The following is a 71,239-nucleotide window of genomic DNA, read 5'->3' on the forward strand; positions in this document are numbered from 1 at the left end:
GCAGACAGAACTTCCGTGGTCAAACAAATTGTTCTAAGATTATCATAGACACTCACAGAAGCATTAAGGATGTGAAGTAATTAGGTGCAGCTACTACGAAAAAGTGTGCAAGCAATGCCGACTGTAGCTTCACTTACAGCGGTGATAGTTAGTGATGGGTCTTTCGCGAACAAATGTTTCTTTTTGAACAGATCTTTTTGGTGAACGTCGGGAGCCGACTCGAATCGCTTCGGAGAAAGAGACGTTCATTTGGCTTCCTGATTTGCATACTGCACTGCTTTTTGGTTCTGTAAATGACTAAATTATTCTCTAAAGAGGGTGACTCAGAAACACATAGTGGGGAGAGTGCGTCAATCTGGTCCACACTTCATTTTATTGCAGGCTATATAATAATCTGGCCAGGTAAATATGTATTTGAACGCGAATTTCAAGATCTGACATAGTGGTAGCCTACTTTTTGGGATTTGTAATGGATATTTGTTATTTGTTTCATGGTTCTATGTAGATTTTAAAGCATTTTTAAAAGAAGAGTTGTTTGGAAACCAAATGAGCCGGCTCTTTTATGTGAACAGAGCCAATGAGCCGGCTCATCGAAAAGACTCCGAATGCCCATCACAAGTTGTAATGTAGTTTCTCTCTCTGGTGACGTCCATTGATGTTTTCATTTGAATGGAGAGCGTTGTAACGGTGCCCCCTAGCGAATATTTAGAGAAAAGTAGATGAGCGCATGAAAACCAAGTCAGCTGTAGGTTGAGCCTATTCTGTGCGCCTGTAACACAACACACAGACAGAATAGGCTCGACCGACAACTGAGTGAGTTTTAATGCGCTCATCTACTTTTCTCTAAATATTCGCTAAGGGGCACCGTTACACTGCTTTACAACAGAACTAAAGCTTCGAAAATTAAAAAAATTAAAAAGAAAATTAAAATTTTCTCATTGGCTTGATTTTGAGCGCGGGACGCAGGAAGGCTGTGACGGCCTAGGCCAAAACTGGTAAGGCTGGTGCACTATATATGTGAATACCTTTTTTTTTTATTAAGAAAATAAAACTATAGTTTTAGTAGTTATTCAAAGTTCTCAATCTCAAATGATTTGGCTTTTGGAAACAGGCTACGGATAGATTTGGACCTACTTGGACAATATGCCTGTAGCCTGCCCTACAGGATAACAACATAGCTGATATATACTCTCCCCTTCAGAGTTTACAGAACAGGCAAAACTATTGCCTCAATAAGCAGGGCTGCTCGTAACGAATTTGCATTAGCTGAGGGCTATAGAAACGTTTTAAAGGTAAGCATACTATCACCATCAAGAACATGTTCACACTCACAGGGCTTTCTCAATCCACCCGTACTTACACTCACAGGGCTTTCTCAATCCACCCGTACTTACACTCACATGGCTTTCTCAATCCATCCGTATTTGCAACACGAGAGACCTCCTTATTAAATCAATTAAATTTACACAATTTTCCCCTTGTTCTGAAAACGGGTGCGCTTAGCATAGCACTATAATAGAGCGCTTCACAAGCTAAGGGTACACCAATGCTCCAACACATTACCTTTTAGTTTTTTTCCATTTTCGATTAAAAAACGACTACAGGTTACACTTGCACTTGTTAAACCTGGTAGGTACATATTTATATCTTTAAATATCTTCCCTGCAATTGAATTTTTTATGTACAAATCAAACCCCCCAAAAATCCATTGAAGGGCTGGTCCAGATGTTGCCCATCCCATGAACTAGGCCTATAGAGCCTACGGATTTTATATTTGTCACAATGCACTTCATAGTCCACAGCCCTATATGTACACCTAGACAGTATGCTGATTTATTTAAAACATTTACACTTATATCACAGGGGGGCATGCCCCTCTTAAGAGATTCCCCACAATAAGCCCACACACTTTTCCTTTTGGCATTCATAACCAAGATCCAAACACAGACTTACAGCACAGTACACACACACACACAGTGGCCTGCTATGTCTTCAGCGAGCTAGAAAGTCACCACTATTACCTTTTCTTTGGTACCTGCCAGAAACATGCCTTGGCGCTGTTATTTTAGGCCCTGCCACCCATTGACTTGACAGAGAAGTGTCTGAAGAGGGCCAGTGTCACGAGCAGGTGTTTGGCCAGTCAGAGCAGGGAGCAGCATTTTGGTGTTCGCTCCCACAGTTGGACCAGCGAATTACATACCACTGAGGGACTGCAGGTAAGGGACCCATATTTTCACCTTCTTCTTCTGCTTTTTCTTTGGGAAAACCTTTGATATACTATGGGTAAACATTTGTGTTAGCTGGCTAAATGCTGTGGAACATAGATTCCGGACAATTTTAGGTCCGAGGTGCCATAGACTAGAGGCAGTACTGTGCAGTGTAGTGTCTTATTTAAAGATGAGTCTTTAAAGGATAATCTTCTGCTATTCTAAAAGTCTTCTGATCAACACTGACAAAAGAGTATTGTGTAACAGTGTGCTTAGGTAGGGAGGTGTTTGTAGAGGTTACCTGACACTTAGACTTCAGGGTAAGAGTGTAAAGTATATATGCATGATTTGTGTGCATGTGAAGATGTGTTTGTGATATAGGTGAGATTGATTTTTGTTTAAATACTACATGTGAAATGCAAGTACTGCACATGTGCTAGTCCTAGAATAGAGCTGAGAGTAGAGCAAGATTTCAAAGGGGAGAATCTTGCTCTGTCTGAAAACCTCATTCATATTCTTTAATGTCAATCCTATTCAAGATACCCAAAAGGGATGATTTATTGTTTTTGGAAACATTTTGTGACAATGTATAATGAGGGACTTCATAGTTTTTAACATCTAGTTCATCCTATATGCAAATGACTCAGACTGCAGGTCTTTCCTTACCATTCCTCAGTAAAGCAGTTAAACTTGGCAGAAATCTGGAGGTTCCCAACCCCCTTAAGATGTACGGCCTGTACTTGGAAGCGGTGAATGATTATATCAACGAGTCGTACGGGGAGGATGTATGGAGGCTGATAGAGGCCCGGGCAGAGATACCGCATCTCAAGTTTGTCCGCCATCAGATGTACAAGTACGGCCATATCCTATCTAACTGTCGGAGCTAACTATTTCTCTGTACCCATCATATGCGTCATATTTACTTTATATTCTAACTTGACCAGGAAGGGAAGTCACTTGAGGTTACACTTGAATCTCTTTCCTGACAGACTTGGCAAAAGCACATCAAGTTTACATAGACCATCAATACATAACACACACATAGACAACAGGTCAATGAATGCACTAATTGTAAGTCACTCTGGATAAGAGCATCTGCTAAATGACTAAAATGTCCATGTAAATGTCATATCTAGGTTTCCTCCTTCTTCCCTGCAGTGACAACCTGATCCTGCGGCTGGCCAAGGCAGCAGGCGAGGTCCTGGGGAAGACCCATGATGAGCTCATGTATGCCTTCGGGGTTTACATGGTGAAGAGGATCGGGAACTACGGCTACGAGAGGATTCTCAAGGTGACCTAGTGTTTAGTGGCCCTCCTCAAGTGTCTGAGTTAACACTAGGCATAATTGGCCCTAATCAATGTTCAATACACTGGTGTGTGTGTGTAATATCATTATTAATCTCTTATCCATTCATCCAGGTGTTGGGGCGTAATGTGCGTGACTTCATCAATGAGCTGGACAACCTGCACGAGTACTTTCGCTTCTCCTTCCCCAAGGTGCAGCCTCCCAGCTTCTGTGTGGAGGAGGAGTGTGAGACCAGCCTCACCCTGCACTACCGCAGCACCCGCAAGGGCTTCACCCAGTTTGTCAAAGGTAGGTAGGGAGCACCACAGAGGACAAACATAGCAAAAACTATTTTTCTGGAAGCACTATATTTGGTAATACTATACATAGGGTTCATGTCACACATCCCCAATCTGTAAAAATACTTTTTCTCTCTTCCCATACTGTAGGCCAGCTGTCTCAAGTGGGAAGGCAGTTCTACAACACAGACATTGAAGTTGAGATCCTGTCCAAAGAGGAGACTGAAAAGATGACATATGTGGTATGTACTGTACATCTACCTATCTGAAGCTACTTCTTTTGAACAAAGTTATGTACACACCAACACACGTGCAAGTAACTCCTCCGACCTAGACCTAGGACTGCATCACTTTCCAAGTGCTACGCTTTGCCCTATTGTCAAACAACTTCAGTGTCTGGCCACATTGTCAAACAACTTTAGTGTCTGGCCCCATTGTCAAACAACTTTAGTGTCTGGCCCCATTGTCAAACAACTATAGTGTCTGGCCCCATTGTCAAGATCTTTACAACCTTAAGATCCTCACAGCTGCGTCGCCATGATTACCTTCGATGTCTCTTTGCCGCAGATCTACAAGATGAACTTTGACAACGCTGCCTTCAAGCACCGCATGCCCCAGCAGAAGACGGCCCCGGGGTACGAGAAGCTACCCATGAAGAGGGGCATCTTTTTCGACATGTTTCCCTTTAGCGTGATCTTCCGCCGGGACATGACCATGTACCGCATCGGGGACGGTCTAAAGGAGGTCTTCTCCGACCTGCAGGGCAAGAAGGTCAACGAAGAGTTCACCCTGGTGCGGCCCATGCTGGAGTTCAGCTGGGACAACGTGAGTACAGGAGAGAAGAGAGGGGGGTGAGGGTTCTGTTACATTTGGTATGGTTTTTCCACTTACCTAGGCTATTGTTGTCAATCCAGAGTTTTTTTGTGGATATTTGGATTATTTAGTTACATTCTACAAAACCCCCTTTAATGGTCCAAACAGTGGAAATCGTGTTTTTCATCACATTGGATGATATTTGGATGAAACCAATACAAAGTAGGGTAACCCAAGTATGAAAAATGACTGTAGCTGGCACACTGATAACGTTTGATCATAAAGTTACTGGTCCCCTCCCCCATGTCAAACGCTTGGATTCAGACAGGCATTACTAAGGATTTACTTCCTGCTTTATCCAACATCACATAAAGCCAAAAATGTAATACACCAATGGTAGCGTCTTGTGATCTCAACTAATTTAAAATTGTACCACCTTAAGAGCGTCATTGCCTGTGTTCCTACGCTTTGCTTTGGCTTTGTTTATCAACTGTAGGCAAGGTGCTAATAGCTAGCTCAAGCAGAACGCGTGACCAAGTAATATATATATTTTAAATATACTGGTAGCCTTTTATCTGTGGTGTGACTGTTAGCTATCAAGCTACTTACCCGCATGCCGGCAAAAGCACATTGTAACAGGAAGCTATAGTGTACATTTAACGATACACTATTTTTCTGAAGAATGAAGATATCCGACAGCAAAGTCTCATTCTAATTTTGTGAGGACAGGCTGCACGAAAATTACGATTATGTTACTGGTGTGCAGTGCACATTTCGAGCGAAGTTGCTTTATCAATTGTGAAGAACATTCGATTGGTCTTGTCAGGAAGCTAATCCTAAAGACGGATGCAATACCATCATTGACATTGGAACAGTGGATCTTGCAAGCGCTGACCATAATGTAAGTATCATTATTATTTTCACTTTCCATCTACGTTTGTCTTTTCACTATCATCAAGCTGTAATGATAGACATTTTAAAAAATCCAACATCTATTTTGTCTGCACAGCTTCCCAGGCAACCACCACAGCAGGAATGCTGTGAAACATGTGAAGACAGACCAAAAATACTGTAAGCCATTTATTCATTTCCAGTGGTGGAAAAAGGACCCAATTGTCATACTTGAGTAAAAGTAAAGATATGTTAATAGAAAATTACTCAAGTAAAAGTGAAAGTCACCCAGTAAAATACTACTTGACTAAATGTCTAAAAGTATTTCTTTTTAAATATACTTAAGTATCAAAAGTAAAAGTATAAATAATTTCAAATGACTTATTAAGCAAACCAGAAGGCACAGTTTTCTTGTGATTTTATTTACTAATAGCCTGGGGCACACTCCAAAACTCAGACAATTTACAAACAAAGCATTTATGTTTAGTGAGTCCGCCAGATCAGAGGCAGATGAGATGACCAGGGATGTTCTCTTCGTAAGTTTGTGAATTGGACCATTTTCCTGTCCTGCTAAGCATTCCAAATGTAAAGCTAACTTTTGGGTGTCAGGGAAAATTAATGGAGTAAAAAGTACATTATTTTCTTTTAGGAATGTAGTGAAGTAAAACCGTTCACAAATCTAGATACACCAAAAAATAACTTAAGTAGTACTTAAGTACTTTACACCACTGTTTATTTCAAATCTGCACCAATTGAGCATTTCAGGCAGACAAATTAAAAATACAAACATTGAAAAATGTCACAAAAAAGTGCACAATTGCATATTTCAAATGGAATACTTCAAAAACACCAGAAAACACATTGTAGAATTAATAGATCACTACATCAACGAATCGATAGCAATGTAACTCGGAACAGTAAATAAAAGGAAAATAAATGTACTATCCATTTAGCAAACGTTTCCCTTTTCAAAAACATTACAGGCTCCGTAGACAGGCTCCTGGATCTCCTCTTCAACAAGGTCACTCTTGAGCCAGCATGTTACAGTATGTGGGGAAGCTGTGTGAGCTGTCCATCCCAGGTTCCCTGTTTTGCCCAGTGTGCGAGGCCTGACAAGGAGGAGGCCATAGAGGAGGCCCCCCCACCCCTTTTTTAAAATTTAAATTGAACTTTTATTTAACCAGGTAGGCTAGTTGAGAACAAGTTCTCATTTACAACTGCGACCTGGCCAAGATAAAGCAAAGCAGTGCGACAAAAACAACAACAGAGTTACACATAAACAAACATACAGTCAATAACACAAAATAAAATAAAAATAGAAAAATCTATGCACAGTGTGTGCAAATGTAGAAGAGTAGGGAGGTAGACAATAAATAGGCCATAGAGGTGAAAATAATACAATTTAGCATTTATACTGGAGTGATAGATGAGCAGATGATGATGTGCAAGTAGAGATACTGGGGTGCAAGAGGGTAAGTAATAATATGGGGATGAGGTAGTTGGGTGTGCTATTTACAGACAGCTGATGCTTAAAGTTAGAGAGGGAGATATAAGTCTCCAGCTTCAGAGATTTTTGCAATTCGTTCCAGTCATTGGCAGCAGAGGACTGGAAGGAAAGGAGGCCAAAGGAATGGCCTCCTTTTGCACTGGGGATGACCAGTGCAATATACCTGCTGGAGCGTGTGCTACGGGTGGGTGTTGCTATGGTGACCAGTGAGCTGAGATAAGGCGGGGCTTTACCTAACAAAGACTTATAGATGACCTGGAGCCAGTAGGTTTGGCGACAGATTAAAATGTATTTTACCTTTAGGCAAGTCAGTTAAGAAATTCTTATTTTCAATGACGGCCTAGGAACAGTGGGTTAACTGCCTGTACAGGGGCAGAAAGACAGATTTGTACCTTGTCATCTCGGGGGTTTGAACTTGCAACCTTCCGGTTACTAGTCCAACGCTCTAACCACTAGGCTACCCTGCCGCCCCAGATATGTAGTGAGTGCCAGCCAACGAGAGCATACAGGTCGCAGTGGTGGGTAGTATATGGGGCTTTGGTGATAAAACGGATGGCCCTGTGATAGACTACATCCAGTTTGCTAAGTAGAGTGTTGGGGGCTATTTTGTAAATTACATCGCCGAAGTCTAGGATCGGTAGGATAATCAGTTTCACGAGGGTATTTTTGGCGGCATGAGTGAACGAGGATTTGTTGCGAAATAGGAAGCCGATTCTAGATTTAATTTTGGATTGGAGATGCTTAATGTGAGTCTGGGAGGAGAGTTTACAGTCTAACCAGACACCTAGGTATTTGTAGTTGTCCACATATTCTACATCAGAACCATCCAGAGTGGTGATGCTAGTCGGGCGGGCGGGTGCAGGCAGCAATTGGTTAAAGAGCATGAAGAGTTTTACTTGCATTTAAAATCAGTTGGAGGCCACGGAAGGAGTGTTGTATGGCGTTGATGCTCCTCTCCCGCTCCCCTCCCCATCAATCTCTGTAGTTAGTTGCATTACCTAAAGCCAAAGTAATTAACTTTTACATGATATCACATTTGGTTAATTTGTATGTTTTTTTGTCCAAGCATTTGGATGGGAGATCAGTGTTACAAATTGTACGAATCAATGGGATCCTGGACGCTAGGGTGGCTGGGTGCCTATATTAGGCTTATGCTCTAATAAAAAAATGTTTTTATCAAATTATGTCTCACCACTATTTCTCACCATTATTGCTCATGCGTGTTCATGTTTATAAATATTTTGGGCTATGCTGTCCTAATGTAAATAATCAAATAAATGTCTGATCAATACATACAATCATTTCGCTACACTCTTGATGACATCTGCTAAATATGTGTATGTGACCAATAAAATGTTATTTGATTTAATGCTGAGGCACCAATAAATTGTCCAGTACACTTATTATATGCTGTTTGTACTTTCTTTGATGTGTAAGCTTCTAAGGTGACTCAGGCTTTACTAATTCTTGTGAAGAAGTATGTCAGTGAACTGTATATTGTAATTAGTAGAAATGCAATTGTGTGTTGCTGCTGTTAATCTGATATCCAACAGTTCTGTTGACTATGAGAGCATTTTGCAGAGAAAATGGGTTGAGCCTACAATTTAGACTCGGAATGAGATGTGGCCCATTTTTACCTGGTCATCAATGACGTGGCCCATTGTTTACCTTGTTACAATGACCACAAGGGCGTTTTCAAAGAGCTGTCAGTCAAGGCTAGCTCATGAATATAAGCTCCCCGCCCACTCAGCCTGTTCTTTCAGGCTTCCTGATAGTTAGAAATGAGAGAAAGGATAACATTTCTCAATTCTGATCATTTTAATAGTGTACAAATATTATGGGCGATGTTTTTGTCATTCAAAGGCTATTTTTACTTGGGAAATATGATGACTGTGCTAAGCTTCACTATGTCTGCATGTATCCGGACCAGTCTCAGAATAAATCATCTCAAAGTAAGAGTGCTGATCTAGGATCAATGTTGTCTTCATAGTCACAATAAATAAGGTTACATGGACAGTGTGGACCTGATCCTAGATCAGCACTCCTACACTGAGACGCTTTGTGAATACGGGCCCTGGACTGGAATGAAGTCATCTGTTCCCATGCTTTCCCTCAGATCTACACCCACCTTAACAATGTGTTTGAGCTACTGTCCAAAGCTGTGGTGGAGAGCAAGCAGAAGGTGAATGTCCCTAAACTGAGCAAGGAAAAGGAAGACGAGGGAAAAGAGGAGAGCGAGAAACCCAAGAGAGAGGAAGAGAGAAGTACAGAGAAGTCAAGGGTCCGCCCGTCGCCACAGTCAACCGACAGGAGAGGGGAGTACTTTGTCCCTAACAATCTCTAGCACATGTCTAATGTTTAGGTGTTTTTGATTAATTAAGGTCCAATGCAGCTGTTTTTATCTATCTCAATATCAAATCATATCTTGGAAACAATTAAGTAAGTTACTGTGATTGTTTCAACTAAAATGAAAAGTAGCTCCTTAATGAAGAGCAATTTCTTAAGCAAGAATTTTGCTAGGACTGTCTGGGAGTGGACAACTGAAAACTAGCTGTTATTTGCAGAGAGGTTTGGAACTCTCTTATTGGTCTATTTACTTAACTTACTGCCTGGTGATGTCAACAGGCAGGCCAAAACTCCATCCCACCAAAAAGTCTGAAATTTCAAGCAGTTCTTTCAAACAGCTCTTACACTAAAGGGGTATTATCATCATTTTCATAATTTCACAGTATTATTCCAACCTCATAGTGTGGAGATATACAGTGCCTTGCGAAAGTATTTGGCCCCCTTGAACTTTGCGACCTTTTGCCACATTTCAGGCTTCAAACATAAAGATATAAAACTCTATTTTTTTGTGAAGAATCAACAACAACTGGGACACAATCATGAAGTGGAACGGCATTTATTGGATATTTCAAACTTTTTAACAAATCAAAAACTGAAAAATTGGGCGTGCAAAATTATTCAGCCCCTTTACTTTCAGTGCAGCAAACTCTCTCCAGAAGTTCAGTGAGGATCTCTGAATGATCCAATGTTGACCTAAATGACTAATGATGATAAATACAATCCACCTGTGTGTAATCAAGTCTCCGTATAAATGCACCTGCACTGTGATAGTCTCAGAGGTCCGTTAAAAGCGCAGAGAGCATCATGAAGAACAAGGAACACACCAGGCAGGTCCGAGATACTGTTGTGAAGAAGTTTAAAGCCAGATTTGGATACAAAAAGATTTCCCAAGCTTTAAACATCCCAAGGAGCACTGTGCAAGCGATCATTTTGAAATGGAAGGAGTATCAGACCACTGCAAATCTACCAAGACCTGGCCGTCCCTCTAAACTTTCAGCTCATACAAGGAGAAGACTGATCAGAGATGCAGCCAAGAGGCCCATGATCACTCTGGATGAACTGCAGAGATCTACAGCTGAGGTGGGAGACTCTGTCCATAGGACAACAATCAGTCGTATATTGCACAAATCTGGCCTTTATGGAAGAGTGGCAAGAAGAAAGCCATTTCTTAAAGATATCCATAAAAAGTGTCATTTAAAGTTTGCCACAAGCCACCTGGGGGACACACCAAACATGTGGAAGAAGGTGCTCTGGTCAGATGAAACCAAAATTGAACTTTTTGGCAACAATGCAAAATACTATGTTTGGCGTAAAAGCAACACAGCTCATCACCCTGAACACACCATCCCCACTGTCAAACATGGTGGTAGCAGCATCATGGTTTGGGCCTGCTTTTCTTCAGCAGGGACAGGGAAGATGGTTAAAATTGATGGGAAAATGGATGGAGCCAAATACAGGACCATTCAGGAAGAAAACCTGATGGAGTCTGCAAAAGACCTGAGACTGGGACGGAGATTTGTCTTCCAACAAGACAATGATCCAAAACATAAAGCAAAATCTACAATGGAATGGTTCAAAAATAAACATATCCAGGTGTTAGAATGGCCAAGTCAAAGTCCAGACCTGAATCCAATCGAGAATCTGTGGAAAGAACTGAAAACTGCTGTTCACAAATGCTCTCCATCCAACCTCACTGAGCTCGAGCTGTTTTGCAAGGAGGAATGGGAAAAAAATTCGGTCTCTCGATGTGCAACACTGATAGACATACCCCAAGCGACTTACAGCTGTAATCGCAGCAAAAGGTGGCGCTACAAAGTATTAACTTAAGGGGGCTGAATAATTTTGCACACCCAATTTTTCAGTTTTTGATTTGTTAAAAAAGTTTGAAATATCCAATAAATGTCATTCCACTTCATGATTGTGTCCCACTTGTTGTTGATTCTTCACAAAAAAATACAGTTTTATATCTTTATGTTTGAAGCCTGAAATGTGGCAAAAGGTCGCAAAGTTCAAGGGGGCCGAATACTTTTGCAAGGCACTGTATATAAAACACAGGAAAATCACATTTGACTGCAGTGGGCTTTTAAAGTCTTCCAATCTCTCTGTCAGTGCTGTTATACGCATAAGTGAAGTGCATTAAACAAATGTTACTCACTCACTCAGCCACCTATTCTCCCTCCCTAACTCAGTCATTCCCTCCCTCCGTCATTCATTCCCTCCTTTCCTCTGGCCCATTAGATGTGAAGTCTGTGGAGGAGATGAAGGGGGACCAGGAGTTCAGCAGTGCTCTGACCCAGTACAACAGCTCAGCCAACTCTGGGGGAGAGGACATCGAGCTGCTTGCCTTCCAGACTGTCACCGGTGAGAACCCCTTCTTCCTCATCCTTCACACATCTTCCCACCTGTCCAGCTCATCAAGATAAGCTTACATGCTACATAGCTTTGTTCTCCTACATTTGAAAGGGGTACAGAAATCCAACACAATGCCAGAATCAGTGATTGCCCCGTCTATTTTGAATGAAGTATTAACTATACCATTTTGAATAACTAGAGTGTAAATGGTCTTGGAATTGTTGGTGACAATATGGCACAGACGACAATTCTAAATTTAAACCAATGTTTCCAAGTTCTATGTCTGTGGATGACCCCACCCTGCTCTTCGTCATCCCCAGGAAAGTGCAGTGAAACTATCTTTGAGGATATGAGGGAACCTCCCAAGAAGCCCCTCCACCTGAAGGGTCAAATGAAGTACGTCCCCCAGTGGGACTCGCTCATCTTCCTCAGTACACCCATGTAAGACCACCCACAACATCCTTACAGTACCTAGCCCTTATCTGACTATAAAGGCAATACGTAATCCAATTAAAAACTTGCCTTGAGGCTACAGCTATGTGATGCCACGGTCAGACACGTTTACAAAGCAACCAAAAAAGGAGAATCCAAAGCTTTGATAGTATAAAAACAAATAAAAAGGTAGTTTACAAAGATTTAATCTACTATAGACCATCCAGACCTACCTGAGCGATAATACCAAACCACAAAATAGGTATAGGGATGGGGAACATGGGAAGAAGGGGGTGTGCCCAGGTGAGGCTCCATTTGGCAAATCTGATCATAATTCTATCATCCTGATTCCTGCTTACAAGCAAAAACTAAAGCAGGAAGTACCAGTGACTCGCTCAATACGGAAGTGGTCAGATGACACGGATGCTGCGCTACAGGACTGGTTTGCTAGCACAGACTGGAATATGTTCCTGGGATGCATCCAATGGCATTGAGGAGTATACCACCTCAGTCATCGGCTTCATCAATAAGTGCATCGACGAAGTACATATCCCCACCAGAAGCCATGGATTACAGGCAACATCCACATCGAGCTAAAGGCTAGAGATGCCACTTTCAAGGAGTGGGACACTAATCCGGACGCTTGTAAGAAATCCTGCTACGCCCTCAGACGAACCATTAAACAGGCAAAGTGTCAATACAGGATTAAGATTGAACACTGGCTCTGATGCTCGTCGGATGTGGCAGGGCTTGAAAACTATTACGGACTACAAAGGGAAACCCAGCCGCGAGCTGCCCAGTGACGCAAGCTTACCAGATGAGCTAAATGCCTTTTTATGCTCACTTCCAGGCAAGCAACACTGAAGCATGCATGAGAGCACCAGCTGTTCCGGACAACTGTGTGATAACGCTCTCGGTAGCTGATGTGAGCAAGACCTTTAAACAGGTCAACATTCACAAAGCCGCGGGGCCAGACGGATTACCAGGACGTGTACTCTCAAAGCATGCGTGGACCAAATGGCAAGTGTCTTCACTGACATTTTCAATCTCTCCCTGACCGAGTCTGTAATACCTACATGTTTCAAGCAGGCCACCATAGTCCCTGTGCCCAAGGAAGCAAAGGTAACCTGTATAAATGATTATTTCCCTGTAGCACTCATGTAGGTAGCCATGAAATGCTTTGAAAGGCTGGTCATGGCTCACATCAACAGCATCATCCCGGATACCCTAGACCCTCAATGTGAGTAAGACAAAGGAGCTGATCATGGACTACAGGAAAAGGTGGGCCGAACAGGCACCAATTAACATCGACCTGGCTGTAGTGGAAAGTTTCAAGTTCCTTGGTGTCCACATCACCAACGAACTATCATGGTCCAAACACACCAACACCGTCGTGAAGTGGGCACGACAACTCCTTTTCCTTCTCAGGAGATTTGGCATTGGTCCCCAGATCCTCAAAATGTTCTACAGCTACACCATCGAGAGCATGGTTGCATCACCGCCTGGTATGGCAACTGCTCGGCATCTGACCGTAAGTCGCTACAGAGGGTAGTGGGTACGGCCCAGTACATCACTGGGGCCAAGCTTCCTGCCATCCAGGACCTATATACTAGGCGGTTTCAGAGGAAAGCCCAAAAAATTGCGAAGACTCCAGTCACCCAAGTCATAGAATGTTCTCTCTGCTACCGCACGGCAAGCGGTACCAGAGCGCCAAGTCTAGGACCAAAAGACTCCTTAACAGCTTCTTCCCCCAAGCCATAAGACTGCTGAACAATTAATCAAATGGCCACCCGGACCATTTACATTGACACCCCCCCATTTGTTTTAATACTGCTGCTACTCGCTGTTTATTATCTATGCATATTCACTTTACCCCTACCTACATGCACAAATTACCTCAACTAACCTGTACCCCCGCAAATTGACTCCGTATCGGTACCCCTGCATATAGCCTCATTATTATTACTCTGTGTTACTTTTAATATTTTTTTTTACTTTAGTTTATTTGGTAAATATTTCTTAACTCTTTCTTGAACTGCATTGTTGGTTAAGGGCTTGCAAGTAAACATTTCACAGTAAGGTTGTATTCGGCACATGTGACAAATAAAGTTTGATTTGATTGCTTTCAAATACCCATGATAACCATAATAGAAATCCCAAAACATGATTTCTGTAAGAACAGACGCTGGGAGACGAGAAGCAAGTACAGGGAGTTAATATTTAATACATAACCGACATGAAACAAAACACAAGGGGAAACATAATGACATTAATGCTGACTCGAGAAAGAAACTGAGGAAATTACAGATTTCGGGGAGGTAATTAATAACGTGATGGAGTCCAGGTGAGTCCAATGAAGCGCTAATGTGCGTAATGATGGTGACAGGTGTGCGTAATGATAAGCAACCTGGCAACCTTGAGCACCAGAGGGGGAGCGGGAGCAGACGTGACAGATTTCAATAAATCTATATTTTACGATTTTAATAAGACAAGCCATAAACGTTCATAATGAGACTGAACGTTAGGGGATTTAGCTTCAACATTTACCTTAGATAGTCCTTACCTTAAGCTGTGTCTGTGTTTATTAGCATATGAAAATAATAAAAACGACATACAATATTTATAATATTACTGTATGCCTCTAAATATGTGCAGTATGCATAATATAATGTATTTGGTCCCATGTTTCATGAGCTGAAATAAAAGATCAGAGAAATGTTCCATATAAACAAAAAGCTTATTTTTCTCAAATTTTGTGCAGAAAATTGTTTTCATTCCTGTTAGTGAGTATTTCTCCTTTGTCAAGAAAATCTATCCACCTGACAGGTCTGGTATATCAAGAAGCTGATTAAACGGCATGATCATTACACAAGTGCACCTTGTGCTAGGGACAATAAAAGGCCACTAAAATGTGCAGTTTTGTCACACAACCCAATGGCACAGATGTCTTAAGTTTTGAGCGAGCTTGCAATTGGCATGTTGACTGCATACATTTCCACCAGAACAGTTGCCAGAGAATTGAATGTTCATTTCTCTACAGTAAGCCAGTAAGTTTAAGACGATTTGTCAGTACATCCAACCTCATAACCACACACCGCGTGTAACCACACCAGCCCAGGAGCTCCACATCAGCTTCTGTGAGGGAAAAACTCAAGCTCCCAATTGGGTGGGCCTATGCTAGTTATGATCTGTAACAGTAAAATCATTGAAATTGTTGCATGTTCCATTTATCCACTTCCCTCTACCTTTCCAATCCCTTCTTATCTCCCTTTCAGCCACTCACCCCATCCTTGCTGTCTCTCTCATTCCACTTCCACTTTTTTCTTCCTCTTCCAGTATAGAGACAGTGGAGGACATGATTAAAATGGGCGTCTATGTGAATGATCTGAACCTCCATGACTCCAGCCGAGAGCTCATCTTAGCCGGAACACAGCAGTCGGCTGAACTTCAGCTGGCTCTTGACCAGGTAAGCCATACACATTTCATATATATGACATACCACCCTTTAGAACAGCACACAACCGTACCTTGGTACATTGTTAACGTTATCAGATAACTCTACTAACTGGCCCAAGTTTGCCTCATCTAAGAATGCAAGACATACTACTATACCCACACACAGTCCTGCTCATAGGCAGCTTCATTTTCAAAGTTACAAATAGACATATGCAGTGTATAGTTTACAGTGAAAGGCAGAGGCAAAGACCATCTCAAGCGCGGGGCTGGATAGGCCTTTGAAGGAGGATGAGGAGGAGGAGTTAGTTGACTGAAAGCTCTCTCTCTCTCTGGTGGCTCCTCCCACTCCAGGAGCAGCAGAAGTACGCCCAGCTCCAGGAGATCATCAAGAAGCTTGACGAGGAGAAGAAGAGAGGAGACTCCCTCCTCTACGCCATGATCCCCAAAGCTGTGGCTGACCGGCTCAGGAAGGGTATCACGGCCCTGGAGACATGCCAGGTACTAACCCACAGCCGTACATTTACAGATACATATACAGATATACAGGGTGCATCCAAAATGGCACCCCATTCTCTATATAGTGCACTATATAGGCCCCGGCTCTGGTCAAAAGTAGTGCAGTATATAGGCAATAGGGTGCCATTTCAGACACAGCCATAGAGTTTGTAGAGGAAACTATCCTCCATGTTGGCTCAAAACATTCAATGACATCATTAAGTCTCAATTGGATTCTGGAGCCAACTAGCCACCTAATTTCTATCAAGCCAGAAGAAACACCACAGTAAAATGTCAAGCATTTAAGTGTGCTGGTATTTCCTTTCCGTTTCCCAGGTGTTCCCGGACGTGACCATCCTATTCAGCGACGTGGTGAAGTTCAACGAGATCTGCATCCACATCACGCCCATGCAGGTGGTGGACATGCTCAACGAGATCTATATCGTCTTCGACACGCTCAGCGAGAAGCACAACGTCTACAAGGTGAATGACATGGACAATACAAAACAAGGGCCTCTGTGGGAACAATATGCCTGAATACTCAACCAAGGTTGGCTGGACCAAAAAGGAGAACAGACTCTATTATCATGCATTGAGTGGTTGTTGCAATGTTTTACAAAGTGAAGTGGAATGTTTAGTTTATTTCATTGGTAGGATATAATTTATACAGTAATGCATCTAAACATACTACTTGACTCTTATTCCCCTGGGTTCAGGTGGAGACCATCCGAGATGCCTACATGGTGGTGGCAGGCGTGCCCAATAAGACAACCTTCCATGCACACCACATATGTGACATGGCCCTGGACATGCTGAGCTCCATCGATCACCTCAAAGACCCCTCCACTGGAGACAACATCCAGATCAGAGTCGGTGAGCACAGACCATTGAAATACAATCTAGTCACTCTATTTCTTATGGCACAGACAGTGTAGACAGGAGTGGGCCTTACCATAGAAATATAATTATTACATGTAATCTGATTACAAAAAAACTGTACCTGTAATACATACCTAGCAGAAATATTGTAATCAGATTACAGATACTTTTGAAAAACTAGATGATTACTTCTTGGATTACTTTTAAATTCATAAAGGACGATTGCGGAACAAAATACATTATGACACCTTTCTGTTTTCTCAATGACATTCAATTCAACATTGAAAAAAAAGCGCAAGTTTAAGTTTGTTCCACAAGTCAGAGACCACTATGATGACACACCAAAATGTGTTTGATGGATCCTTTTTGTCTTCCTTTAATGCCTCTTAAGGGGAAAGTAATTCAAAAGTAACCAGATTACATTATTGAGTTTGGGTAATACAAAAGTTACATTACTGATTACAATGTTGGTCATGTAACTGTAACAGATTGCATTTATATATTAACCTACCCAACCCTGCATATGACAGACATAAAGCATACACATACTGTACAGTGTCTCTTTATAATCCAGTCAAAAGGAAGTCAAAGGCTTGATATTCTCTTGCCATGTCCTGACTGTGCTCCTCAGTTAATGCTGCCAGATTTATACTCCTTAAACCTGTTAAGGCTAGGGCAGAATACTGCCCCCGTTGGTGAAATGCGTGCCCATAGTAAACAGAAAAAAAATCTGTAAATAATTGCTAATATATGCATATAATAAATATTATTGAATAGAAAACACTCTAAAGCTTCTAAAACCGTTTAAATTATGTCTGTAAGTAAAGCAGAACTCTCAGGGCACTCATTCTCCCAAACTCTCTCTTGTCATCCAAAAAGTTGGCCCAACTTTGACGTCATCGCCCCCACCCTTCCCAAGCACCTACGGTCCTGGGAACACTTCCTATGCCTTCAGCGCGGTGTCCGCTTTCAATGGGGCTTCTCATTGTGTGAATCGCGCGTTCACGAGATTAATGACAGGCCGAATCCTTTCGGTCGCGCGAGAATACAGGTTACTCTCACGCGCAATCTGCGCCTGTGCTGTCTTTCTTTCAAGATTGATTAAACGATGCGTGTGTTTCTCTTTGTCCTGAGAATTGCGGTGAAGCTATATAGCATGCTAACGCTGTGTTCTGAACCAAGTTTGACAGGTTTAGTCGACATATAATATGTAATTTCGACGTTTTGGTGCGAACTAACTTTACTTTTTGGCTGCATTTCAACCGAAATATGTCGTGTTTGATAACCGAAAGACACAGACTTCAAAACTAAAGCTGTTTTTGGTAAGTATAAACCCTTCCAGGTCTTCTGATGGAAGAACAGCAAAGGTAAGGGAACATTTATGTGTTAAATTTGGGTTTCTGTGGAGGAGCCAAAATGCTAATTCCTGAGCGCCGACTCACATTATAGCCTAGTGAACGAAATCTGTAAAGTTAAAAATAAATGTAACACAGCTGTTTTATTAAGAAGAAGTGTATCTTTCTAAGTATATGTAGAACATGTATATTTAGTCAACGTTTATGATGTGTATTTCTATTATCTGGCAGAGTTACCATAATTTCTCCAGGCATTGTTGTAGCATTTTTTAGCCATGACCTTCTATGTAAACCGTGATTTATGGATATAATTAGCATATTATTGAAAAAAACATAAATGTACTGTATAACATGTCCTATTCCTGTCATCTGATGAAGACTTTCAAAAGGTTAGTGAATTATTTTACTTTTAATCCTGCTTTTGTGATTGCATCTATTGTTCTACAAAATGGCTATGTAAATTAGCCTATCTTTGGTGGTGGTTTGACATAAATATGTGCTATGTTTTCGCCGTAAAACATTTTAGAAATCTGACTTGGTGGCTAGATGAACAAGGTGTTTATCTTTCATTTGAGCTATTGGACTTGTTAATGTGTGGAGGTTAAATATTTCTAAGAATATTTTTTGCGTTCTGTGTGCTACTGTGTCAGTTGAGCAGTGGGGGGAGGTGCCCTAGCGGGACGTGTGGTGCCAAGTAGTTTAAGGCACCCTGAATCTATAGCCACTGATCCAGGTTCAGTAAAGCAGTTTAACTTCATTGTGTGTTGTTTCCCTTCAGGGATCCACTCAGGGATGGTGGTGGCTGGGGTGGTGGGGCTGAAGATGCCTCGCTACTGTCTGTTTGGAGACACCGTCAACACTGCCTCCCGCATGGAGAGCAACGGCGTGGTGAGTTCTGACATTAGAACATCATCTCACTATAGGGTAAATCCATGTGAATTAAATCACTTTTTGACAGCATTCCTTTTGATTTAAACAAAAGGTTCCATACATGTTCTATTTCTTTGATTGACACCCACTCTGTATTCAAGAGCATGTTGTGTCTCAACCAATGGTGGTCACAACCAAAGTTCCCTCAAAAAAATGTAGGCACTGAGCAAATTTCAGGTCTGCTGAGTGCAAACTTGAACATTGTAAAAATTCTGTGTAACTTCCAGCTCGCATTTACTGTGAACACTGATGCTGTATCCAGTTTAAAAGTTAGTTTTAACAGTGGTCAAGTAGGCTACTGTGGCTATTTGATCATAATGTAGGCCTACCAAAGTCGCCTACCATCAAAAACAATAGAGAAAATGCATCCCATAAAATGTTTACATGGAAATAGTAGCAGCCAATATGTGGTGTTCAATATAGGCCTACATTCCATGAGACTTTTGAAAAAAAAACATGCAGGACTTGACATTAACCTGTTTATCCACTTGTCCTTCAGACAAGGAGGTGACTGAAAATGATGTGTTTGATGCAAGAAACCACTTTACAAAATAAGACCCATAATTATACCCGTACCATTATTACAGAGAATCAGACAAATTATACTACCCTCTGCCTATTGGCTACTTAGCTTATTCATCCCTATCTCAAAATACAAAACTGCCTCTTTAAGACAAAAAAAAAATCTCTTTACCTGACTCGCTTTTCAAAGATGTCTAGAAATGTACGTTTTGTGCTCTTGTAGGAAGCAATCACTCCCCTATTGCTGACTTCAAATGATCTATAACTGGGCTAATAACTCACTAACTAGCAAAGGATATGAACACGTAGAAATGTGCTTTAATCTCAAAACAAGTGCATCTACTCACAACCGCTCATGCTGTAAACACTGTCCAGTTCAAAGTGAATGGCACATGATCGGCTATGAAAAGCCAACTGACATTTACTCCTGAGGTGCTGACTTGCTGCACCCTCGACAACTACTGTGATTATTATTATTTGACCATGCTGGTCATTTATGAACATTTGAACATCTTGGCCATGTTCTGTTATAATCTCCACCCGGCACAGCCAGAAGAGGACTGGCCACCCCTTATAGCCTGGTTCCTCTCTCGGTTTCTTCCTAGGTTTTGGCCTTTTCTAAGGAGTTTTTCCTAGCCACCGTGCTTCTTCATCTGCATTGCTTGCTGTTTGGGGCTTTAGGCTGGGTTTCTGTACAGCACTTTGAGATATCAGCTGATGTAAGAATGGCTATATAAATACATTTTATATTCATATATGGCAATGGTCTATTTGCATATATGCCTACTGCAGCTCTGATTGGTTATGGTGCACTGGTCTGTGTAGAGTAAGGCCTGAGTTGTGCCTGTCATTGCAATAGAAACTTACTCTGTGTTCTGCCTACAACAAAATCTCTTGCATAGCTAGTTTTGCATACTAAGTCTTGCATACTTAGTTGTGTTTCAGTATATTGCCTTGAATGTGGCTAATATTGCATTGATTCAATCACAATTCCCACAGTAAAGGGGAAATGTTGATAGTGTTAACTAATGGGGAAAACTCTAGATAGTTGAGTGAAGGTCAATCTCTTGCTTCTCTGTGCAGGCTGATATTTCTTCTGAGTGGCAGTCCCGGGGAGCTGTGTGCCCATGTGCAGCTTAGTGGGAACATGGGTCACAACACAAAAACCTCAGATGTCAAATCGGGTCTAAGCTACAATGTATGTGAATATTAAAAATAAAAAAATGAGTAAATGCATTTTTTGATAATTGATGTTTAAGGTTAAAGAATTACATACTTTTAAAAAAATGTATCAAATAGTTTGACAACCCTGTTTGTAAGCTTTTAAATTATACCAATTATCAACTCTTTCTATTTCCCAGTGATGAAGACATGGATGTCATGGTATGCTGGGGTATGCAGAATAGGTCAACATTGAGCAACTTTATCTCTTGAATGTTTTGGCATTCAGGTCCAAAGGTCACTTTCTGAGCACTTCTACAATGGACACATTTTTATGGAAAAATTTGTTTAAAAAAGGGTGCTGTCAAAAACTGATTGAATTGAAATGGATTTACCCAATAGACACGATCAATTAGCACTGTATAGCAAATCATTTATTTTGTAAGTAGGCCAATGTGACATTGAGTGAGCTGAATAGTTAGCACTATGTCAGCCATCAACCTCTGTGTGTCTGTCTGTACAGGGCATGCAGATCCACATAAGCCAGACCACCAAAGACCACTTGGAACATGAGCCCTACATAATTGAGGAGAGGGGAAAGATCTTTGTGAAGGTATGTGTACGATGTTCCATCATGGCACTGTTATGCTCCACCTGCCAAACAGACATAAATGCACCACACTAAATCTATTTTTTAAATCTATCTATTAAAATATATTTTGATCTCTTCAGCCAATGGATGAGATCAACTTAGCCAATGGATGGGCTGCAAATGACAATTTCAAGACTTGAATTTTGATAAAACTCTTGAAATGGTCATTTGCAGACCATCCATTGGCTGAGTTATGACAGGTATTGAACATAAGGATCATGAACACGGTACTATTTCTGCCTAAATTCTGTCCAATCACAGGGTAAAGGCTACATGAAGACATATTGGCTGAAGGGGAAGAAGGACCTGTCGTTTAAGACTCCAGCAGAGCTCCGCTACAGCAGTGAACAGAAGGACTCAGAGGACAGGAGCTCCAATGGGTAAGTGGAGCAGGGTAGAAGGCAACACCAATCTCTTCTGTAGGGATATACTGCAAGATGCCCTATATCATATGACTGTGAACTGTTCATTGAATTTCACTACTGTATAGTTAGTAAGGTTCAAACATCAGCCTGTTTGTGGAGAGAAGGGCTTGCATAAGAAAAACACACCTGATACTAATTTGCTTTGCTTTTGTACATACTGTATGTTTGTATGTGGTAATTTTTTTAATATGTTATTTTACACACAGGTCCACCTGCACCAACACCAAGCGCTCCACCTCCAACCTGAACATTCCCAACGAGGAGCAGGCAGAGGGCAAGCCCACCCCCACAGAGCTGCCTGCAGAGCCCTTACCTTCACTAGAGGGCGCCCCCGAAGACTCTACAGACCCCACCGAGCCACAGGAAAAGAAAGTCAAAAAGAACACTAAGAACAACAACAAAGGGGGCGCGGCCAAGCCCGAAGCTCCTCCCCAGCAGGTCAATGTAGTGCAGGAGAGTGCAGTGCCTCCTGCTGCTGCCCAGGAGACCCCCACAGCCCCCCCGGCCACCGCCGCCGCAGTGCTCAACAACAAGAGGAACAGCTTCAGGCAGCATACCAAGCTGCCCGCCCACCTTCCCATGCGCAGCACTTCCTGTTGCCTACTGTGAGAGGAGAGGCTAAAATAATGTGACTGGCCTGCATCTTATTGACAGTCCTGTGAAGACAAACCCTGAAACTGACCCTAACCTTGAACCTTAACCAATTAGAAAATTCAACATGGTTTCGCTGGTCAGTCACATCCCTTTTGTTTTTCCCTACTGTGAGATGGACCAGGCCAGAGTTCAAGACCTCTCATCTCAGATTATTGGCCAGCCTTCCTGTTCAATATATTGTATGACGCCCTGTTGTTTATCCTATGTTTTTCCTTAGGCAGGGCCTGAGTGTCCCCAGAGCAACATTCAGGGCAGCCCACACCTAATGTAATGTATTCATCCATTTATTCAAGGTGGAGTTAGAGGTAGACAGGGCAGACCACACCTAATGTAATGTATTCATCCATTTATTCAAGGTGGAGTTAGAGGTAGACAGGGCAGACCACACCTAATGTAATGTATTCATCCATTTATTCAAGGTGGAGTTAGAGGTAGACAGGGCAGACCACACCTAATGTAATGTATTCATCCATTTATTCAAGGTGGAGTTAGAGGTAGACAGGGCAGACCACCCCACTTAAGTATTAATAGAGGAAACATTGATGCCCCTAAAATAAAATAAAATGTGACATTGCTGATTTTTTTTTTATCTTCCAACAAATATATACCGATACTCATGTCAAACAGTGGGCCTCTTTTGGTAATACAAGCACCTGGCTAATGTCACAGATTTGTGCATGTTGTTGAAAGGACATGTCAATAAATGTACAGTTCAGTTCATTACTGTCGGTGAAAACAAACATTACAGGATCACAATGGATTGGTATACAGAGTAAGATGAGATGTCAAGAGATGGTTGTATTTTATTTGCATAAACTGTTCTGAGAAGTCTGACCCAAGTTACAGTTCTTATATTGTGTTTAATGATGGAATAATAGACTTTAATATTCATTTATATAATAGCGCTTTTCCTAATGCTCTAAGCGCTTTACCTTTCTGTTTTGTATTTGTAATTTGTTGCACGTTTACTGAATGTTAGCATATCTTTGTCCATAAAAACTGTACAGACAAACACGTCAAGTGTTCGTTTCCTTGTTGATCTCTTTAAATGTTTTGCTTAATAGTGAATTGTGATTCACTCACAATGTCAGAGGGACAGCTGAAGGCAAAGAAAAAAGTGAAGCTATAGCTCTATAGAACTGGGGATAGTAACTTTTTTCTATAACATGCTCATCGGTGCACGTGATGGGGAAAAGGCTAGTCACAGTCAGCTGCAGACATATAAGATTATATCAAGGATCTTCTCTGAACCGACACACTGTTATCTAGATGTTACCTGGCCCCGTATCAGATAACACAGCTAGCAGAGATTATGTGTGCTCAGAAAACTGCTATGCACCAGTCAGAAAATACAAAGACTTTAGGCCTACACTGAGCTCAATTAATGTCCAAATGGAAATCCCATCATGACATTTATTTAATATACTTAGTGAAGAAATTCATAAGGTGGGAAGCCCAATGTCCTTTATCTTTTAACTAAGGAGATAACATATTATACATAAGCTGTGCTCAAAGAAAAGGTACATTGCCTTCAGAAAGTATTCATACCCATTGACTTATTCCATATTTGTTGTTACAGCCTGAATTCAACATTGATAAAACATATATCTCATCTACACACACTATCTCATAATGAAAGTGAAAACATGTTGAGACATTTTTGCAAATTGATTGAAAATGAAATGTTTACACCTGAGTCAATAATTTATAGAAGCACCTTTGGCGGGGATTACAGGTTTGAGTCATCTTGGGTATGTCTGTATCAGCTTTGATTCGTCTTGGGTATGTCTGTATCCGCTTTGAGTCATCTTGGGTATGTCTGTATCCGCTTTGAGTCGTCTTCGGTGTCTCTGTATCCGCTTTGAGTCGTCTTGGGTGTGTCTGTATCCGCTTTGAGTTGTCTTGGGTGTGTCTGTATCCGCTTTGAGTCGTCTTCGGTGTCTCTGTATCCGCTTTGAGTCGTCTTGGGTATATCTGTATCCGCTTTGCACATCTCGATTTGGTGAGCAGCGGTGAACAGCAATCTTAGTCTTTCCACAAGTCTGGACTTTGGCTGGGCCACTCAAGGACATTCACATTGTTCTGAAGCCATTCCAGCATGGCTTTGACTGTATGCTTGGGGTCATCTAAGGTCGTTTTCACTCTGAAGCAGGTTCTCATCAAGGATTTTCCTGTATTTGGTTCCATTTATTGTTTCCTCTATCCTTACCAGTCTCCCTGATCCTGCTGCTGAAAAGCATCACCATAGCATGATACTGCCACCACCATTTTTCACAGTAGGGATGCTGTTCGACGGGTGATGAGCTGTGACTGGTTTCTCCAGACATAGCTCTTTGCACTCAGGCCAAAGAGTTTAATTTGTGTCTCATCAGACCAAATAATATTTTGCTTTATGCTCTGTCTTTCATGTGCCTTTTTGCAAACTCCAGGCATGTTGTCATGTGCCTTTTTCTCAGGAGTGGCATCCGTCTGGCCACTCTCCCATAAAGCCCAGATTGGTGAAGTGCTGTAGAGACTGTAGTTCTGTCAGAGTAGTTATTGGGTTCTTGGTCACCTCCCTTCCAATGATGGAGACCATTGTGCTCTTGGAAACTTTCAACACTCTAGAAACACTCTAGAAACTGTTTTATACCCAGATATATCCAACATTACAAGTCTCTCTCTTTCTATTCTGGTTAGAGCCCGTTTCTGTTCTGTGAAGGTAGTACGAGATCTTCAGTTTCTTGGCAATTTCTCACATGGAATAGCCTTCATTTTTCAGAACAAGAATAGACTGACGAGTTTCAGAATAAGGTTCTTTGTTTCTGGCCATTTTGAGCCTGTAAATGCTGATGCTCCAGATACTCAACTAGCCTAAAGTAGCCTCTTTAATCAGAACAACAGTTTTCAGCTGTGCTAACATAATTGCAAAAGGGTTTTCTAAAGATCAATTAGCCTTTTAAAATTATAAACTTGGATTAGCTAACCCAACTTGCCATTGGAACACAGGAGTGATGGTTGCTGATAATGGTCCTCTGTACGCCTATGTAGATATTCCATAAAAAATCTGCCATTTCCAGCTACAATAGTCATTTACAACATTAACAATGTCTACACTGTATTTCTGATCAATTTTGTTATTTTAATGGACAAAAAATGTGCTTTTCTCTCAAAAACAAGGACATGTCTAAGTGACCCCAAACCTTTGAATGGTAGTGTATGTAAATGAGATATTTGTGTATTTCATTTTCAGTAAATGTGCTAAAATGTCCCAAAAAAATTCACTTTGTCAAATTTCTAAAAACATGTTTTCACTTTGTCAGTATGCAGTGTAGATGGGTAAAAAAAGAAGATTGAATACATTTTAAATTCAAGCTGTAACAAAATGTCACGGGGTATGAATACTTAGCAGTTAGTGAGTGCTACAGGCCTACCTACCACACACGCATCTGAACTCTCCTTATAGACATTTCTGAGAGAGATGTCATTACATGATTAAGAGGAAGCAGCCAGGAAACCGCTTAAGCCCTATTTCCTGTCTGTTGCCATGGTGACAGGCCCACTTTTACAGTTGACTATCTCTAGTCAGTTAATTTCTTGCTGGAGGAAAGAGAAAAACACAAAAGGTGCAGGTGTCTTTGAATCCCCACTGCACACTGTGGGCTTTTATCTGTTCAGACTAGCCCTTCAGTTCAACTGGGCCTTGGTCTGACCCCTCACCCTGACACCTGAAAACAATAATTGGCTCAAGGGCCTTGGCCCCATTGGATGGAGCTTTTTTTCTCTGGGTTGAGCCTTAGCAGGCTGGTCCAGCTGGATGTCGTTCACATAAACCTACAAATAAACAGAGCTTTTGAATTAGAAAATCCCCAAGCCTGTTATGAATCAGAGCATTCATGAATTGTGATCAGTGTAAACACAAAACACATTTCCCTTAGTAGGAATTGTTGAGATTTATCAAATGCACCCCCTTTATAACTCAAGATCTGAGACTAGGATATCTGGAATATACAGTTGCTAGCGGCCGGGGGGGTAAAATAAAACTTTTGGGGGGGCTTCAATTGGCTCATCACACTCTAGCGACTCCTTGTGGCGGGCCAGTCGTCAGCTTAACTGTGTTTTCTCTGACACGCGGGTGTTAAGGTGAAGTATATCTTAAATTCTGTGAATAACAGCTGTATCTGTTATCAAGATTTATTATGAGTATTTCTGTAAATTGATGTGGCTCTCTGCAAAATCACCGGATGTTTTGGAAGCAAAACATTACTGAACATAACGCGCCAATGTAAACTGAGATTTTTTGACATAAATATGCACTTTATCGAACAAAACATACATGTATTGTGTAACATGATGTCCTATGAGTGTCATCTGATGAAGATCATCAAAGGTTAGTGATTCATTTGATCTATATTTCTGCTTTTTGTGACTCCTCTCTTTGGCTGGAAAAATGGCTGTGTGTGTTTTTGAGACTTGGCTCTGACCTAACAATCATATGTTGTGCTTTCGCTGTAAAGCCTTTTTGAAATCGGACACGATGGGTAGATTAACTAGAAGTTTATCTTTCATTTGGTGTATTGCACTTGTTAAGAAGTGCAGTTTGGCGGGTCATGTTTCGGAGGAAGAATAACTCTACCTTCGCCTCCCAAGCCCGTTCGGGAGTTGCAGTGATGAGACGATCGATATTTGGAGAGAAAAAGGGGGTCAAATAAAATGTTTGGGAAAAACCTGCCTCACTCTTATAGAAACCTAACCCTGGGATAGAATTTTACTTTTCAGAGGAACAATTACACAAATGTTAATTACAAAATGTTGAGTGTTTGAGTGGCCCAATGTCAGTTCTGACTTAAATTCGCTTGAAGGTCAGAGACAAGATTTGAATATTGCTGTCCATCAATGATTCCAAAACAAATTTACTGAGCTTGAGCAATTGTGACAAAAACAATGGATATAACTTACACTAAGAGCTGTGCAAGGTTGGTAGACTCTTATGATTCACAGCTGTAATGGCTGCCAAAGGTGTTTCCACCAAGTATTAACTCTGGGGTGTGAAGACATACACAATCAAAACATATTTGGTATTTTTACTCATTTTTATTAATTTGGAAAAAATCCTATAATTTTCTATCACTTTCTTTCACTTCAAATGTACCGTAATGCCTTTTTTGAATGTATTTTATGGCAGCAAAATGTGAAGAATGTACAAGGGATGTGTAGACTTTCACTATGCACTGTATTATTTTACCTCAGTCTACCTATGTCTATGTATTTGCTTTTCACAAATTCAACATAAATTGAAACTAAGACAACACAAGGAGAGATAAAGTCTATGGCAACCAATGCAAACAAAGCTGGTAAATAGGTCTTATATAGCCATCAGTCTTTACTGACTTCCCTCCATTTCAAACCAATGTGAGCTCAGTATTTTGAAACACTGTTCATTCATGCCAATGTAGTTATAATACATTATATAGAGTATACACTCCATACGGTATAATCCCTTCATACTCTACTATGTCACCAGGGTCAAAAGTATACTGACAAAAGTAAAGCAGTGAAAATGTTAAAGGTTTAGGATGAACAGATGAACTATATGAATTTATACATTGCTGGAGAGCAGAGGTGACATGGAGTCCATTGCTGACAGAAGCTGCATTCCTGCAATGATGAACACAAAAAGGGTTAAGCCGCTCCCCTTTCAAATGACTGTGTTACTGGATTATTGCTAAATTCTTTCTGGGGTTTTCACTTGTCAGGACAAGCAGAGGCCCACTGTCAGCAGATAGAGAGAGAGAGAGGGGAACAGAGTGGATGAGAGAGAGAAACAAAAAGAAACAGGGAGACTGATAAAGTATGAAGAGGGAGGAAAGCAAGAGAGAGATACTGTAGTTTGAAGAGGAACAAAAGTTTTAATTTGAATTTTATAAGGAAATACAAGAGAGAGAAGGAGAGAGATAGAAACACTAAGGGGTGTGTCATAGCAATTTAGTTCCTCAAGGAAGTACAACTGACATTTATCTTGAGATGGTGGCGAGCAGCACAGATAGACGCGACACAGAGGGATTTTATTTTATTTTCACCTGATAAGATGAAGGGATTCCATTAACGAGTGCTCAATGCTGACAACCTGAGCCACGTGCCGTGGGGACTGAGACGTTTGACACGAAGGAGGGAGGGGGACTCTCTCACACACACAGGTAAGAAGACTCTCAGGGCTTTCTCTATCTGATAACAACTCAACCATGTCTTTTCTATGAACAGTTAGCTCTACCTTTGACAGAAATAACATACACTCTTGCAAATATAACATTTGTGTTATTATTATAGCGAGCTTGTCGTTTTTTTGTTACATCTTTCAGTACAGTTATATATACAGTACAGCTATATGTATAAAGTGAGAAGGAAGGTGGTACTGAACGAACAAATAAGATCATGTGTGAATTCCTCTTCAATACTTTTCTAACTTAGACTGGACGTGGGAGACGTGTATGTACGTACACTCAGTCATGCTAAAACAGGTACAAACGGAACCCAGTCCTGATATGTGAGGAGAGAAACCATCTGTGCCTGGTGGAGCTTGCACAATCAAACGAGCTGTGGACTTTATTTTCCTCTATACTAGCCTACACGGATTGAGAGTGCCAGAGAGCCAGTCAGAGCGAAAGACAAAGACATGGAAATGACACATCAATGTGTTGAACAGACAGTAAGAGGTAAAAACAAAATTGGTCACCACAAACCAACTGCTCTGTTTCGCTTCCCTAATAAGCCAGCAGAGTTGTGTGTCAGTCTTGAACAACAACTCTTTAAAGACGTTGAGAAACGTTACAAGACTGACAAAACATGTGCAAAAATCATATTGTATGAACACTTTTGAATGAGAAACTGCCAGCATCAAACAGCAGCCAGTTTTTTGGTCCATTATTGTGCCACATGCTGAACCTGCACACACACGGGACATAGCCTGATTTAGAAACCCATACCAACTAAATGCTGAGAGCAAAACTGGAAAGTTCCGCACTTTGTGAGGTCCTCTATTGAAAAGAAAGGTCTGGACCTGAGCTCATGATAATGGCACCAGGAGTGTGTTCAATGAGGTGGTAGAACTGCACATATTCTCTGTGACTAAAAGTCATATGATTAAAAGTCATGTCCATCCTATATGATATATTTCTATCTGAAAAACCCTGAACATTTCACCCTTCTGAATAGACACTATAGGAACTGGGAGGCCTCAATGCCCCATAATACCACTCAAGTCTGGTGACAGGCAGCAGGTGACAAAAGCCTATAGGGCTAGTGTTAGTGGAACATGTCTGCTTGACCTGGTGCTTTGTAATAGCAGCAGTAGAAGTCACGTTCTGTCCAGGGAAGTGGAAGGGACTCCCCAATTCCCCTGCTAAGCCCTGTGGGTACACACACACACACACACACACACACACACACACACACACACACCCCCTCAGCAGTCATCTACGGAATGCTAAATATTTACCTCTCCTTCCCCAATCTTACAATCAGCGACCACTATCTCCAAGTCAGTCAGCACAGCTCTTCTTGATCCACACAACCTGCCCTCCTAACACTCGAGTCATGGAAGACCCACATTGCTTGGCTTTTCCATTTCCTGAAAATGTACTAATGTCTGGTTTCATAAAATTGGTTCCTTTTGTTAGAGAAGTTAGTGTTCTTCTATCCATAGCCTAATGGATAGCAACTCAAATGTACCTTATTGAGTGCTCTCTAAATGTGTACATGGTCATTGTTGCTGTACTCCACATGAACTGTGTAAACATAAAAAAGCGTTATCAGTCTGCCCTGTGCTGTCCATTACGGGAGAGTGTTTTTTCTTGTCGCATGAAGACAACCCAAAAATCATATTTCTTACTGTAAACAATTGACCCTTAGCAGACTAGTCAAATAAACAGAGTGACTTTTCCTTTAAGCCCAGCCAAAGAGCCAGCTGTGGCTCCATATTTCTGGAGGGAGGATACATGGCTGATGGGTGCGCTCGTCTCCCAATCCACACTGGGCTTTTCTGCACTGGAATGAGATTGAGAGTGAATCTGAAATAGCTATCATGCTGTTCCACTTCCATTATCATCGTTAAGGGAAATTAATCTAATGAATGTTCCCGCAGAGAGCGGAGGCTTTGTACTGGAGCGTACCATTAGAAATGTGACACTGGATACGCATGTAATAAAAACCCAGTGGGATGTCATATGGGAGATGTGTGTTTGCTGATTGTGGAACATAGGCTATTAGCGAGGTATGCCTATTAGTACGTCAGGATCATTTGATTTATTGGTGGGAAAAGTAATTTGCATTCAGTGCTTACTGCATCAATTGTGAGTCAGATAGATGACTGTCATTTGGATCACGCACACATGCACGAGTACACACACACCTGGACCCGTATTCATAAAGCCTTTAAGAATAGGAGTGCTGATGTAGGACCATTTCCTGTCTGTCAATATAATATTTTTTAATTATTATCCAAAATATTAAACTCATCCTAGATCAGGACTCTGAGACTCTTTGTGAATAAAGGCCCTGAAGCAATTTAAAAACACCCGTATGTGTGAAGGCCTTGTTGCCACTTAAAGGATACCTCAATGCAAGACATTTTGCCTAAGGGAGGATTCCAAGACAGTAAATATACACTCTTGGGGGGAAAAAAGTGTTTTCTATAACCTAAAAGGGCTCTTCGGCTGTCCCTATAGGAGAACCTTTTGAAGAATCATTTTTGGTTCCAGGTAGAACCCTTTCCACAGAGGGTTCTACCTGTAACCCAAAATATTTTTTCCTATGGGATAGCCATTGGGTCTAGGGCCATGACTTGCTCTATTCCCCCTGTTCTGATGCATGCAATCTAGGAGCACTTGTAGAAACCTGCCTGAGCTATGCAGTCTACCTGCCTCTCTCACATACTTGTCCACACAGGCTTTAAGTAGAGATTCAGCCCTGAAATGATCACCACAGGATGATTGTGAATGCTCTCAACATGTAACAGAAACCAATGGTAGGAATTGCGTAACCTTTTATACATAGTTCGTACCCATTTTTACAATGTTGAAAATGATTTGGCCACAATGTAAAGTTACACAAAAAAGTATCTATTTCATGTATAAAGTCGTATACTAAAAAGTGGTACCTTCTGGGCATTAGACTATGTGTTACATGTAGGTTAGGCCCAATTCCATAGGTGTAGCATGGAACCTACTGTGTTCATTTGATTTGAATACATCAAATGAACCTGTAACACAGCTGCAGGACAAAGCTGCAATGACACTAGTCCTGTTAAATGGTGTGTGGTGCAACAGTTGTGTGTGTTTACGTGATGTAGGTGCACTCATGTCGTCCCATGAGGGTTAGCTCTCTGTATCTTCACTCCCCTGACAGGGACACGGTGTGGGGAGAGGCTGTAGCCTCGGTGGGTATTACCCAGTGGTGTAAAGTACTTAAGTAAAAATACTTGAAAGTACTATTTAAGTAGTTTTTTGTGGTATCTGTACTTTACTTTACTATTAATATTTTTGACAACTTTTATTTCACTACATTCCTAAAGAAAATTATGTACTTTTTACTCCATATATTTTCCCTGACAACCAAAAGTACTCATTACATTACATTACATACATTTTGAATGCTTAGCAGGACAGGAAAATGGTCTAATTCACACTTATCAAGAGAACATCCCTGGTAATCCCTACTGCCTCTGATTTGGCGGACTCACTAAACACATGCTTTGTTTGTAAATTATGTCTGAGTTTTGGACCATGCCCCTGGCTATCTATAAATTTAAAAAACAAGAAAATGATGCCGTCTGGTTTGCTTTAGATAAGGAATTTTAAATTATTTATACTTTTATTTTTGATACTTAAGTATATCTTAGCAATTACATTTACTTTGATACTTTTGAAAACCAAATATCTTTAGACTTTTACTCAAGTAGTATTTTACTAGGTGACTTTCACTTGAGTCATTTTCTATTAAGGCATCTGTACTTTTACTCAAGTATGAGAATTGGGTACTTCTTCCACCATGGGTATTACCCATGGAACATCCCCTGAGCTTAATGTATGTCTCAGTTGGATTCTCTGTGATACAAAAACAAAAAGCCCAGAAAACTGAACTGAGGGAGATCCTGTGGCACGGCTGAGCTAGGAGTTAGAAATAACATAATAAGCCATCTCTGCTCACTTCTCTCTCCCAACCCCCAGGTAAGGATGGAGTCATTCAGCTCCAAGGATATGGCCATGCAGGCCCAGAAGAAGATCCTCAGCCACATGGCCAACAAGTCTGTGGTCCATATGTTCATAGACGACACCAGCAGTGAGATTCTGGACGAGCTCTACCGTGTTTCCAAAGAGTATTCAGGCAACCGCTCAGAGGCCCAGAAGGTGGTGAAGGACCTGATCAAGATAGCAGTGAAGATTGGCGTGCTGTTCAGACACAACCGTTTCAGCCCAGAGGAGCTGAGTCTGGCCCAGGACTTCAAGAAGAAGCTACATCAAGGAGCCATGACAGCCATCAGCTTCTATGAGGTAAACATGCCGGCATCTTGCGTAACTCTATAATGTTACAGTGAGTTAATTGATCATAGACCTCTATGCATTAACGGCTCATCATTCTCTATCAAAACAGATAAGAGAATGACAACATAATAACAACATTGTTATCCGATCTCTATTTCCCTCTTCTTCTTGTTCAGGTGGAGTTCACCTTTGACAAGACAGTAATGTCGGAGATCCTGACAGAATGCAGAGATCTGTTGTTGAAGCTAGTCGACTCCCACCTCACGGCCAAATCCCATGGTCGCATCAACCACGTATTCAACCATTACTCCGATCCAGAGCTTCTGACCCAGCTGTACAACCCTGATGGATCCTTTAAACCCAACCTCACCAAAATCTGCACCGGCCTCAACCGTCTGCTGGAGGAGGGGACATTATGAGAGTGTGAGCAAGTCTATGATTGTGAGAGAGACACTGGGAGATCTGCTTGAAGGGGTCTGCTTAGAACTCAAGAGAGGACTGTGTGTAAGGACAGGAAGTGTCCATGCTCTAAATGAGAACTGGTGAGATTTGTGACCCAAGTTTTACTTGATGTAGTCACTCACTGATCTGTTCATTTCCAAAAAGGGTACTGCCCAAAGTGAAAGAATATGAGAATATGCAGGATGATGTATAGTTAATGTCTCCTGATGAATTGTGTCTCCACGAATGGAGTTCCTGGAAAGTCAGGATTAGGTTAAGATTGTGTCAACCACCTGATTTTATACAGTGGAATTTCCGTCCAAGGTTTCACATACTCATTTACTATTCTAGTTTTTCTGTAGTTTTTTTCTCTCTTGCTCGCCATATTATGTACTGTATAGGGAAAGATAAACCTCAAGGACTGCACAATACTGACTGACAGAATGAAAACAAGGGTTAAAAGCAAGCGGTGAAATATAAGAATAGAGTACTACCATCTAGTGGTCTAGCTGGCAATGACTCAGTACTGCATGTATCGAAGAAAATATAAAAGCTTATGGAGAAAACAGTGCACATTTATTGTGGAGATACAAGAGAGTAATTTCATAAGGCCCAAAGAGAAACTGGATTGGAATATTTAAAAATAATTTGGGCCTTATAAATCATAGGATTGGAAAAAAATAAATGCCTTGTAAATTAGTGCCTTTTTTATTGTCCATTTGTGAATATATTGACTTCACATCTTTAGTTAATGTTATTAAATGTACAATATGTGCAATTTATCAATAAATTGACAGCAATGTGTGTACATACAGTACCAGTAAAAGTTTTGGACACACCTACTTATTCAAGGGTTTTTCTTTCTTTCTTTATTTTACATTGTAGAATAATATTGAAGGCATCAAAATTATGAAATAATATATATGGAATCAAAAACAAAAGTGTTAAATTAAAATATATGATATATTTTAGATTCTTCAAAGTAGCCACCCTTTGCATTGATGACAGCTTTGCACACTCTTGGCATTCTCTCAACCAGCTTTCTGAGGAATGATTTTCCAACAGTCTTGAAGGAGTTCCCACATATGCTGAGCACTTGTTTGCTGCTTTTCCTTCACTCTGCGGTCCAACTCATCACAATTGGGTTGAGGTTGGGTGATTGTGGAGGCCAGGTCATCTGATGTAGCACTCCATCACTCTCCTTCTTGGCCAAATAGTCCTCACACAGCCTGGAGATGTGTTGGGTCATTGTCCTGTTGTAAAACAAATGATAGTCCCACTAAGCGGAACCCAGATGGGATGGTGTATCGCTGCAGAATGCTGTGGTAGCCATGCTGGTTAAGTGTGCCTTGAATTCTAAATAAATCACGAGTGTCCCCAGCAAAGCACCCCCACACCATCACAGCTCCTCCTTTATGCTTCACGGTGGGAACCACACATGCGGAGGTCATCCGCTCACCTACTCTGCATCTCACAAAGACATGGAATTAGGAAGCAAAAATTCTCAAATTTGGACTCATCTGACCAAAGGACAGATTTCCACCAGTCAATGTCCATTGACTGGCTCAAACGCATTAAGAAGGAAAGAAATTCCATAAATACATTTTTAACAAGGCACACCTGTTAATTGAAATGCTTTCCAGGTGACTACCTCATGTAGCTGGTTCAGAGAATGGCAAGAGTGTACAACGCTGTCATCAAGGCAACGGGTGGCTACTTTGAAGAATCTCAAATATAGAATATATTTTGATTCGTTTAACTCTTTTTTTAGTTACATGATTCCATGTGTGTTATTATGTCTTAAGTTTTTATGTCTTCACTATTATTCCACAATGTAAAAAATATAACAAATAATGAAAAACCCTGGAATGAGTAGATGTGTCCAATCTTTTGACTGGTACTGTAGGTGGTTAGCTAAATGGAAATACCTGGGTAAAAAAGGGACAAACTAGTGAATTAACAGTAACATCACATATAAAAACCAGTAACCAGGCCAGATGCTTCTGAAATAATTAAGGCAAAATCAAATATATATTGTACTTCGAAACTACACCTCTGGTATTTAAACAGCAGAAAAGTTTACAGTGTGAAACAAAAAGGAAACCATACCAGAGGAATATCGTTTTGTCTTTCGTTGAAATAGCAAGGAGAAACAACAAGTTCCTCACTTTGATTGAGTATAGCCAATTCAGTACTGTAACAATAAAGTTGGTTGGCAAAATTAAATTAAATATCAAGGCAACCTTACCACTTACTACAACCTAGTGCCAGGATTAGAAAATGAAAGTGCAGTGCTCAGTATTCTTCTAAAAATAAATATGTACATCATTGCATAATTGTAACAAACACCCAATGAAGACTAGGCTATACCAACTCACATTGGTTTCAATAATAAATACATTTTTTAGAGTCATTCTATTGTTCTCCAAGACTTGCATTTTTTTCACATTTCTGACATTGCATAAGACACTACAAGGTAGCATAACTCAAATGATCTAGCGCCTGTGGCCAAGCATAACTTGGATAGTTACATGATCACAGTAACATATAAACACAAGTCAAAGTACCACATTCTGACTCTCGTTTTGTGTAGTAAACAGACAACCAGACAGTGCTGTTCTGGACATGGCAAATATATAATATGTAATCTATGTACTACAACTTTAAATAACTTGGTAGTAGTAAATTACTTGCCTAATAAGAAGTATTCTTATGTCAAAATGAAACTCACACTATCAGCAAAACAATTATATCAACAGTGCTAACGACCAACTTTCAACTCCAAGTCCATAGAGCAGCAAGTTACTCATCAGTAAAAATAAGAACTCTCCTAAATCTGTAATGCCAGATTAGCATGGACGTCTATCCCTTTGATTTTTGTATTAGTACCACGTGTCCCATGATCTGCCTGACAGAGGCAAATCACAACTCAAAGATCTCATCCTCTCTTTCTCACAGTTTCTTGGTGCATTTGGTGATGGTGAGGGGCACTGCACCAAGTATGGCTTGCTGATGCATTCTGGGAGAGGTGATGACTGTGGCACTGTTTGACCTTGTAAATCGACGGTCTGTTGTCTTGCTGGTACAAGCTGCTTCCAAAGATGTCAAACTGTGATGGAAAACCCCAACAGGTGAAATAAACAGAACCTTGACGAAATCAAGCATTGTATGAAGAGCTAAGCACATAATACAGTGTTGTCCAAACCATGGGGCCAAATGTAAATACATTTGTTTTAAATTGCAGTTGCCACTTGATGCAATTAACAGAATGGTTTCTGTTTTCTTCCTACAAATATGTCTTCATCTTTTGAACCGTTTAAGCTTCAAAATGTTATGACCCCATCACTCAAAGACAAGACTTTGTTTCCTTCTAGAATGACCACAATGCTGCATTGGAATAATTAATAGAGTGGACAAGACCAGGGACTAAATCAGACTTTTTTAGACAGAAGATCATACAAAAATATTGCCTGATCATCTTCTGAACTTCCCAATACCTTTCTGTTGCATTTCTGTCACTTCAAACCATACTTTCTTCAGATTGAAATACTGTCAAAAGTACTGTCTTAGTCACAATTTTAAAAAAGAAACATTGGCTGTTGATTTACATACCATTTTTTTACATGGTGGGGTGGCACATTTATTTTATTTTTTTTCAAAATGGGATCGAGGGCCCAAAAAATTTGGGAACCCTTGACATGTCATGACATCATCACATTGACACCCTAGTCGTTTAGATGGATATTATCATTTCATCAAAGTTAAAGCTGCAATATGTCATTTTTGGGCGACCGACCAATTACACATAGAAATGTGTGTTATAGATCTGTCCTTCTCATTGAATACAAGTCTAAAAAGCGGTATCTGTTCTATGTGAGCTATTTCTATGCTTCCTTTTCTTAAGATCGTTTTTGCATATTTTTTCTTTCGGTTTTGTACACCATCTTCCAACAGTTGAAAACAATATTTTTGGTTATGGAAAAGCCATTTCACAGCGGTTTAGATGGTACATTGATTCTCCACACTATACTTGCTTGTTTTGTCACAATCTGAAATTATTCGATTTTTTGCAAGTAGAAAATGGTGGAGCGATTTTGCATAGTGCATCATAAACTAGACTGACCACTAGTTTATGACAGGACAGAATAATACAAAGTGGTGAAGTTATCTGGGTGAATTTACCTTTTCTCTCCCTCTTGGCATCTTTTCACAGCTGCTTGCTTGGTCTGGCTGATCATACGATCCATCCTTTTCAAGAAATTCATTGGAGAAAGTTCTGATGTACCTTCTTGTGTCTTTTCAGAATTGTTCACTGGCTTCCCATTTTGAGTAGAGACTTTTTTACTTGTACTGTCCTGTACCTTGCCTGAGTCCTCCTCAGTCACATCTACCCCAATATTAGCATCACTGTTGTAGTCTGACAGCACAGGGATAGAAAGATACTTCTTTAGGAATATTGAGTCATTCGTGTACAGTCTATTTGCTCTTTTGATTTGTTCCATCTGTTAAAAAGATACAATTGCAGATGTGGGTTTATGAAGCTAAACACATTTATCACCATAGCATAAGTCCACAAATTGCCCATTTAAATTGTCATGCAGTTAAAACTCCTCCTTGACAGGATGTGTGCTGGGGCAACATTTCAAATACTCAAACATTTTGGAAGAATGGCAATGCCAATGTCTAGCTACTCACAGATACTCCATATTTCAACGCGAGTCCTTGCAACGTCTCTCCTGGCTGAACTTGGTGTTCAATTCGTCTTTGTCGTACCGGAGAAAGGTTGGATTGTACAAGACTGCCATATGACCTCGTGCGGTTAACGGGGAGTAGACCGGCTCCACCCGTTGAAAGAGGAGCCCGTTCCCCGTGGAACATGGTTGAGCTTATCTAGCCCCCCTCTTGACTTGCTAAGTTAGCAATAACGTTAGCTAACGTAAACCAGTTTACGTTACTGGCTATAGTAGTTACTATAGTTTGCCAGCTAGCTAAATTGCCTATACAGTTAGAAAACCTGTATCGTCGTTATTGTAGGGAGGTGGTAGCTAGCTAATAATAACATGAGTTTAAGTGCATGTAGCTAGTTTACCTTATCTCGTCGACTAGCTAGTTAGTTAGCTTCTAAACAAAATCTTGCCATAGGAAAAATGTATTCAGTCAGCTGTCTGTTTCCATGGCTGCCGTGGTATGACCAAGTCCCACAATTCCTCACTGAAAGCAGGAAGTAGCTAGATTACAAACGGTTTTGAAGATGTTTGGAATAGCTAGCTAGCGATTCGCAAATAAGGACCTTGCTAACAAATATTTATTTATTTATTTCACCTTTATTTAACCGGGTAGGCAAGTTGAGAACAAGTTCTCATTTACAATTGCGACCTTAGCTAAACCTATTAATCTAAATGTCGTTTAAAAGAGAGGGCAATGATCAGAGTCAATCGAATATCCCCAAGGCGAGCCATCTTATTAGTTGTTACTTACACATAAATCAATTTGTACTTTAGCTTCCTAGCTACATGCGAAACGGGAACGTTTGTCATTTTAATTAGCTAGTTAGTTAACGTAGCTAGCTAACGTTACTTGTTTATTTCCCAGAAAGGGCGTGTTGCAGAATTTCATTCCAGAGGATGAGGTAGCCTTGATGAAAAATGGAAGGTGAAGTGCCCGTTGTGCAAGAAAATAGCCCCCCCTTTTAATTTCCTTAATTTTGTGGCTAGAGTCAAATACTTTCTGTGGCACACATCTGAGGCAAATACTTCATATAGAACAAACTTCAGGTCAGGATAGGCAACTGAAATGAATAATTCATGTATGTGTGTTATTAAAACGGGGAGTCGACCCGTTGAAAGAGGAGCACGTTCCCCGTGGAACATGGTTGAGTTTACCACTCTAACCACTAGGCAGGGTAGCCTAGTGGTTAGAGTTTTGGACTACTATTCGGAAGGTTGCAAGTTAAAACCCCCTGAGCTGACACGGTACAAATCTGTCCTTCTGCCCCTGAACATGCAGTTAATCCACTGTTCTTTGGCTGTCATTGAAAATAAGAATTTGTTCTTAACTGACTTGCCTAGTTAAATAAAGGTATAAAAAAATAGAGGGAGGAAAATGTAGGCAAGCAATAACATTAAAATAAGACATGGGAGAGATTACACATTTTGGCAAAGTGTGAGATTTATTTATAGACTAATACGCTTGTTGTTTTTGTCGCACTGCTTTGCTTTATCTTGGCCAGGTCACAGTTGTAAATGAGAACTTGTTCTCAACTGGCCTAACTGGTTAAATAAAGGTGAAATAAAAAATAAATAAAAGTAAAACTAGATCAGAACCGTCCAGAGTAGTGATGTTCGTTAGGTGGGCGGGTGCGGGCAGCAATCAGTCGAAGAGCATGCATTTAGTTTTACTTGCATTTATAAGCAGTTGGAGGCCACGGAAGGAGTGTTGTATGGCATTGAAGCTCGTTTGAAGGTTAACACAGTGTCCAAAGAAGGGCCAGATGTATACAGAATGGTGTCATCTGCGTAGAGGTGGATCAGAGAATCACCAGCCGCAAGAGCGACATCCTTGATATATACAGAGAAAAGAGTCAGCTCGAGAATTGAACCCTGTGGCACCCCCATAGAGACTGCCAGAGGTACGGACAACAGGCCCTCCGATTTGACACACTGAACTCTATCTGAGAAGTAGTTGGTGAACCAGGCGAGGCAGTCATTTGAGAAGCCAAGGCTATTGAGTCTGCCGATAAGAATGCGGTGATTGACGGAGTCGAAAGTCTTGGCCAGGTCGATGAAGGCGGCTGCGCAGTACGGTGTTTTATCGATGGCGGTTATGTTATTGTTTAGGACCTTGAGCGTGCCTGAGGTGCACCCATGACCAGCTCAGTAACCAGATTGCATAGTGAAGAAGGTACGGTGGGATTCGAAATGGTCGGTGATCTGTTTTGTTAACTTGGCTTTCAAAGATTTTAGAAAGGCAGGGCAGGATGGATATAGGTCAATAACAATTTGGATCTAGAGTGTCTCCCCCTTTGAAGAGAGGGATGACTGTGGCAGCTTTCAAATCTTTGGGGATCTCAGACAATACGAAAGAGAGGTTGAATAGGCTAGTAATAGGGGTTGCAACAATTTCAGCGAATCATTTTAGAAAGAGAGGGTCCAGATTATCTAGCCCAGCTGATTTGTAGGGATCCAGATTTTGCAGCTCTTTCAGAACATCAGCTGTCTGATTTGGGTGAAGGAGAAGCAGGGGGGGCTTCGGGCAAATTGCTACGGGGGGTGCAGAGCTGTTGGCTGGGGTAGGGGTAGCCAGGTGGAAAGCATGGCCAGCTGTAGGAAAATGCTTATTGAAATGATCAATTATCGTAGATTTATCGGTGGTGACAGTGTTTCCTAGTCTCAGTGCAGTGGGCAGCTGGGAGGAGGTGCTCTTATTCACCATGGACTTTACAGTGTCCCAAAATGTTTTGGAATTAGTGCTACACGATGCAAATTTCTGTTTGGAAAAAGCTAGCCTTAGCTTTCCTAACTGACTGTATATTGGTTCCTGACTTCCCTGAAAAGTTGCATATCGCGGGGGCTATTCAATGCTAATGCAGAACGCCACAGGATGTTTTTGTGCTGGTCAAGGGCAGTCAAGTCTGGGGTGAACCAAGGGCTATACAGTGAGGGGGGAAAGTATCCCCTGCTGATTTTGTACGTTTGCCCACTGACAAAGAAATGATCAGTCTATAATTTTAATGGTAGGTTTATTTGAACAGTGAGAGACAGAATAACAACAAAATCCAGAAAAACGCATGCCAAAAATGTTATAAATTGATTTGCATTTTAATGAGGGAAATAAGTATTTGACCGCCTCTCAATCAGAAAGATTTCTGGCTCCCAGGTGTCTTTTATACAGGTAACGAGCTGAGATTAGGAGCACACTCTCAAGGGAGTGCTCCTAATCTCAGTTTGTTACCTGTATAAAAGACACCTATCCACAGAAGCAATCAATCAGATTCCAAACTCTCCACCATGGCCAAGTCCAAAGAGCTTTCCAAGGATGTCAGTGACAAGATTGTAGACCTACACAAGACTGGAATGGGCTACCATACCATCGCCCAGCAACTTGGTGAGAAGGTGACAACAGTTGGTGCGATTATTCGCAAATGGAAGAAACACAAAAGAACTGTCAATCTCCCTCGGCCTGGGGCTCCATGCAAGATCTCACCTCGTGGAGTTGCAATGATCATGAGAACGGTGAGGAATCAGCCCAGAACTACACGGGAGGATCTTGTCAATGATCTCAAGGCAGCTGGGACCATAGTCACCAAGAAAACAATTGGTAACACACTACGCCGCGAAGGACTGAAATCCTGCAGCGCCCGCAAGGTCCCCCTGCTCAAGAAAGCACATTTACATGCCCGTCTGAAGTTTGCCAATGAACATCTGAATGATTCAGAGGACAACTGGGTGAAAGTGTTGTGGTCAGATGAGACCAAAATGGAGCTCTTTGGCATCAACTCAACTCACTGTGTTTGGAGGAGGAGGAATGCTGCCTATGACCCCAAGAACACCATCCCACCGTCAAGCATGGAGGTGGAAACATTATGCTTAGGGGGTGTTTTTCTGCTAAGGGGACAGGACAACTTCACCGCATCAAAGGGACGATGGACGGGGCCATGTACCGTCAAATCTTGGGTGAGAACCTCCTTCCCTCAGCCAGGGCATTGAAAATGGGTTGTGGATGGGTATTCCAGCATGACAATGACCCAAAACACACAGCCAAGGCAACAAAGGAGTGGCTCAAGAAGAAGCACATTAAGGTCCTGGAGTGGCCTAGCCAGTCTCCAGACCTTAATCCCATAGAAAATCTGTGGAGGGAGCTGAAGGTTTGAGTTGCCAAACGTCAGCCTTGAAACCTTAATGACTTGGAGAAGATCTGCAAAGAGGAGTGGGACAAAATCCCTCCTGAGATGTGTGCAAACCTGGTGGCCAACTACAAGAAACCTCTGACCTCTGATTGCCAACAAGGGTTTTGCCACCAAGTACTAAGTCATGCTTTGCAGACAGGTCAAATACTTATTTCCCTCAATAAAATGCAAAACAATGTATAACATTTTTGACATGTGTTTTTCTGGATTTTGTTGTTGTTATTCTGTCTCTCACTGTTCAAATAAACCTACCATTAAAATTATAGACTGATAATTTCTTTGTCAGTGGAAAAACGTACAAAATCAGCAGGGGATCAAATACCTATTTCCCTCACTGTATCTGTTCTTAGTTCTAAATTTTTTGAATAGGACATGTTTATTTAAGATGGTGAGGAAAGCACTTTTAAAGAGCAACCAGGCATCCTCTACTGATGGGATGAGGTCAATATCCTTCCAGGATACCTGGGCCAGGTCAATTAGAAAGGCCTGCTCGCATGAAGTGTTTTAGGGAGCGTTTGAATGTGATGAAGGGTGGTTGTTTGACCGCGGACCCATTACGGACATAGCCAATGAGGTACTGATCGCTGGTAGGTTCCTTGATTATTTGTGTGAGATTGAGGGCATCTAGCTTAGAATGTAGGATGGCTGGGGTGTTAAGCATATCCCAATTTAGGTCACCTAACAGTATGAACTCTGAAGATTGGGGGGGCAATCAATTCACATATGGTGTCCAGGGCACAGCTGGGAGCTGAGGGGGGTCTATAACAAGTAGCAACGGGGAGAGACTTGTTTCTGAAAAGGTGGATTTTTAGAAGTAGAAGCTCGAACTGTTTGGGTACAGACCTGGATAGTATGGCAGAACTCTGCAGGCCATCTCTGCAGTAGATTGCATCTCCGCCCCCTTTGGCAGTTCTATCTTGTTGGAAAATGTTGTAGTTGGGAATGGAAATTTCAGGATTTCTGGTGGCCTTCCTAAGCCAGGATTCAGACACGGTTAGGACATCAGGGTTGGCGGAGTGTGCTAAAGCAGTGAATAAAACAAACTTACGGAGGAGGCTTCTGATGTTAACATGCACAAAACCAAGGCTTTTACGGTTACAGAAGACCACAAATGAGAGCTCCTGAGGAATGAGAGTGCTGCTGGGGGCTGCAGGGCCTGCATTAACCTCTACATCACCAGAGGAACAGAGGAGGAGTAGGATAAGAGTATGGCTAAAGGCTATAAGAACTGGTCATCTAATGTGTTCGGAAGGCATAATAAACAGACAAGGGTATGGTTGGATGTGAGTACAGTGGAGGTAAACCTAGGCATGGAGTTAAAATGAGAGGTTTTGTCTCTAGCGGCACCAGTTATGCCAGGTGAGGTCACCCAATGTGTGGGGGGTGAGACAAAAGGGCGATCTACAGTGAAATAAAACAACAATCACTAACCAAAACAGCAATAGACAAGGCATATTGATATTAGCATATTGACATATTACCAGCAGCATACCACTGCTGGCTTGTTTCTGAAGCTAAGCAGGGTTGGTCCTGGTTAGTTCCTGGATGGGAGACCAGATGCTGCTGGAAGTGGTGTTGGAGGGCCAGTAGGAGGCACTCTTTCCTCTGGTCTAAAAAATATCACAATTCCCCAGGCCAGTGATTGGGGACACTGCCCTGTGTAGGGTGCCATCTTTTGGGTTGGGACGTTAAACGGGTGTCCTGACTGACTCTCTGCGGTCATTAAAGATCCCATGGCACTTATTGTAAGAGTAGGGGTGTTAACCCCGGTGTCCTGGCTAAATTCCCAATCTGGCCATCAAAACCATCACGGTCACCTAATAATCCCCAGTTTACAATTGTCTCATTCATCCCCCCTCCTCTCCCCTGTAACTATTCCCCAGGTCGTTGCTGCAAATGAGAATGTGTTCTCAGTCAACTTACCTGGTAAAATAATGGATAACATTTTTTAGGGAGAGGCATGTGTAGCCAAGTGATCATAGGGTCCAATGAGTAGCACTAGGTGAGTCTAGTGCCTCCCCCAAGATCAAACTGACATAAAAAATCAAATGAAATGCAACCTACCATGATCAGAAATCTCAACTAGCAAGCAAGTCTGGCAGGGGGAGATTTTCTGCACAACACTCTTATCATTGCTGTCAACTGGAATGAATCCTTACCCAGATCTTACTGTTGTTTTCATTTGGCAGACTAAGCACTTCTCATGAGCATCTGTATTTTTCCTAATTCCCGTTCAAGATACACCTACCTTGTGTGTTCATACCGCCTTGTTTTTGATACAGTTGACATGCTGATATTACACAGAAAGGGGAAAAGACCTTTTCTGTGTAATGTCAGCATATGAATTATAAATTATTTTCCCAAGCAGGAAGCTATATCAAAACCATCTGTGAAGGCTGAATGTGCCGACACTAATCCTTTCTGTGCCAGGGATGAAGTGGTTTTATGCAAAGAAAACTCAACTGAAAAATGAGATATCTTAATGAAACCATGAAAACTATGTTCAAGCTGAAGATAGCCGACAGGTAAAGCTATATACAGTGCCTTGCGAAAGTATTCGGCCCCCTTGAACTTTGCGACCTTTTGCCACATTTCAGGCTTCAAACATAAAGATATAAAACTGTATTTTCTTGTGAAGAATCAACAACAAGTGGGACACAATCATGAAGTGGAACGACATTTATTGGATATTTCAAACTTTTTTAACAAATCAAAAACTGAAAAATTGGGCGTGCAAAATTATTCAGCCCCTTTACTTTCAGTGCAGCAAACTCTCTCCAGAAGTTCAGTGAGGATCTCTGAATGATCCAATGTTGACCTAAATGACTAATGAGGATAAATACAATCCACCTGTGTGTAATCAAGTCTCCGTATAAATGCACCTGCACTGTGATAGTCTCAGAGGTCCGTTAAAAGCGCAGAGAGCATCATGAAGAACAAGGAACACACCAGGCAGGTCCGAGATACTGTTTTAAAGCCGGATTTGGAAACAAAAAGATTTCCCAAGCTAAACATCCCAAGGAGCACTGTGCAAGCGATAATATTGAAATGGAAGGAGTATCAGACCACTGCAAATCTACCAAGACCTGGCCGTCCCTCTAAACTTTCAGCTCATACAAGGAGAAGACTGATCAGAGATGCAGCCAAGAGGCCCATGATCACTCTGGATGAACTGCAGAGATCTACAGCTGAGGTGGGAGACTCTGTCCATAGGACAACAATCAGTCGTATATTGCACAAATCTGGCCTTTATGGAAGAGTGGCAAGAAGAAAGCCATTTCTTAAAGATATCCATAAAAAGTGTTGTTTAAAGTTTGCCACAAGCCACCTGGGAGACACACCAAACATGTGGAAGAAGGTGCTCTGGTCAGATGAAACCAAAATTGAACTTTTTGGCAACAATGCAAAACGTTATGTTTGGCGTAAAAGCAACACAGCTCATCACCCTGACCACACCATCCCCACTGTCAAACATGGTGGTGGCAGCATCATGGTTTGGGCCTGCTTTTCTTCAGCAGGGACAGGGAAGATGGTTAAAATTGATGGGAAGATGGATGGAGCCAAATACAGGACCATTCTGGAAGAAAACCTGATGGAGTCTGCAAAAGACCTGAGACTGGGACGGAGATTTGTCTTCCAACAAGACAATGATCCAAAACATAAAGCAAAATCTACAATGGAATGGTTTAAAAATAAACATATCCAGGTGTTAGAATGGCCAAGTCAAAGTCCAGACCTGAATCCAATCGAGAATCTGTGGAAAGAACTGAAAACTGCTGTTCATAAATGCTCTCCATCCAACCTCACTGAGCTCGAGCTGTTTTGCAAGGAGGAATGGGAAAAAATGTCAGTCTCTCGATGTGCAAAACTGATAGAGGCATACCCCAAGCAACTTACAGCTGTAATCGCAGCAAAAGGTGGCGCTACAAAGTATTAACTTAAGGGGGCTGAATAATTTTGCACCCCCAATTTTTCAGTTTTTGATTTGTTAAAAAAGTTTGAAATATCCAATAAATGTCATTCCACTTCATGATTGTGTCCCACTTGTTGTTGATTCTTCACAAAAAAATACAGTTTTATATCTTTATGTTTGAAGCCTGAAATGTGGCAAAAGGTCGCAAAGTTCAAGGGGGCCGAATACTTTCGCAAGGCACTGTAGCTAGCTAAGTTACTCAGTGAAATATTTTGTCTTTGTAAACCTGAGGCTTTAGACTAGTGTAAACCGGAGTGTTGACTATGCGTCATGTTTCCCCCATAGGAACCCTCTAGTTCTGCCCCCCTGTTGACACAGACACGTAAACTCACCCACCACGCCTTACTGAAGACTGTGCTATACAACATTTGGCACAAAAAGACCAGGTACTCTATGCTGAAAGTGATATGTTATTGTGAGTAGTTATTATTACAATCACATTTTCATGGATCTTTTTAAAGATGTATTTCCAGTACTAAGTACTAGTTCCGGACTGTGTTCCATTCCAGACTGTGACATCAGCCCCTCCAGCACAAGACTATCATCACTGAATGATCTTCAGCTGAAGAGGAACCCTCATCCCTCCCATCCTCGCACTGACTCAGAGGGCTGACCAGATGAGCAGCAGGGACCAGACCTCAACACCAGCACCTTCCCACAATCCCTAGCCCTTTCCTCAAAACCTGCTGCTGACACAAAAGTCCCATTTGGACATACATCTGTTGACTCAACAATTATGAATGGCACTCTGTTGCAGTAATGACAACACTAGAAGAGCAGCACTAGAACATCTTGAACTGCCTCCATGCTTCCTTTGTTTACTCTATCTCAGGGTAGACACATTGGTGCTTGAGACAATGCTTTGACTGTTGTCACCCTGCGAGGGGTGGGAAGGGGGACGATTCTCAGCACCCTTTGTGTTATTCCGTTCGCCCATTTTATTTAGGTCCAACACCTCCCCTTTTAAGGCTAAGCTGTGATCTTACCATAAATCATCAGCAGATAGGACAATATTACTGCTAATCTTGGTAGTGTAACCACCGGTTAACATTCTTCAGAAGGTTCTCATTTGTGGCTCACCCCTAGACCACTCTATATATTGGATAACCCCCCTCCCTAGAGAAAGTGAGCGTCCGGACGTAACGTGGGTTAGTTTAAAACGATGACGTTAAAATGTGGCAAACTGAGTACCTGATTATTATTTGTGTGCTCATTGCGTGACTGTCACAAGGCGTTTGGAATGTTTGTTGACTGCATCGACACAAGAGCTCAACTGTCTTATGTGTCATCAAGGCTGATGATGTTATGGAGTTAAATTGTCAATGCAATAAGTCATGTTGACTCTATCATGTTACTTGTACTTTCAGATGACTAAACAAAACAATTGTCCTCCACTGCTAATAATGTCTGTTTGAATAACCCAGATACAAGGGAGTAAAATAAAGCACCACTTAACGTAGAACTGTATACCAGGTCAGTCACTAAATACCTTGCATGGTACCCTACATAACTATAAATACACATGCACTTTACTGTGGCTGAATGATCAAAGGGGAATAAATAACCCCGGGAATAGCATCTGGTATGGCAATACTGACCTTAAGTCACTACAAGCCTGGTCCCTGTGCCATTTCTTTACAAGAAATTCTGAAGGTTGCTTAAATTGAGCATGATAATCAAAACGCATTGCTTAATACAGGTATAAAATGAATGTGTACATGGAAAATGGAGCCACTCCAATGCTGTGAAAATCCTCAGAGGTTAGCAGCTGTTTGGTGAGGGTTCATGAATCTCCTTGGGTGCATATGGGTGCCCCCTCCCCTTCAGACCCTTTAAAAGTTGGTATATTCTGAGCAGGGTAACTCAAGCCCAGAGGACTAGGTTACATACCCAATAGAGGGGGGTAAAAATAGGTTGGGGGGATCCGGCGGGCTCAATGAGGTATTGAATAGTTACGATTCTCACGATCTCGGAGCACACAGTGTACTCTTGTATCTGCTCGCATCTTGTACCTTGTGTCAGCTCTGAATTTTGAACCATAGACATTATGAATGTTGAAATGGCAAAAATATCACATCCCATTAAAACAATGAATTATTTAAACGTTTATTAAAAGTATTTACAGATATTATTTTCCTAGATATAGCACCACTACCATGTAGGAGTTTTATCACCTCCATTTTCGGAGTATTATCATGGCGTACTCTAGAAGCATAAATGACACTTTACAACGATGTGACCTATGTATTCTTTTATGATGAATTCAATGGTCTACAAAAAGCTGTGGTAAACAAAATGCTTGGACACAGAAATCGAAATGAACACCCGGACTTGCGATGAGGCACAGAGGGGTTGCAAAGGCTAGTTGCGCCCCATTGACAAAGCTAGCGCAAAGCTGTCAATGGCCGTTTTTAGAGTTGTTAGGTCCAAGGGGCTGAGTTGATTGTGCTCTCAAGACGTGAGCCTATCTTGTTGCTCCACTCTCGTCTCATCTTACTCTCTGTTGACGAACTGGATAGAGAAAGAAAAGGAACGATATGAGTCAGCCAGAGTACATTATCAATGGTCATCCGAAAGCTGAAATACCTCAGTAACAGGTAGAACATGCAGAACACCTAGGACAACTAAACATGAACTGAAATGTAATCTGTCATTATCTCAGAATTATTGCCACTTTCTGAGGGTATTACGACAGCCTCGTAACAAAAACCCCAACAGGAAGAATGTCAAGCGCTTTAACATTGACCATGGCAGATGACGCACAACTGAAATACACTAATTGACCGTATGCATGCATTCTCCAGACACTCACTTATGTCGTTGTTCCTGGTGATGGCGATGGCTGCTCTAGCCCGAGGCCCCTGCTGGGTGAAGTGGTAGCCGATCTTTACGATGCTGGAGTTGTTCTCCAACATGGTGGCAATCTCCATCTCACAGGAGTCCCCCAGTTTCTGTCTCTAGGAGTGGGGTGGGTTAAAGGATGAAAAGGACTTCAATAACCCCATAACCACACAATACAATCATAGCATTGTCTTGTTATAAGTTTATCATTGTTTTTTCTCTCTCCAAAGTCTTTTCGTGTCTCTTGAGGAACTCATAAGGAATTTGTTTTACATTCAGTTGTTTATACAGCCTACATACAGTATGTAGCACAATTCAAATGCATGTATTCATACTACAGCATACTTTCTACATGGGTGTCTGACCTGGTTGTCGATCTTGATCTCGGTCAACGTGTTGTTGTTGGCCATGGCCTTGACGATGGCATTCATGCCCTCGCAGGTGATGAAGTTGGACTCGATGTTAAGACTCTGCAGAGTGGTGTTCTCCTGGAGCATCTCAGCAACAGCCTGGTTCACACACATCCACACTTATGTTACTAGAGTCACATTCATTAGTAACAGGTGAAAATTACAATAAGGATGTGAAAATGAGGATTCTTTGTGGCTAGTCTGCGGGAGAAGGATGTACTCACATAGGCCACGGGGTCGTTGCTACGGGTAGCGGCAATGCTCAGATACTCCACGTGGGTGTTGCCCTTCATCGCCTCAAAGATCTCTTTCAGTGTTGGGATGGGAACGTCCTACAGGACAGACAGACATCAATCACTGTATGCTGATTCAGTACGCCATAACACACGAGGCTACACACTACCATCAAGGGATCTCATCCTCCATTGTAGAATTGGTCACTGTGTACGTTCAGACCATAGGATCTAAAGCTCACTGGCTTCACCTTGATGTTGTTGAGGTTGACATCAAACAGGCTGCTGTCGTTTTTCTGGATCAGCTGAAGGGTTTCCTCCACGTTTGTGGGGTTGGGGGGCTCGTCTGGGAAGACCTTGAATGCATCTGGTTTTACCACACCTGAAAGCACAGGAGTATCACAGGTTAGTGTAAGATTTTCCTAAACATGTAATATACAGAATACCGTAGTAGGTATGTTCTGCTCTGCTGGTCAACCTCTTCATACGTACTGTTGATGCCCTCTGTGTTGGCGATGGTACCAGTGGTGCCCAAGGCGTCGTAGTACTGCTTGTTGCTCATCAGTGTGTACATTCCCAGAATAGCTGCAAAGAAATGGGAGGGATTTATATATCTGTAACTCTCATTCACCATCCAGTAATATTTCCTCAGTTCAACATAATTAATGGTAGCTGTCAGTTGAGACCTTTAGCATGTTATTGTCCCAGTAAGTAATCACAAGGCCTTAATTATAACTAAACTGAGAGTGTATGTGACTGCAATTATTTACGAGGGCATTGTTTTGATAGACAGGTCTCCCAATCTCAATTATACTCTACATATCTTCACGTAGAGAGGTGTATCTATTTCAACAACTGAATTGTACGTTTACAGTATACACCCAACACTGTGCAGTACATTGTATCATGAGAAATACAAGGTACAGTATTTACCATGTTATGCATGTGCCTACTCTGTGTCTGCTTGACCAGATAAGGACATTGTAGCCTTTCCTCAGTTCTTACAGAGAGAGCTGCAGTCCCTGTCTTTAATCTCAGTGCCTCCAGGCCCTAAGGACGTTATGACACCAAACATGAATGTGAGCCATGCAGACACACCAAGCCCAATGTTATTCTACCTGAAATGTGCCAACACGTAATGAATGGTTATTCGGCCCCTCATTTAGATGCATACATAGACATAGAGGCCATTGTATTGTTCAGTTTGACACCATGCCCTGGGGACGAGTACTTTGAATTCCAAATATGCGGGTGAGTTAGCTCAGCACTGCTAATTTTACAAGCTGGGACGTAGAACAATGGGCTCCTAAAAATATAGACTGGTGCTGCTGTTGCTTTGCTCAAATCTCCAGTAGAGGGCAGCACTTTGAATGCCTCTCCCAGTCTCATTACAGTCTGCCCCTCGCCACCAAACTGTGTCACACACCAACTGCTGTGACAGCAAACCCCCACCGGCCCCTGCCCCCGGGCTCCGACCTGGGGCAGGCTGGGAATTATGGGAGGGAAGGCCTTGTGAGGAGAGAGGGATCCAGAGTCAGCTGGTCTGGTGCAAAATGTGCCAATGTCACCCGGCTTGACTCTACAGTAGCTTTACAGTACAACCCAGCCTCTCAATAATAACAACAATTCCCAAAATACCATCAGTATTATTAAGAGTAAAAAGTATCAATTAAATCTCTACCGACTGAGGTCTCCCTCCCTTGCTGCTGGTGGAGCCGGCCAGGCAGCTATGCTATTGTGGACTCAGATCCAGCCCTAAACAAAAGAGTGACAGAGGCTAACGAAAGTTTAATCCTCATCTGGACTCCCTCCAGGGTCAAAACTTTGTTCTCAATGAGGGGGTTAATGACAGGCTAATCTATGTGGACATACAGTTCCACTCCCCAAACTCCCCCACTGTCACTTTCCAGACGCCTATGCTCTGTGGCTGTGGCTCTGCCCTTAAAGGAAAAGCAGTTAGGAGGCCTGCCCCTTGGTCTGAGGCAGGCCTGGCTCCCTTGGACTGAGGCAGGCCTGGCTCCCTTGGACTGAGGCAGGCCTGGCTCCCTTGGACTGAGGCAGGCCTGGCTCCCTTGGACTGAGGCAGGCCTGGCTCCCTTGGACTGAGGCAGGCCTGGCTCCCTTGGACTGAGGCAGGCCTGGCTCCCTTGGACTGAGGCAGGCCTGGCTCCCTTGGACTGAGGCAGGCCTGGCTCCCTTGGACTGAGGCAGGCCTGGCCCCCTTGGACTGAGGCAGGCCTGGCTCCCTTGGACTGAGGCAGGCCTGGCTCCCTTGGACTGAGGCAGGCCTGGCTCCCTTGGACTGAGGCAGGCCTGGCTCCCTTGGACTGAGGCAGGCCTGGCTCCCTTGCACAGTGGGTGGATACGGACGGGGGATTTAACTATTGTGATAAACAGTGTTTGTTCTGGGCCATACTCTGAATGATATATGCATAAGGGTGTTATGGTCTCAAATGGTTGTGTAGCTTAAAAGAGGATTCTCATCGAATTAGATATCATTTGGAAACAAAAAATGTACTGTGTGTTTTTGGGGTGAAAATCACCTATATCAAATTGAACCATAAATAACTTTGTTGTTTTGAAAACAATGTCAGAGAGCACAGATGCAGTAAATGATGAAGTCCTTGTTAGGTGTTGTTATGAAGTAAGCACAGTGAGAGTGTAAAAACAACCAACAAATCTGGTTGGTACTGTAAGTGTTGACCGCACGAGACCAAAATATCTGTTGAACGCATGTTCAAGCTGAACTGAACTCATTTCACATCTCCATTGGGGTAAACATGAAAAAAATGAAAACTTGTTAATTCAATGAATTACTTTTAAAACAAGGTTGCCTCTTGTTTGGTATAAATTGATATAGTAGCTTTACCCAACAGACAAGTCTTTGACTCCCTCCCCATCCCTCTTTCCATTCCTTCCTTATTTTTTTGGTGGCTCTTGGCCAGCTTATTTTTGTGTTGCTGCTGAGCGCATGGAATTGGAGTCCTCCCATGCCATGTCCCACATCCCATGTCTCTGCATGTCTCTATGTGTGGGAGTGGGTCTGTGAAGCACTGGAACAATAATACTATGGATCAATGAGGAATGGAATAATATGGGTCTATGACAAAATAATAAAATAGGCCAGGGTCACTGTAAAAAATTGGTTTCCAATACACAGGGCTGGCTGTGAGCCAATGAGGTAACCATGGGCTGTTTTCCCCTAAGGTGGGCGGGGCCACAATGTTCTATCTACCTGCTGGGAGTATTGGGCAACATCACATTGAAACAATGTAAGGACACAGAGGGATAGGGTGGCAGGTAGCCTAGCGGTTGGGCCAGGTAACAGAAAGGTAGCTGGTTGGAATCCCTGAGCTGACTAGGTGAAAAATCTGATGATGTGCCTTTGAGCAAGGCACTTAACCCTAAATACTCCTGTAAGTTGCTCTGGACAAGAGCATCTGCTAAATGACAAACAATGTTTTTTTAAATTATAGATTCTCACCTGCGATGTCACACATCTCAGCGTCTGTGGCATTCTTCAGAGCCTCCTCCAGCTCAGGCTCCAGGGTGATCTGCTCATGGTCGGGGATCTTTCCATGGCCCTCCTTAGGAACAAATGCTCTCCCTGGAGAGGGACAGAGAGAGAGAGAAGAAGGAGAGAAGGAGAGAGAAAGGCACACATACAAAGGGACTGTCAGGGCAACAAGTATCCAAGGGGTCCTTAGCAGACTGTGTAGCACACGTGTTTTTTTGGTACAATCGAGGGGAAAATCTTTGTTCTCTCAGTAAGTATCTTGTATCATATAACATTCTTTGAGACTATAAAAATTGCCATGATTGTAATATGCCCCTTACAGTGGATTTGTCTGTGTTGTGGTAAAAAAAAATGATTTGGATTGTTTCTGAAAACACTAAGAACACCCTGGTTTATATGGGCTTTGTGAATAAACTCCAATAAACTACATTTTCTTTTGTACAATTGTATGCATCTCATTTCCATATCAATGTTACACAAACTGCTAAAATTACACTTTTAAGTCATCACTTACCATGACTTATTTATAAAGTTCAAAACATTGGATTGTTTTTCAGTTTAAAGCAGTGGTTCTGAAACTGTGGGTCGGGACCCAAAAGCCTCTCATGTAAGAGCCCCCCCCCCCCCCCGGGTGTAGTGTGGAGTAAGTAGTGTTGTTCAGTAGTGTAGTGTACCGTACCTTTCTTCTCGCCAGTAAAGGGCACCAGGTCGTCTCTGTCCTCGTGCTCCAGAGCTGTTTTCTCTAAGTGATCCAGCAGGGCGTCACGGTCAAACGCCCCCGTTGGGCTCTTCTTGGTCTGGTCACGCTGGCGGTACCCGGCTGGCAGGATGGCATTCTGGGACAGAAACAGTAGGGGTCAGAGGGCATGTGGACATTGTACAAAGAGTTCTGAATCCTCTGGGGTTCTAGTAACTGGTTGTGTGAGACTGTGTTTTTTTAGATGTTGTAAAATGGATTTATATGATTTATGACTACAGTATAAAGCTATGTAATCCCCAGGGAATTCCCAAGTCTTACAATGTCAGAGAACAAGATAACATGGGGATTGTGTTCTGTGTGTATCAGTGAATCTGTTGTACAAGGCACGCCAGGATTGTGGGTTCGGTTCCAGGGCCACCCACATGTAAAATGTATGCATGGATGACTAAGTCGCGTTTGGATGGAAAGCGTCTGCTAAATGGCATATTATTATTATTATACTATGAGCCTTGTGCATTCCTCTGTCTTTGAGTCCTAAAGGCTTCCCCCATGCCCATATATTGTGTGCTGGAGGTATCTTTTCTACAATTAATTCTCTTTTTTGTCACCAGGGGCCCTCTGGGGCCCTCAGTACCTCGGGGTCCATCTCCTGCAGCTCACACTCTAGCGCCTCTATCTCCTCAGGGCTCATCCCTTTAAGGATGGCATCCTCGTCGATGTCCCGGGGGTCGCTTTTCGACATGTCTGCAGGCTGGCTGGGCTCCTAGCTAGGGTCACAAACACACCACACACCCCTGGGGTAGAGCAGGGCACTGTCTGTGGGGAGAGGCAAGAGAAAGGAGAGGGTGCACTTGTGAGACAGGGATACAGATTGAACAGCTCTTGACAGATATGACCTCTGATAATAACAGTGAAGGATACTATGTGTTGGTGTCCTGTTAGAACTAGCCAGTGTGACAGAACCTGGGTAGCTAGGACTTAAGCACACCAACTATTTTCATGGACTGTGTCTCGTGAGCAACTTACGATCTCCATTGAGTATTATTGTTGCCAGTCCACAGTGTTGCCTCTATGAGGGTATGATGGTAATAATAACTGTATTTCCAGTGATCAACACACATTTCACTGGAGAACCCTGCGGTACACATGAATGCACAAATAAGCACTACTGGGCTACAATGCACAAACACTGAAACATTTGAACTGAGCACTCCTTTTCCCTCCGGAAACTGAACTGAACACACTCCTATAGAACTGAAGCTATGGATTCAAAAGGTAGAGGGAGAGAGCGAGGGAGAAGGAAAGAAAACGTGAAGGAGAGGGAGAGAGAGTGCAGGTTCTTTGCTATTCTTAGTTCCAATGTGGTGAGCTAGGGGTTTAGAGTTACAGAGGCGAGGACAGCGGAGCAGAGGGATGCGTTCCCTTATTTATCACTGGCTGACACCCGCTAGCGGCCCCACCCGTATTCCCTCTACACCCACCGGTGGACAAGCCCCAATAGAGACACAACACAGATCTGAGGTCAGTTTCAAGCGAGAGATGAGCTCAACCATGAAACAAACACAAAGCCTTGGCACTCAGTGGAATAAATACAACAACAATATCATACTCTATATAACTCTGGCAAAACAGGTGACTCATAGGTATGAGTAACACACCTATCAAGTGTAGGGTCAAAGCCATTTACATTTTCAATTTTAAATCCACATTCCATTTCATATTAGTCTTATTAGGAAATGTTTTCAGAATTGACCCTGACCACTTATATGGTAAATAAAACACAACATTTGACCTTTATGTGAGGAACCGTAAGTCTACCATTGAAACCGAAACAGTTCTATGAGAGCTATTCAAGGTTACTGACAAGCTCAAGTCAATTATTGGTAATTTAACACTCCAAGTCAATAACAGAAAACCTCATTCATCCATCAATAGGAAATCAATGTCCTGAGTGTTGAACAAGTCCATTAGCAGCTGATTGTTGTGGTGTCTAACCTTGTTCCTTTCTGCAAAGGTAACAGTGGTGTGCTTTGATGCCCTAGATCAAGTTACAATGTCAAACGTTATTAGAGTGGCCAAACACACATCTTGTGACGTATTGCAAACACACACCGACACACCTTGTGACTAACGAATAGACTGCATTCAATTGAATGCTTAGTCGACCTGTAAATAATGCTCTGGGGATGACAATACCCTTTGTGTGTGTGTGTGTGTACGTGTGTTTTGCCATGTCGTAATTAGTGAGTTATCATAGAATACAGTAAAACATACCATTACCACAGACATATTGTAAAGGGTGTGTATAATAACTTCAAGTGTGTGAAGTGTTTTCGTGTGTGACGACGGCATCTGTCCATGTATGTTTGTGCTGCATTGTGCTGAGGGGACACCTCGTCAGCACAATGCAGCTCTAATGTGTTAAGCCAATGACACAAACATTGGATCAAACAGCTGAGTGTGTAAAAAGATGGAAGTAATTATGGAGCAAAACAACTGTATGTACCTTTAAGTTTACATCTTTCCCTGATGAGGACGTAGTGCCGAGAAGCATTGGCACTTTGTTTGTTCTCTTGCACATTGCAGGAACAACTTAGACTTGACTGGATGCAAAAGCAGCACAGCTTTCTCCTTTTCTCATTTGTATGGACAGATGAGAACAAACAACTTCATTGAGCTACATTCAGGTGTAACACAACGGGGCAACATCCAAACATGAATCTCCTGATTCAACTGCACCAAAGCCCTTGAGCCCACGAGGTTTGTTTGAATAAATAGGCTGCGTGAACTATCGCTCTGAGTTTTACAACATCCTTGCCTCAGTATACAACACTACCAAGTGCAGAGGTTTTACTGTGTATGAATGAGACTATACCATTTCAGCACAACAAGTGTTCTATCTGAAACCTTAAAAAGCCTTCTGACAAATGTGCTTGATAAGTGTTCAAGAGGCAGAATGCCATGTTTTGATTCATTATGTGATTTTAATGTGATTTTAATGCGCTTTTAAACATACAGCTTTCAGGATTTAATGAGCATGTTTCATATTCCTGGGAGATGTCAGACTGGAAAGTAGTGCGCACACACCGGTCCATAGTATTCTCATTGGGTTCCTATGGGAACCAACCAACCTAGTATCTGAGGAGAACAGTGTCACCTGACAAAGCCTGCTGGACATTTCTTTCAATCTGGAATCTCAACCATTCCCTGCACCTGGGTTATGCCTGGCTAAGAGATTCTCTTGGTAAAGATAGTTATTTAATCGCTACACACTACTTAACCACTTCAAGCATCTTTATCTTAGTTGTGGCCGCTAACCATCTGAGGAGTTGGTTAGCAAAATCCCAGCGACCTGTGCCGCTCCGGGGGACCTCTGGTTCAGCCAATCAAAACTTCAGAAAATTGACACCTGGCTGCACAGATAGCCACTCGGAGCACATCTGTTGAGAGGAGTGAGGACCACCAAACTGGTGCATCCACTTATATTCATCATGGCTTTATGTTCATTTCCCATCAACTGCATGGCATGGTGACCATGATGTCACACGCTGTTGTGTTAGAGAGGCTCTGCTTTTTCCACTAGTGTCATCTGGTTCTGACAACGCTCACTCCCACTTTGTAATCTCAGCTACTCTGTGCAAGTCCACTAAAAGCTTGTGGAGCCGTGGGACCAAATTAAGGGTCCACAAGCTGTATGGTGATGTCCACTCCAAGTTCAATATCCTACAAAGTCCAAGTCTCTGAGAGGTACAAAGTTACAACAACTCATACAAAACCACTGTCTTGTTGTACAGTCAAAAGTGACTGTTCGTACAATGTTCCGACAAACCACATGACTTGGGTGATACTGGAAAGATCATTAGAGAGAGGGCCCAAAGTGTCAAAGCAGTGAGTCACTCCTCCGTTTGACAGGTCAAAATATTTCACATTATTGTGTAAAATTCCAAATCAACCACAGCTTAATTTTAGCTTCACAGGTCAGCTACTTCCAACGGGTGTAAATCTTTTCCGGCTTTGGTTGCGGCATTCACCACACACTGGAGTTCCACTTGGAGGACTTAAAGCAACTTGTCTGAGAATATCGTCTACTGTCCAAAATGGAAGGGTTGTTGTTCCACTGAATTGTGGGAGGAAAAAGAGGCAAAGGTACCTGAAAAATGTTAATGCTCATATTTTTTATTTAGCTGAGGAAACTGTTCTCATCTACATTGTATGAACATATGTTCTTGACTTCCATGGTATTTGCCATTCACCATAACTACAATGTTTTGATGACAACACATCAATATGGAAGTTTTCATAGCCTGAATGCAAGTAGAATTGCTTTTAAAGTACAAGCAACTGTTCAGAAAATAGTAAGAACTATCTAATAGGTGGGAATATATCTTTACAGCAATACAAGGACATTGTAATTCAGCTCCATGCGTCTCTAAGCTGCCGTAAATCCACATCGTTAGCCACGGTGAATACACACATTTTGTGCCTGTTTTAAAGACTTTAGCACAAATCAGCTGCAACTGGCCCTAAAGACGACTTGATCCAGCCAACACAGCTATTCAAACGTCATGTGCTGCAGTGAAGTTAGCTGGGAGTGGGGTTGAGGGACGACCCCTTAAATCTACCATCCCCTGAGACAACACCACAAAAGTGTAGAGCGATGGACAGCTATGAGATGACTTAACCCCAGCATACCAGAAAAAGATCTTCAATTGAGTGACAATACTTTAGCTTAGGGTTTCACTGGACTCCCATAGGAGAAACAGGAAAACGTCTCTGCATACTTCCAGTCAGATGCAAATGTATTTAATTGTGGCTGAGCTTTCGGTCAGTCAACCTTCATCAGAGCACTGGACTCCCATTGGAAATGCCCAACTGTCAACTGTCAAAGACGTGGCCAAAATAATCCAAGGCAATTAGAAGACCAACACACCAACTTCTACAGTCAAAGTTAAGTATTCAAGCAATACCAACATATTCCAATGTTGGATGAAATGAACCTGCTATAAAGTCGTTCAATTCTAATGCTGTCAAACCATATTCACAAACTCGTCTCCCTAACTTTTCTGTCCCTGACACAGTCTCTCACACACAGACACATGCACATTGGGTAAAGCTTAGCCCCAAGCAGACACAAAGAGAGAGAGATTAAAGAAAGGGCCACCCTCATGCCAACGGTATCCCCACAGTTGAGAGAGAAGCAGCCTCCCACCTACCTTCACAGAGTTGCAGTGCTGGAGCCCTCTACAAGGCAAAGCCTGCTGTTGGAACCTGGAACCTTTTTCTATCCCCTCCCACCGGTTTTCTTTTTTCTATACCCCCCTCCCCTCCACTCCAATCCCTTCTCCTATCTCCCCCTCCTCTCCTCTCCCTTCTCCCCCTCCCCTCTCTTCTCTTGCTGTCCAGCCTTCTATGCTGAGACAGGGATACTGGCAGCACTTTGAGAGTTCAGCATTTTATTACTCTGGCTTTGCAAGAGTGACTGTGAATCACTAAGCAGAGGGAGAGGGAGAGAGCGAGAGAGAGACATGAAGGGAGGGGGTTGAGTGATGCCAATGTACTAATCAGTGCCTCAATTAATAGAGAGCCAACCAAGTGTAGTAGGTAACAGTGACATCTACTGGTGCTTTCTGAATCTCTGACAAAAGTTGTAACTACAGTTTATCAGGTTAAGACAGTATACAGTGGTACTCTGTGGTATTCATAATTCCTATCGTACCTTTACTCGACATCTCCAACCCAGACTCCACTTTAATAATATGCTCGGCTACCACATTTAGCGACAACATGTGATTTGAGTATCAGAGGGGCCTCCTTGTCCAATAGGGTCATCAGATGAGTCCATCAAATTGACCAACACTGGGGTGACCTAAACTGTGAACTTCCAGTGACATGAAACGAACAGAACATGACATGGAGGAGAGTTCCAAGGGGTTGGCTACCTAAGCATATGTGAACAGGTTACATGTTTGGGTTAATGCAAGCTTCACAAAGTAGCTCTAGGGGTCAGTGTTACCGTCAGTTGATATTTTTAGGAAGAGATTAAGGGACAGGATAAGGATTTTAGACCTGGGTTCTAGTAACTGTCACTACAGTCTTTATCTCTTCCCTTATGTAGATATATTCCTTGCCATCCTTTCTCCCAACTTCTTTGATTCATTCTCTTTGTCGATGCATGTTTTCTTCACTGTGAGGAACTGTGTGCTAAGCACCAAGAACTGCCCTGGGCCCATCTGTAAGATTTAATTGCGCCTCTATAAACTCTATTCAGTAGAGCAGGTTTAATATCAGGTGCAAGAGACAGTCTAACAAATGCCCACACGGTGGCAGCACATACTCAAAGTTGAGTGTGTCCTAATGATTCATGACTTATAAGAGTTAATATGGGTAGTTTCTTGTATTTGGGGGTTGTTTCTGATAGTATGATGTTTTTGGGTTGTATCGGGTTGCTAGGATCCCAACATATATGGCTCGACTTAGAGTTCTCTGCCTTTTAGAATGAACAATAGGTTGGTTTACTGTTGAATTAAATCAATCATTAAATGTAGGGGAACTACCTTCTCCAAAGCTAGGTGCCAGGTCGTCAAGGTGGTGTTTCCAATTATTTTCTTTGTTGACTTAGAGCAGTTTAATCAAACAACCTGCTACCAAGATCTACGTCTTATCACAGTATCAGTCTGATGTTGTTTTGCTTCAAGGTTGTGTTTTCCACCCTCTTTGGTTTCATTTTGACATTTTTTGATCATTTGAGGCTCTTTATCACATACTGTTTTGATCATTCAATGTAAAACCTCATGATTTGTTTTGCACATTGGCATCACTCAACCCCCCCCCCCCCCCCCCAACCAGAGAGAGAGAGCGAGAAACACAGAGAGACAGACACAGAGAGACAGACACAGAGAGAGAGACACACAGAGAGAGACACAGAGAGAGAGACACACAGAGAGAGACACACACAGAGAGAGAGACACACACAGAGAGAGAGAGAGACACAGAGAGAGAGACAGAGACACAGAGAGAGAGAGACACAGAGAGACAGACACAGAGAGACACACACAGAGAGAGAGACACACACAGAGAGAGAGAGACACAGAGAGAGAGACAGAGACACAGAGAGAGAGAGACACAGAGAGACAGACACAGAGAGAGACACACACAGAGAGACACAGAGAGAGAGACACACAGAGAGAGACACACACACACAGAGAGAGAGACACACACACACAGAGAGAGAGACACACACAGAGAGAGAGACACACACAGAGAGAGAGAGAGACAGAGAGAGAGACAGAGACACAGAGAGAGAGAGACACAGAGAGAGAGAGAGAGACACAGAGTGAGGGAGAGACAGAGAGAGAGGGAGAGACAGAGAGAGAGAGAGAGACGCCAGGGCTATTATCAGTCAACAGGAAACTACACTAGAGTTGGTAGAATGGGGCTCTCCCCTGACGTTCAAACACTCACACCGCACCCGATCCCCACTGACCTAAGCAAATGAAGTGGTTTCTGAAATTCTGTTTATATATATATATTACAGAAGAAACCCCTCCTGTTTTAATAGTAACCAATGGCTCTAAGATCACCACTTTGAATAAGAAGTGGGTGTATTTTCCCCATGAATTACCGTCACACAACTACCTGCTAACTAGAAAAGAGAAGTCACATACACAGGAACGTACACACTTCCCCATTCAAGGCTGTGAATTGGATGTAGAAACCTATTTTCGATGACAGAAATAGGACTGAGCTAAACAGGGGGACTCTGTCTTAAAAACTCAGCACATCCCTTTTTCAGGACCCTGTCATTCAAAGATAAAAATCCAAATAACTTCACAGATCTTCATTATAAAGGGTTTAAACACTGTTCCCCATGCTTGTTCAATGAATCATAAACATTTAAGACACTTACAGACGGTAGGCATTTAAGGTCATAGTTATGAAAACTTAGGACACTAAAGAGGCCTTTCTACTGACTCTGAAAAACACCAAAAGAAAGATGCTCAGGGTCCCTGGTAATCTGCGTGAACGTGTCTCAGATGTGGCCAGGGCGATACATTGCAATGTCTGTACTGTGAGACGCCTAAGACATCGCTACAGGGAAACAACATGGACAGCTGATCGTCCTCGCAGTGGCAGACCATGTGTAACAACACCTGCACAGGATCGATACATCACATCTGAAAGACTGAGGGCTTGTAGGCCTGTTGTAAGGCAGGTCCTCACCAGACATCACTGGCAACAACGGGGCGCAAACCCACCCTCGCTGGACCAGACAGGACTGACAAAAAGTGTTCTTCACTGACAAGTCGCAGTTTTGTCTCACCAGGGGTGATGGTCAGATTCGCATTTATCATCGAAGGAATGAGCGTTACACCAAGGCCTATACTTTGGAGTGGGATCGATTTGGAGGTGGAGGGTCCATCATGGTCTGGGGCAGTGTGTCACAGCATCATCGCACTCAGCTTGTTGTCATTGCAGGCAATCTCAACGCTGTGCATTACAGGGAAGACATCCTCCTCCCTCATGTGGTACCCTTCCTGCAGGCTCATCCTGACATGACCCTCCAGCATGACAATGCCGCCAGCTATACTGCTCATTCTGAGCATGATTTCCTGCAAGACAGGAATGTCAGTGTTCTGCCATGGCTATCGAAGAGCCCGGATCTCAATCCCATTGAGCACATCTGGGACCTGTTGGATCGGAGGGTGAGGGCTAAGGTCATTCCCTCCAGAAATGTCTGGGAACTTGCAGGTGCCTTGGTGGAAGAGTGGGGTAACATCTCACAGTAAGAACTGGCAAATATGGTGCAGTCCATGAGGAGGAGATGCAGTGCAGCAAACTCTCTCCAGTAGTTCAGTGAGGATCTCTGAATGATCCAATGTTGACCTAAATGACTAATGATGATACATACAATCCACCTGTGTGTAATCAAGTCTCCGTATAAATGCACCTGCACTGTGATAGTCTCAGAGGTCCGTTAAAAGCACAGAGAGCATCATGAAGAACAAGGAACACACCAGGCAGGTCCGAGATACTGTTGTGAAGAAGTTTAATGCTGGATTTGGATACAAAAAGATTTCCCAAGCTTTAAACATCCCAAGGAGCACTGTGCAAGCGATAATATTGAAATGGAAGGAGTATCAGACCACTGCAAATCTACCAAGACCTGGCCGTCCCTCTAAACTTTCAGCTCATACAAGGAGAAGACTGATCAGAGATGCAACCAAGAGGCCCATGATCACTCTGGATGAACTGCAGAGATCTACAGCTGAGGTGGGAGACTCTGTCCATAGGACAACAATCAGTCGTATATTGCTCAAATCTGGCCTTTATGGAAGAGTGGCAAGAAGAAAGCCATTTCTTAAAGATATCCATAAAAAGTGTCGTTTAAAGTTTGCCACAAGCCACCTGGGAGACACACCAAACATGTGGAAGAAGGTGCTCTGGTCAGATGAAACCAAAATTGAACTTTTTGGCAACAATGCAAAACATTATGTTTGGCGTAAAAGCAACACAGCTCATCACCCTGAACACAACATCCCCACTGTCAAACATGGTGGTGGCAGCATCATGGTTTGGGCCTGCTTTTCTTCAGCAGGGACAGGGAAGATGGTTAAAATTGATGGGAAAATGGATGGAGCCAAATACAGGACCATTCTGGAAGAAAACCTGATGGAGTCTGCAAAAGACCTGAGACTGGGACAGAGATTTGTCTTCCAACAAGACAATGATCCAAAACATAAAGCAAAATCTACAATGGAATGGTTCAAAAATAGAATGGCCAAGTCAAAGTCCAAAATCCAATCGAGAATCTGTGGAAAGAACTGAAAACTGCTGTTCACAAATGCTCTCCATCCAACCTCACTGAGCTCGAGCTGTTTTGCAAGGAGGAATGGGAAAAATTTTCAGTCTCTCGATGTGCAAAACTGAGAGACTTACAGCTGTAATCGCAGCAAAAGGTGGCGCTACAAAGTATTAACTTAAGAGGGCTGAATAATTTTGCACGCCCAATTTTTCCGTTTTTGATTTGTTAAAAAAGTTTGAAATATCCAATAAATGTCATTCTACTTCATGATTGTGTCCCACTTGTTGTTGATTCTTCACAAAAAAATACAGTTTTATATCTTTATGTTTGAAGCCTGAAATGTGGCAAAAGCTCGCAAAGTTCAAGGGGGCCGAATACTTTCGCAAGGCACTGTATTTACACATGTTAAGTTTGCTGAAAATAAACGCAGTTGACAGTGAGAGGACATTTTTATTTTTTTGCTGAGTTTAGAAGGAGGATGGAACATGGTGAGCCCATAACTGACAATAGGCCTTTGTCCCAAGGAATGTTCCCACAGAGCTGGTGTAGCAGCCTACATAAAAGGATCAGAGCAGTTGGTGCTGTGTTTACAGTAAACAAGCTCTGTCCTTCTTGGACTTGACTGTATGTTCCTCCATGTTTGTTATGGTTGAAGAACACCTTCACCCATAGGCTACATGGGATATAAGACCACAATGTTCAATGTGTGTGTACTGTATAAGCTGTATCCTTGGTGATAGGTCAATTCATGGTGGTAACTCTGTTAAAGTACCAGATCATTGACTAGGATCAGTAGTAGATTCTGAATGGCATGAAGGCCGCTCCCTTTGACTCATCTAAATGCCTATACAAAGTCTAGTGACTATCAGGTACATTGTAGATCTGGGCAGTGTTCAGGGTGGAATTACATTACTTGAATGTTGTAACACATAAATAGCGTTGAGCTGAATATTTGTGTTGTCGGAGTATTGCCAGCACAGCAACCGAGACTCCAATCATGTGTAAATGACCTTAAATATTTCTTGAGATATCAATAACCTTTTGAATTTCTGTCCTTGCCGCATGATTATGATATCACCTGTCCACAGGGCAGGGTTATTACCTTTGTGTTTGCCATATTTTTATTTATTTAACTAGGCAAGTTAGTTAAGAACAAATTCTTATTTACTATGACGGCCTAGGAACACTGGGTTAACTGCCTTGTTCAGGAGCAGAATGACAGATTTTTACCTTGTCAGCTCAGGGATTCAATCTAGTAACCTTTCGGTTACTGGCCCAACACTCTAACCACTAGGCTACCTACCGCCCCTATAGGGAGGTAAGTAATATGGGATTGATAAAGACGGCATGCTATGGTTATGAGGTCCCACCATGAGTTGCATGTTTCAAACACGTAAAGAGTCAGCTTTTAGAACTGAGATAAGCCAATTAATTTTAAACCTCTCCCTGTCACCTACCTTTCTCTTCTTCTGAGCATGTGCAGTCCAGATAGCTCAGTTGGTGGTAGTATGATGCAGGCAACATCAAGATACATTTGTAAATAAATACATGTATAAATAAATAAAGGTGAATGGGAAAAAGCTGAATGGAGACGGGTATGTGATCTATGAGTAAGGCCATAGCGTTCATGGTCACATGGCTGATCGTATTTCCTTTGTCCCTGAACCTCACAGGGTGCTTTGTCTGTGAGAGGGGATCCGATTTCCCCTCTTGTTTGATGTCTCCTCCTCCCACACCGCTCCCCCTATTCCCCTTACACACCCCCCCCCCTCCCCCTCCACCCTCTGTTCAAGCAATACAGAGAAACTTGATATAAAACAGCATCTGCCGTGGCTCTAAATCCTACTGAATTAGCAGTATGCTTGAATGTACCACGAAACACACCTCTTTAGGACAAAATGTCTAGGCACAAAATGGAGTATTTGTGCTATTCCTTTAAGTTTTCCTTGCAGGGTTTGGTATGTATTTGGTATGTTTTTTTATTTACATTTAAAAAAAACACATGACCTGAATTTCTATACCCTCCCCAGACTATAGGATAATCAATTTTAACGATCGAGACGATCTCACCCAATTTATACTGGAAAACAACATGTGGTATGTAAAGCATCCATTTGAATGTATTGTGAGTGGGTTCTCCTTTCAGGCTAGTGGGTTGTCTGAGAGGCTCCTGCAGACTAACAGGGTCTGCCTGGGTCAGGGGCCTCTTCCCGTAACACAGGCGCCATTGAGCGGCATTACAAGAACCCCCTCAGCGTCCTTCCTCCAGCCAGACTGATGTAAGGGCTGTGGAATGTGGAAAACAGATCATACGGGGGGCCTTGTTCTCCCTACTGAATAGTCCTTGGGCAGGAATCCAGACCACATACCACACAGAAGGGGGGGGGGGGGGGGGGCAGAGAAAAAAATGACTTTACTGGAAACTCAGTGTGAAAGTAGTCAGAGAGAAATCAAGGGAGAGAGAAAACATTGGTACACTGTAAAAGAAAGAGAAAAGGAGCGAGGACAAAGTGAAAGAAGTAGTTTGTCAGTAGAAAGGATGTGGATGAAGAGTGGAGGGAGAAAAAAATAACCACTATATCAATCAAGACAGAGAGGGGAAATCCAAAAAACCAAAATGAAATAGAACTATAAACAAATCAGAAGAAAACCTTGAGCAAAGTAAAAACACCTAAAAGTCTAGATGAGCCTAAAGTAGCTGTACAGTGCATTCAGAAAGTATTCAGACTCTTGGACTTTTCCACAGCCTTACTCTAAAATTGATTGAATAAAACAATCCAATAAATAACAATAAATCCATCGACATACAATAGCCCATAATGACAAAGTGACATTTTTGAAAACGTATTAAAAATAAAAACAGAAATACCTTATTTACAGTGCATACGTGTTCAGACCCTTTGCTATGAGACTTGAAATTGAGCTCAGGTGCATCCTGTTCCATTGATCATTCTTGAGATGTTTCTACAACTTGATTGGAGTCCACCTGTGGTAAATTCAATTGATTGGATATGATTTGGAAAGGCACAGACCTGTCTATGTAAGGTCCCACAGTTGACATTGCATGTCAGAGCAAAAACCAAGCCTTGAGGTCGAAAGGAATTCTCCGTATAGTTCAGAGACAGGATTGTGTTGAGTCGGAGATCTGGGGAAGGGTACCAAAATATTTCTGCAGCATTGAAGGTCCCCAAGAACACTATGGCCTCCATCATTCTTAAATTGAAAAAAATTGGAACCAACAAGACTCTTCCTAGAGCTGGTCGCCCAGCCAAACTGAACAATCGGGGGAGAAGGGCCTTGTTCAGTGAGGTGACCAAGAACCTGATGGTCACTCTGACATAGCTCCAGAGTTCCTCTGTGGAAATGGGAGAATCTTCCACAAGGACAACCATCTCTGCAGCACTCCACCAATCAGGCCTGTATGGTAGAGTGGCCAGATGGAAGCCATTCTTCAGTAAAAGGCACATGACAGCTCGCTTGGAGTTTGCCAAAAGGCACCTAAAGGACTCAGACCATGAGAAACAAGATCCTCTGCTCTGACGAAACCAAGATTGAACTATTTGGCCTGAATTCCAAGTGTCACCTCTGAAAGAAACCTGGTACCATCCCTATAGTGAAGAATGGTGGTGGCAGCATCATGCTGGGGGGGATGTTTTTCAGCAGCAGGGACTGGGAGATTAGTCAGGATCGAGGGAAAGATGAACGGAGCAAAGTACAGACAGAGCTCAGGACCTCAGACTGGGGCGAAGGTTACCTTCCAACAGGACAACGACCCTAAGCACACAGCCAAAATAATGCAGGAGTGGCTTCGGGACAAGTCTCTGAATGTCCTTGAGTGGCCCAGCCAGAGCCCAGGACAGAGCCCGAACCCGATTTAACATCTCGGGAGAATAAGGCTGTAATGTAACAAAATGTGGAAAAAGTCAAGCTTTCCCGAAAGCACTGTATGTGTTGGATAGGATTCAGTTTGTTCCCTTCAGTTCACTTTACCTTATTGGCCTTTGAAATTAATAAGCTCACACTTCTCAAGCACTTAAAAGACAATAGTATATTGACAATAGTCAACAGGTGAGAGGGAGAGAGAGGCAGAAAGATGGAAATCACGATGGTCATACAGTAGGAAATCAGATGCGTTATCAAGGACGGTGGCGCAAAGCACCAGTAGGTTATACACACAAAAACAGATGGTATCATAACATGAAAATTACATCAACAAAAGCAACATAACAGACAAGAGACAAGTCTATACAAAATATAATTAAATAATGAAACACAGAAAGTGAAAGTGTGACGTCATGATTGAGAAAACAACAACAAAACAAAACAGAAAATGCAAAAGTTAAGCTAATGAAGGTATGGAGTGCAATCCTCCCCAAATTCCCATGACCTCATTTTCTGATCATGGTGAGCTGTTACGCCATGTTTTGAAACTAATGCACATCTTCTGTCTGGAACAAACTGTCCGCCTTACCACTGTACATTTAGTTCCATAATACTGTCCTCATTCTGTAGCAGCATGACATATGACCCCTGAAATGAAGTAGGATTACGGTGTCTGAATAGGTACATTAAACGTGTTGACGGGTTACTGAAGAATGATTAGCACCAATAATAGGGTGTTTGTTTTGCTGCAGTGGTATGTCCTCATACGTGCCCTCCGCTGCCTAACGCTGGAGGATGAACTGACCATGTCATTTCAGCATCACGTAATGTCTGTTAAAGGGGAGACGCCTCTCTCTTATGTAAGATTCCTCCTGCAAGCCAGGGCATGCTCCCCATGCAGGCACGGCCCAATGCTGGATTCCTAACTGCTGTTCGAGACATAGTGTTCCTCCTTTGGCCAGTGATGCAAAGGTTCCATTAGGCATCCATGAGTCTGAAAGCAAGCTGAAACAAGTTCCTTTCCCATAATATTTGTCTTTGTCACACTCACATAGCTGGTCTCGTGTTCACTCCTTCGTGCACAACAACGCACGGTAACAGTGCTGTCATATGAAGATCACTTTTTTGTCAATTGCACACAAGGTCCAACCAACATTTGTCTTCCGCTTTTACAGGTTTTGGAGAGGTGTGGGGGGCTGCCACACTGAGCGCCCAGGGAGCTGTTGTTGTTGGGGGGTTAAGAGCCTTGCTCAAGGGCACATATGGTACAGTGACAGTGCAGGCATAGACTAGGGGGAAAGATGGGTTGTGTATAAACATTGCATGTTTACTGTATCTACATCTGATAGTGTACATAGGTCATAGATATTAGACCCTGACCTGACCACTGAAATGACATTTTCGGCTCATGTTATGTTCCTTTTTAGAGGGTTAATACTAGGGGTGGCAGGTAGCCTAATGGTTAGAGCGTTGGGCCAGTAACCGAAAGGTTGCTGGAATGAATTCCCAAGTTGACGAGGTAAAAATCAGTCGTCCTGCCCCTGATCAAGGCATTTAACCCACTGTTCCCTGGTCGGCCGTCATTGTAAATAAGAATTTGTTCTTAACTGATTGGGTAAACATAATTCCATGGGTTTGAGGGCTGTGTGACTTGTGAATGTAGATATTCCACGGCAAAATAGTCTGTGGAACCTTGCCAAACTTCCACAGAAATCTACCCATTACCCACCAGATAAATCCCATGTAACTCCCATCTGAAGCCCTGGGTACAATTGAAAAAGCACATAAGCCTAAATATCTCTATCACTAATAAAAACAATGAATCAAGTGAAGTGCTGGATGGATTTCAGGCAGAGCTCGTTAGTCAAATTTGCACAAGACAATTATGAGTATATTCAACAATGAACAATTTCATTGCAATTAAGAAACCAGGAAAACATCCTGGTACTTCGAATCTAAAAACAAACAATCGTGCCTCTGCAGGTGATTTGAAGGAGCTGTGTGACTGCCACATGACTAAGAAGGTGTATGCTCCATTCTTTGTTCAATCTTTCACTTAAGAACATTTCAACCATCCTTAGTTTGTTTTAATGGGTGCAGCGTGGCATAATAGCTTGGTTGATATGTAAGATCCTAACAATCTCAATACTAGGATATATATTTTGTACACTCAGTGTAGGTCTGGCTATATTTACTGTATAATATATATAGCCCATAAAGTGTGTTCATGTACTGTATGGTCTTGGATACTAAAAACTTTGAGATAAGAGGTAACCCTTAGACACAAACCCATACCTTCATATAAGACATAAACCCATATATCTTTATTGACGACTGGAACACAACACACATTAACATTATTGAGACCATATCGAAATCTTGGGTTTGAATGTATACACAAATCACCTTGGCTTGGAGACAAATCACTTTGCAGAGCCTTCATCCTCTCTTTTGGTGCATCTGCCCATTTACATTTCGTCACTGTGGGGCTCAACACAGATTATTTTTTATTTTTTTACAGCTCTGATCCTTCTCCCAGCTGTTGTAAACATGGGATCTGGCAGAGTGTCAGAGTAAATGACACAACAGACAGCAACACTGGGATAAAGGTGCCGCGCTGTACCCGGAGACGGATACACAATTATGGTCCTTTATAGCTCCTCACAAACCATTGAATATCCCTTATTTCTTTTCATTTGTTTAACACTTTTTTTTAAACACAAATTCATGTCGGAGTCCAACCGACCAAATTGGTCTTTACGATTTGGTCAAAATTTCCAGTAGTGGTGAAGTATTAATATTCTCAATATTTGAATTGTTTTTATACCATTTGATGTACTTAAGCACTTGAAGAGTTAATTTACAAAATGCTATAGACACCAATTTTTCACATTTGTGTTTTTTCCATCAGAAATGATTGCTTTTGGGTACCTACATGTGTCTGTAAAATATTGCTGTTATCAGATTCTTAAATCATAGATTTTAGAGGTTTTCTATATATCCATTGTACATGTGGAATGTTCTTATCCTGTAAATTTGACTGTGATATGTGGTTGCCTCACCTAGCTATCTTAAGATGAATGACCACTTACTGTAAGTACTGTAAGATAAGAGCATCTGCTAAATGACTAAAATGTAAAAGTTTTACATTCAGATCTCATATTACTGTATTGAAGTATAAAATATAATATATATATATATATATATTGATGTTACAAATGTATAATTTGTAAATGTCTTTATTAAAAACGTAGATATTTGTTACATTTGACTGTGTATTTCTCTGATAGTGAGCATTTAGCAAAACATTTGTCTCTCTGATGTGAAACCAGGTGTTAGAAATGTATTTTATATTTT

At 42.1% G+C, this 71,239-nt stretch overlaps 4 protein-coding genes and 1 long non-coding RNA gene across 7 annotated transcripts; 3 read left to right on the top strand and 2 right to left on the bottom strand.

Moving 5' to 3' along the window:
* Positions 1-1,132: 1,132 nt before the first annotated feature.
* LOC109903638 (soluble guanylate cyclase gcy-31) lies at positions 1,133-23,675 on the top strand. The gene is made up of 18 exons (XM_031789414.1): positions 1,133-1,292; positions 2,043-2,216; positions 2,884-3,060; positions 3,366-3,498; positions 3,627-3,801; positions 3,942-4,033; positions 4,359-4,616; positions 9,119-9,317; positions 11,587-11,709; positions 12,021-12,141; positions 15,469-15,598; positions 15,940-16,086; positions 16,420-16,566; positions 16,800-16,956; positions 19,096-19,205; positions 21,454-21,543; positions 21,844-21,962; positions 22,214-23,675. The coding sequence occupies exons 3-18, from the start codon at positions 2,933-2,935 to the stop codon at positions 22,614-22,616; spliced, it is 2,532 nt and encodes an 843-aa protein (XP_031645274.1). The 5' UTR covers positions 1,133-1,292; positions 2,043-2,216; positions 2,884-2,932; the 3' UTR covers positions 22,617-23,675.
* A 4,693-nt stretch (positions 23,676-28,368) lies between these two features.
* On the top strand, positions 28,369-36,033 carry LOC109908494 (tumor necrosis factor alpha-induced protein 8-like protein 2). Of its 2 annotated transcripts, XM_031789435.1 has the most exons (4): positions 28,391-28,837; positions 29,109-29,353; positions 32,864-33,187; positions 33,355-34,458. In XM_031789435.1, the coding sequence occupies exons 3-4, from the start codon at positions 32,870-32,872 to the stop codon at positions 33,595-33,597; spliced, it is 561 nt and encodes a 186-aa protein (XP_031645295.1). In that variant the 5' UTR covers positions 28,391-28,837; positions 29,109-29,353; positions 32,864-32,869; the 3' UTR covers positions 33,598-34,458. The 2 variants fall into 2 exon arrangements, with proteins under 2 accessions (XP_020362739.1, XP_031645295.1); XM_020507150.2 differs by lacking the exon at positions 29,109-29,353 and having other exon boundaries at positions 28,369-28,837; positions 33,355-36,033.
* LOC109908484 (lysM and putative peptidoglycan-binding domain-containing protein 1) lies at positions 35,523-39,310 on the bottom strand. The gene is made up of 3 exons (XM_020507141.2): positions 38,315-39,310; positions 37,802-38,121; positions 35,523-36,728 (listed from the first exon to the last, which is right to left on the bottom strand). Exons 1-3 carry the CDS (start codon positions 38,495-38,497, stop codon positions 36,572-36,574), a joined length of 660 nt encoding a protein of 219 aa, XP_020362730.1. The 5' UTR covers positions 38,498-39,310; the 3' UTR covers positions 35,523-36,571.
* Positions 39,311-44,434: 5,124 nt separating this feature from the next.
* Positions 44,435-47,956, top strand: LOC109908511 (uncharacterized). 2 transcript variants are annotated; one of them, XR_002257675.2, is made up of 3 exons: positions 44,435-45,049; positions 46,783-46,883; positions 47,007-47,956. It is a non-coding gene; the product is annotated as an uncharacterized LOC109908511 (long non-coding RNA). The 2 variants fall into 2 exon arrangements; XR_004202963.1 differs by lacking the exon at positions 44,435-45,049 and having other exon boundaries at positions 46,652-46,883.
* Positions 47,957-48,581: 625 nt separating this feature from the next.
* LOC109908474 (tropomodulin-4-like) lies at positions 48,582-59,670 on the bottom strand. The gene is made up of 10 exons (XM_020507129.2): positions 59,412-59,670; positions 54,833-55,014; positions 54,178-54,334; positions 53,466-53,588; positions 50,474-50,566; positions 50,233-50,363; positions 49,973-50,080; positions 49,704-49,847; positions 49,310-49,454; positions 48,582-49,008 (listed from the first exon to the last, which is right to left on the bottom strand). The coding sequence occupies exons 2-10, from the start codon at positions 54,938-54,940 to the stop codon at positions 48,986-48,988; spliced, it is 1,032 nt and encodes a 343-aa protein (XP_020362718.1). The 5' UTR covers positions 54,941-55,014; positions 59,412-59,670; the 3' UTR covers positions 48,582-48,985.
* Positions 59,671-71,239: the final 11,569 nt, after the last annotated feature.

The sequence above is a fragment of the Oncorhynchus kisutch genome, linkage group LG2 (assembly GCF_002021735.2).
Source record: "Oncorhynchus kisutch isolate 150728-3 linkage group LG2, Okis_V2, whole genome shotgun sequence".
In the NCBI taxonomy this organism is placed as follows: Eukaryota; Metazoa; Chordata; class Actinopteri; order Salmoniformes; family Salmonidae; genus Oncorhynchus; species Oncorhynchus kisutch.

Coding starts and splice junctions, on each gene's coding strand:
- LOC109903638 (XM_031789414.1), top strand. CDS start 2,933: ATGTACGGCCTGTACTTGGAAGCGGTGAATGATTATATCAACGAGTCG. Junction 3,061..3,365: donor GTCCGCCATCAGATGTACAA/GTACGGCCATAT, acceptor TCTTCCCTGCAG/TGACAACCTGATCCTGCGGC. Junction 4,034..4,358: donor CTGAAAAGATGACATATGTG/GTATGTACTGTA, acceptor TCTTTGCCGCAG/ATCTACAAGATGAACTTTGA.
- LOC109908494 (XM_020507150.2), top strand. CDS start 32,870: ATGGAGTCATTCAGCTCCAAGGATATGGCCATGCAGGCCCAGAAGAAG. Junction 33,188..33,354: donor CAGCCATCAGCTTCTATGAG/GTAAACATGCCG, acceptor CTTCTTGTTCAG/GTGGAGTTCACCTTTGACAA.
- LOC109908484 (XM_020507141.2), bottom strand. CDS start 38,497: ATGTTCCACGGGGAACGGGCTCCTCTTTCAACGGGTGGAGCCGGTCTA. Junction 38,122..38,314: donor CGTTGAAATATGGAGTATCT/GTGAGTAGCTAG, acceptor TCTTTTTAACAG/ATGGAACAAATCAAAAGAGC. Junction 36,729..37,801: donor TGCCAAGAGGGAGAGAAAAG/GTAAATTCACCC, acceptor TTTCCATCACAG/TTTGACATCTTTGGAAGCAG.
- LOC109908474 (XM_020507129.2), bottom strand. CDS start 54,940: ATGTCGAAAAGCGACCCCCGGGACATCGACGAGGATGCCATCCTTAAA. Junction 53,589..54,177: donor CTTTACTGGCGAGAAGAAAG/GTACGGTACACT, acceptor GTCCCTCTCCAG/GGAGAGCATTTGTTCCTAAG. Junction 49,455..49,703: donor AGATCAAGATCGACAACCAG/GTCAGACACCCA, acceptor CCCCACTCCTAG/AGACAGAAACTGGGGGACTC.